This window comes from Triturus cristatus, chromosome 11 (assembly GCF_964204655.1).
Source record: "Triturus cristatus chromosome 11, aTriCri1.1, whole genome shotgun sequence".
In the NCBI taxonomy this organism is placed as follows: Eukaryota; Metazoa; Chordata; class Amphibia; order Caudata; family Salamandridae; genus Triturus; species Triturus cristatus.
In genome coordinates this window covers 1,127,600,206-1,127,671,493 of record NC_140594.1, presented here as the reverse complement: position 1 = coordinate 1,127,671,493, position 71,288 = coordinate 1,127,600,206, and the positions used below count along the sequence as shown (strand labels likewise).

At 55.1% G+C, this 71,288-nt stretch overlaps 1 protein-coding gene and 1 long non-coding RNA gene across 2 annotated transcripts; one reads left to right on the top strand and one right to left on the bottom strand.

The window, feature by feature from the left end:
* Positions 1 to 51,154: 51,154 nt before the first annotated feature.
* PTMA (prothymosin alpha) lies at positions 51,155 to 58,959 on the bottom strand. Its single transcript, XM_085635724.1, has 5 exons — positions 58,779 to 58,959; positions 55,789 to 55,851; positions 55,294 to 55,384; positions 52,952 to 53,016; positions 51,155 to 52,002 (listed from the first exon to the last, which is right to left on the bottom strand). The coding sequence occupies exons 1-5, from the start codon at positions 58,821 to 58,823 to the stop codon at positions 51,955 to 51,957; spliced, it is 312 nt and encodes a 103-aa protein (XP_085491850.1). The 5' UTR covers positions 58,824 to 58,959; the 3' UTR covers positions 51,155 to 51,954.
* Positions 58,960 to 60,270: 1,311 nt separating this feature from the next.
* On the top strand, positions 60,271 to 62,728 carry LOC146786176 (uncharacterized). The gene is made up of 2 exons (XR_014970864.1): positions 60,271 to 61,041; positions 61,477 to 62,728. It is a non-coding gene; the product is annotated as an uncharacterized LOC146786176 (long non-coding RNA).
* Positions 62,729 to 71,288: the final 8,560 nt, after the last annotated feature.

Genomic DNA, 71,288 nt, shown 5'->3' with positions numbered 1-71,288 from the left:
CAGTATATTCCATGACTCTCACTGTCCCTGCCCCGGTGCCAGTGTATTCCGTGACTCTCACTGTCCTTGCCCCAGTGCCAGTGTATTCCATGACTCTCTCTGCATCTGCCCTGGTGCCAGTGTATTCCATGATTCTCCCTGCCCCTACCCCAGTGCCAGTGTATTCCATGACTCTCCCTGCCCCTGCCCTGGTGCCAGTGTATTCCATGACTCTCACTGCCCCTGCCCCGGTGCCAGTGTATTCCATGACTCTCACTGCCTCTGCCCCAGTGCCAGTGTATTCCATGACTCTAACTGCCCCTACCCCAGTGCCAGTGTATTCCGTGACTCTCGCTACCCCTGCCCCGGTGCCAGTGTATTCCATAACTCTCACTGCCCCTGCCCCGGTGCCAGTGTATTCCATGACTCTCACTGCCCCTTCCCCAGTGCCAGTGTATTCTATTACTCTAACTGCCCCTGCCCCAGTGCCAGTGTATTTCATGACTCTCACTGCCCCTGCCCCAGTGCCAGTGTATCCCTTGACTCTCACTGCCCCTGCCCCGGTGCCAGTGTATTCCATGACTCTCACTGCCCCTGCCCCAGTGCCAGTGTATTCCATGACTCTCTTTGCCTCTGCCCCGGTACCTCTGTATTCTATGAATCTCACTGCCTCTGCCCCTGTGCCAGTGTATTCCATGACTCTCACTGCCCCTGCCCCTGTGCCAGTGTATTCCATGACTCTCACTTCCCCTGCCCCGGTTCCAGTATATTCCATGACTCTCATTGCCCCTGCCCTTATGCCAGTGTATTCCATAACTCTCACTGCCCCTGCCCCGGTGCCAGTGTATTCCATGACTCTCACTGCCCCTACCCCGGTGCCACTGTATTCCATGACTCTCACTGCCCCTGTGCCAGTGCATTCCATGACTCTCACTGCCCTTGCCCCGGTGCCAGTGTATTCCATGACTCTCTCTGCCTCTGCCCCGGTGCCAGTTTATTCCATGACTCTCACTGCCCCTGCCCCGGTGCCAGTGTATTCCATGACTCTCTCTGCCTCTGCCCCGGTGCCAGTGTATTCCATCACTCTCACTGTCCCTGCCCCAGTGTCAGTGTATTCCATGACTCTCACGCACCCTGCCCCGGTGCCAGTGCATCCATGACTCTAACTGCCCCTGCCCCAGGGCCAGTGTGTTGCATGACTCTCACTGCCCTGCCCCAGTGCCAGTGTATTCCATGACTCTAACTGTCCCCGCCCCGGTGCCAGTGTATTCCATGACTCTCACTGTCCCTGCCCCGGTGCCAGTGTATTCCATAACTCTCACTGCCCCTGCCCCGGTGCCAGTGTATTCCATGACTCTCCCTGTCCCTGCCCCAGTGCCAGTGTATTCCATGACTCTAACTGCCCCTGCCCCAGTGCCAGTGTATTGCATGACTCTCACTGCCCCTGCCCCAGTGCCAGTGTATTGCATGACTCTCACTGCCCCTGCCCCTGTGCCAGTGTATTCCATGACTCCCACTGCCCCTGCTCCAGTGTATTCCATGACTCTCACGCACCCTGCCCCGATGCCAGTGCATCCATGACTCTAACTGCCCCTGCCCCAGGGCCAGTGTATTCCATGACTCTCACAGTCCCTGTCCCTGCCCTGGTGCCAGGGTATTCCATGACTCTCACTGTCCCTGCCCCAGTGCCAGTGTATTCCATGACTCTCACTGTCCCTGCCTTAGTGCCAGTGTATTCCATGACTCTCACTGTCCCTGCCCCGGTGCCAGTGTATTCCGTGACTCTCACTGTCCTTGCCCCAGTGCCAGTGTATTCCATGACTCTCACTGTCCCTGCCCTGGTGCCAGTGTATTCCATGACTCTCACAGTCCCTGTCCCTGCCCTGGTGCCAGTGTATTCCATGACTCTCACTGTCCCTGCCCCAGTGCCAGTGTATTCCATGACTCTCAATGTCCCTGCCTTAGTGCCAGTATATTCCATGACTCTCACTGTCCCTGCCCCGGTGCCAGTGTATTCCGTGACTCTCACTGTCCTTGCCCCAGTGCCAGTGTATTCCATGACTCTCTCTGCCTCTGCCCTGGTGCCAGTGTATTCCATGATTCTCCCTGCCCCTACCCCAGTGCCAGTGTATTCCATGACTCTCCCTGCCCTGGTGCCAGTGTATTCCATGACTCTCCCTGCCCCTGCCCTGGTGCCAGTGTATTCCATGACTCTCACTGCCCCTGCCCCGGTGCCAGTGTATTCCATGACTCTCACTGCCTCTGCCCTAGTGCCAGTGTATTCCATGACTCTAACTGCCCCAGCCCCAGTGCCAGTGTATTCCGTGACTCTCGCTACCCCTGCCCCGGTGCCAGTGTATTCCATAACTCTCAATGCCCCTGCCCCGGTGCCAGTGTATTCCATGACTCTCACTGCCCCTTCCCCAGTGCCAGTGTATTCTATGACTCTAACTGCCCCTGCCCCAGTGCCAGTGTATTTCATGACTCTCACTGCCCCTGCCCCAGTGCCAGTGTATCCCTTGACTCTCACTGCCCCTGCCCCGGTGCCAGTGTATTCCATGACTCTCACTGCCCCTGCCCCAGTGCCAGTGTATTCCATGACTCTCTCTGCCTCTGCCCCGGTACCTCTGTATTCTATGACTCTCACTGCCTCTGCCCCTGTGCCAGTGTATTCCATGACTCTCACTGCCCCTGCCCCTGTGCCAGTGTATTCCATGACTCTCACTTCCCCTGCCCCGGTGCCAGTATATTCCATGACTCTCATTGCCCCTGCCCTTATGCCAGTGTATTCCATAACTCTCACTGCCCCTGCCCCGGTGCCAGTGTATTCCATGACTCTCACTGCCCCTACCCCGGTGCCACTGTATTCCATGACTCTCACTGCCCCTGTGCCAGTGTATTCCATGACTCTCACTGCCCTTGCCCCGGTGCCAGTGTATTCCATGACTCTCTCTGCCTCTGCCCCGGTGCCAGTGTATTCCATGACTCTCACTGCCCCTGCCCCGGCGCCAGTATATTCCATGACTCTCACTGCCCCTGTGTCAGTGTACTCCATGACTCTGACTGTCCCTGCCCCAGTGTCAGTGTATTCCATGACTCTCACTGCCCCTGCTCCGGTGCCAGTGTATTCCATGACTCTCACTGCCCCTGCCCCGGTGCCAGTGTATTCCATGACTCTCTCTGCCTCTGCCCCGGTGCCAGTGTATTCCATCACTCTCACTGTCCCTGCCCCAGTGTCAGTGTATTCCATGACTCTCACTGCCCCTGCCCCAGTGTATTACATGACTCTCACGCACCCTAACCCGGTGCCAGTGCATCCATGACTCTAACTGCCCCTGCCCCAGGGCCAGTGTATTGCATGACTCTCACTGCCCTGCCCCAGTGCCAGTGTATTCCATGACTCTAACTGTCCCCGCCCTGGTGCCAGTGTATTCCATGACTCTCACTGTCCCTGCCCCGGTGCCAGTGTATTCCATGACTCTCACTGCCCCTGCCCCGGTGCCAGTGTATTCCATGACTCTCCCTGTCCCTGCCCCAGTGCCAGTGTATTCCATGACTCTAACTGCCCCTGCCCCAGTGCCAGTGTATTACATGACTCTCACTGCCCCTGCTCCAGTGCCAGTGTATTGCATGACTCTCACTGCCCCTGCCCCTGTGCCAGTGTATTCCATGACTCTCACTGCCCCTGCTCCAGTGTATTCCATGACTCTCACGCACCCTGCCCCGATGCCAGTGCATCCATGACTCTAACTGCCCCTGCCCCAGGGCCAGTGTATTCCATGACTCTCACAGTCCCTGTCCCTGCCCTGGTGCCAGGGTATTCCATGACTCTCACTGTCCCTGCCCCAATGCCAGTGTATTCCATGACTCTCACTGTCCCTGCCTTAGTGCCAGTGTATTCCATGACTCTCACTGTCCCTGCCCCGGTGCCAGTGTATTCCGTGACTCTCACTGTCCTTGCCCCAGTGCCAGTGTATTCCATGACTCTCACTGTCCCTGCCCTGGTGCCAGTGTATTCCATGACTCTCACAGTCCCTGTCCCTGCCCTGGTGCCAGTGTATTCCATGACTCTCACTGTCCCTGCCCCAGTGCCAGTGTATTCCATGACTCTCAATGTCCCTGCCTTAGTGCCAGTATATTCCATGACTCTCACTGTCCCTGCCCCGGTGCCAGTGTATTCCGTGACTCTCACTGTCCTTGCCCAAGTGCCAGTGTATTCCATGACTCTCTCTGCCTCTGCCCTGGTGCCAGTGTATTCCATGATTCTCCCTGCCCCTACCCCAGTGCCAGTGTATTCCATGACTCTCCCTGCCCCTGCCCTGGTGCCAGTGTATTCCATGACTCTCACTGCCCCTGCCCCGGTGCCAGTGTATTCCATGACTCTCACTGCCCCTGCCCCAGTGCCAGTGTATTTCATGACTCTAACTGCCCCTGCCCCAGTGCCAGTGTATTCCATGACTCTAACTGCCCCTGCCCCAGTGCCAGTGTATTCCGTGACTCTCGCTACCCCTGCCCCGGTGCCACTGTATTCCATAACTCTCACTGCCCCTGCCCCGGTGGCAGTGTATTCCATGACTCTCACTGCCCCTTCCCCAGCGCCAGTGTATTCCATGACTCTAACTGCCCCTGCCCCAGTGCCAGTGTATTTCATGACTCTCACTGCCCCTGCCCCAGTGCAAGTGTATCCCTTGACTCTCACTGCTCCTGCCCCGGTGCCAGTGTATTCCATGACTCTAACTGCCCCTGCCCCAGTGCCAGTGTATTCCGTGACTCTCGCTACCCCTGCCCCGGTGCCAGTGTATTCCATAACTCTCACTGCCCCTGCCCCGGTGCCAGTGTATTCCATGACTCTCACTGCCCCTGCCCCGGTGCCAGTGTATTCCATGACTCTCACTGCCCCTGCCCCGGTGCCAGTGTATTCCATGACTCTCCCTGTCCCTGCCCCAGTGCCAGTGTATTCCATGACTCTAACTGCCCCAGTGCCAGTGTATTGCATGACTCTCACTGCCCCTGCCCCAGTGCCAGTGTATTCCATGACTCTCACTGCCCCAGCCCCAGTGTATTCCATGACTCTCGCGCACCCTGCCCCGGTGCCAGTGCATCCATGACTCTAACTGCCCCTGCCCCAGGGCCAGTGTATTGCATGACTCTCACTGCCCTGCCCCAGTGCCAGTGTATTCCATGACTCTAACTGCCCCTGCCCTGGTGCCAGTGTATTCCATGACTCTCACTGTCCCTGCCCCGGTGCCAGTGTATTCCATGACTCTCACTGCCCCTGCCCCGGTGCCAGTGTATTCCATGACTCTCCCTGTCCCTGCCCCAGTGCCAGTGTATTCCATGACTCTAACTGCCCCTGCCCCAGTGCCAGTGTATTGCATGACTCTCACTGCCCCTGCCCCAGTGCCAGTGTATTGCATGACTCTCACTGCCCCTGCCCCTGTGCCAGTATATTCCATGACTCTCACTGCCCCTGCTCCAGTGTATTCCATGACTCTCACGCACCCTGCCCCGATGCCAGTGCATCCATGACTCTAACTGCCCCTGCCCCAGGGCCAGTGTATTCAATGACTCTCACAGTCCCTGTCCCTGCCCTGGTGCCAGTGTATTCCATGACTCTCACTGTCCCTGCCCCAGTGCCAGTGTATTCCATGACTCTCACTGTCCCTGCCTTAGTGCCAGTGTATTCCATGACTCTCACTGTCCCTGCCCCGGTGCCAGTGTATTCCGTGACTCTCACTGTCCTTGCCCCAGTGCCAGTGTATTCCATGACTCTCACTGTCCCTGCCCTGGTGCCAGTGTATTCCATGACTCTCACAGTCCCTGTCCCTGCCCTGGTGCCAGTGTATTCCATGACTCTCACTGTCCCTGCCCCAGTGCCAGTGTATTCCATGACTCTCAATGTCCCTGCCTTAGTGCCAGTATATTCCATGACTCTCACTGTCCCTGCCCCGGTGCCAGTGTATTCCGTGACTCTCACTGTCCTTGCCCCAGTGCCAGTGTATTCCATGACTCTCTCTGCATCTGCCCTGGTGCCAGTGTATTCCATGATTCTCCCTGCCCCTACCCCAGTGCCAGTGTATTCCATGACTCTCCCTGCCCCTGCCCTGGTGCCAGTGTATTCCATGACTCTCACTGCCCCTGCCCCGGTGCCAGTGTATTCCATGACTCTCACTGCCTCTGCCCCAGTGCCAGTGTATTCCATGACTCTAACTGCCCCTACCCCAGTGCCAGTGTATTCCGTGACTCTCGCTACCCCTGCCCCGGTGCCAGTGTATTCCATAACTCTCACTGCCCCTGCCCCGGTGCCAGTGTATTCCATGACTCTCACTGCCCCTTCCCCAGTGCCAGTGTATTCTATTACTCTAACTGCCCCTGCCCCAGTGCCAGTGTATTTCATGACTCTCACTGCCCCTGCCCCAGTGCCAGTGTATCCCTTGACTCTCACTGCCCCTGCCCCGGTGCCAGTGTATTCCATGACTCTCACTGCCCCTGCCCCAGTGCCAGTGTATTCCATGACTCTCTTTGCCTCTGCCCCGGTACCTCTGTATTCTATGAATCTCACTGCCTCTGCCCCTGTGCCAGTGTATTCCATGACTCTCACTGCCCCTGCCCCTGTGCCAGTGTATTCCATGACTCTCACTTCCCCTGCCCCGGTTCCAGTATATTCCATGACTCTCATTGCCCCTGCCCTTATGCCAGTGTATTCCATAACTCTCACTGCCCCTGCCCCGGTGCCAGTGTATTCCATGACTCTCACTGCCCCTACCCCGGTGCCACTGTATTCCATGACTCTCACTGCCCCTGTGCCAGTGCATTCCATGACTCTCACTGCCCTTGCCCCGGTGCCAGTGTATTCCATGACTCTCTCTGCCTCTGCCCCGGTGCCAGTTTATTCCATGACTCTCACTGCCCCTGCCCCGGTGCCAGTGTATTCCATGACTCTCTCTGCCTCTGCCCCGGTGCCAGTGTATTCCATCACTCTCACTGTCCCTGCCCCAGTGTCAGTGTATTCCATGACTCTCACGCACCCTGCCCCGGTGCCAGTGCATCCATGACTCTAACTGCCCCTGCCCCAGGGCCAGTGTGTTGCATGACTCTCACTGCCCTGCCCCAGTGCCAGTGTATTCCATGACTCTAACTGTCCCCGCCCCGGTGCCAGTGTATTCCATGACTCTCACTGTCCCTGCCCCGGTGCCAGTGTATTCCATATCTCTCACTGCCCCTGCCCCGGTGCCAGTGTATTCCATGACTCTCCCTGTCCCTGCCCCAGTGCCAGTGTATTCCATGACTCTAACTGCCCCTGCCCCAGTGCCAGTGTATTGCATGACTCTCACTGCCCCTGCCCCAGTGCCAGTGTATTGCATGACTCTCACTGCCCCTGCCCCTGTGCCAGTGTATTCCATGACTCCCACTGCCCCTGCTCCAGTGTATTCCATGACTCTCACGCACCCTGCCCCGATGCCAGTGCATCCATGACTCTAACTGCCCCTGCCCCAGGGCCAGTGTATTCCATGACTCTCACAGTCCCTGTCCCTGCCCTGGTGCCAGGGTATTCCATGACTCTCACTGTCCCTGCCCCAGTGCCAGTGTATTCCATGACTCTCACTGTCCCTGCCTTAGTGCCAGTGTATTCCATGACTCTCACTGTCCCTGCCCCGGTGCCAGTGTATTCCGTGACTCTCACTGTCCTTGCCCCAGTGCCAGTGTATTCCATGACTCTCACTGTCCCTGCCCTGGTGCCAGTGTATTCCATGACTCTCACAGTCCCTGTCCCTGCCCTGGTGCCAGTGTATTCCATGACTCTCACTGTCCCTGCCCCAGTGCCAGTGTATTCCATGACTCTCAATGTCCCTGCCTTAGTGCCAGTATATTCCATGACTCTCACTGTCCCTGCCCCGGTGCCAGTGTATTCCGTGACTCTCACTGTCCTTGCCCCAGTGCCAGTGTATTCCATGACTCTCTCTGCCTCTGCCCTGGTGCCAGTGTATTCCATGATTCTCCCTGCCCCTACCCCAGTGCCAGTGTATTCCATGACTCTCCCTGCCCTGGTGCCAGTGTATTCCATGACTCTCACTGCCCCTGCCCCGGTGCCAGTGTATTCCATGACTCTCACTGCCCCTGCCCCAGTGCCAGTGTATTCCATGACTCTAACTGCCCCTGCCCCAGTGCCAGTGTATTCCGTGACTCTCGCTACCCCAGCCCCGGTGCCAGTGTATTCCATAACTCTCACTGCCCTTCCCTGGTGCCAGTGTATTCCATGACTCTCACTGCCCCTTCCCCAGTGCCAGTGTATTCCATGACTCTAACTGCCCCTGCCCCAGTGCCAGTGTATTTCATGACTCTCACTGCCCCTGCCCCAGTGCAAGTGTATCCCTTGACTCTCACTGCTCCTGCCCCGGTGCCAGTGTATTCCATGACTCTAACTGCCCCTGCCCCAGTGCCAGTGTATTCCGTGACTCTCGCTACCCCTGCCCCAGTGCCAGTGTATTCCATAACTCTCACTGCCCCTGCCCCGGTGCCAGTGTATTCCATGACTCTCACTGCCCCTTCCCCAGTGCCAGTGTATTCCATGACTCTAACTGCCCCTGCCCCAGTGCCAGTGTATTTCATGACTCTCACTGCCCCTGCCCCAGTGCCAGTGTATCCCTTGACTCTCACTGCTCCTGCCCCGGTGCCAGTGTATTCCATAACTCTCACTGCCCCTGCCCCAATGCCAGTGTATTCCATGACTCTCTCTGCCTCTGCCCCGGTACCTGTGTATTCTATGACTCTCACTGCCTCTGCCCCTGTGCCAGTGTATTCCATGACTCTCACTGCCCCTGCCCCTGTGCCAGTGTATTCCATGACTCTCACTTCCCCTGCCCCGGTGCCAGTGTATTCCATGACTCTCACTGCCCCTGCCCCGGTGTCAGTTTATTCCATGACTCTCACTGTCCCTGCCCCGGTGCCAGTGTATTCCATGACTCTCATTGCCCCTGCCCCAGTGTCAGTTTATTCCATAACTCTCACTGCCCCTGCCCTAGTGCAAGTGTATTCCATGACTCTCACTGCCTCTGCCCCTGTGCCAGTGTATTCCATGACTCTAACTGCCCCTGCCCCAGTGCCAGTGTATTCCATGACTCTCACTCCCCCTGCCCCAGTGCCAGTGTATCCCTTGAATCTCACTGCCCCTGCCCCGGTGCCAGTGTATTCCATGACTCTCACTGCCCCTGCCCCAGTGCCAGTGTATTCCATGACTCTCTCTGCCTCTGCCCCGGTACCTGTGTATTCTATGACTCTCACTGCCCCTGCCCCGGTGCCAGTGTATATATGACTCTCACTGCCCCTGTGCCATTGTATTCCATGACTCACACTGCCCCTGTGCCAGTGTATTACATGACTCTCACTTCCCCTGCACCGGTGCCAGTGTATTCTATGACTCTCCCTGCCCCTGCCCTGGTGCCAGTGTATTCCATGACTCTCACTGCCCCTGCCCCGGTGCCAGTGTATTCCATGACTCTCACTGCCCCTGCCCCAGTGCCAGTGTATTCCATGACTCTAACTGCCCATGCCCCAGTGCCAGTGTATTCCGTGACTCTCGCTAACCCTGCCCCGGTGCCAGTGTATTCAATTACTCTCACTGCCCCTGCCCCAGTGCCAGTGTATTCCATGACTCTCTCTGCCTCTGCCCCGGTACCTGTGTATTCTATGACTCTCACTGCCCCTGCCCCGGTGCCAGTGTATATATGACTCTCACTGCCCCTGTGCCAGTGTATTCCATGACTCACACTGCCCCTGCCCCTGTGCCAGTGTATTCCATGACTCTCACTTCCCCTGCCCCGGTGCCAGTGTATTCTATGACTCTCACTGTCCCTGCCCCGGTGCCAGTGTATTCCATGACTCTCACTGCCCCTGCCCCGGTGCCAGTGTATTCCATGACTCTCACTGCCCTTGCCCCTGTGCCAGTGTATTCCATGACTCTCACTGCCCCTGCCCCGGTGCCAGTGTATACATGACTCTCACTGCCCCTGTGCCAGTCTATTCAATGACTCTCACTGTCCCTGCCCCTGTGCCAGTGTATTCCATGACTCTCACTGCCCCTGACCCGGTGCCAGTGTATTCCATGACTCTCACTGTCCCTGCCTCAGTGCCAGTGTATTCCATGACTCTCACTGCCCCTGCCGCGGTGCCAGTGTATTCCATGACTCTCACTGTCCCTGCCCCGGTGCCAGTGTATTCCATGACTCTCACTGCTCCTGCCCCGGTGCCAGTGTATTCCATGACTCTCACTGCCTCTGCCCCTGTGCCAGTGTATTCCATGACTCTCACTGCCCCTGCCCCTGCCCCTGTGCCAGTGTATTCCATGACTTTCACTTCCCCTGCCCCGGTGCCAGTGTATTCCATGACTCTCACGCACCCTGCCCTGATGCCAGTGCATCCATGACTCTAACTGCCCCTGCCCCAGGGCCAGTGTATTCCATGACTCTCACAGTCCCTGTCCCTGCCCTGGTGCCAGTGTATTCCATGTCTCTCACTGTCCCTGCCCCAGTGCCAGTGTATTCCATGACTCTCACTGTCCCTGCCTTAGTGCCAGTGTATTCCATGACTCTCACTGTCCCTGCCCCGGTGCCAGTGTATTCCGTGACTCTCACTGTCTTTCCCCTAGTGCCAGTGTATTCCATGACTCTCCCTGTCCCTGCCCTGGTGCCAGTGTATTCCATGACTCTCACAGTCAGAGTCCCTGTCCCTGCCCTGGTGCCAGTGTATTCCATGACTCTCACTGTCCCTGCCCCAGTGCCAGTGTATTCCATGACTCTCAATGTCCCTGCCACAGTGCCAGTATATTCCATGACTCTCACTGTCCCTGCCCCGGTGCCAGTGTATTCCGTGACTCTCACTGTCCTTGCCCCAGTACCAGTGTATTCCATGACTCTCTCTGCCTCTGCCCTGGTGCCAGTGTATTCCATGATTCTCCCTGCCCCTACCCCAGTGCCAGTGTATTCCATGACTCTCCCTGACCCTGCCCTGGTGCCAGTGTATTCCATGACTCTCCCTGCCCCTGCCCCGGTGCCAGTGTATTCCATGACTCTCACTGCCCCTGCCCCAGTGCCAGTGTATTCCATGACTCTAACTGCCCCTGCCCCAGTGCCAGTGTATTCCGTGACTCTCGCTACCCCTGCCCCGGTGCCAGTGTATTCCATAACTCTCACTGCCCCTGCCCCGGTGCCAGTGTATTCCATGACTCTCACTGCCCCTTCCCCAGTGCCAGTGTATTCCATGACTCTAACTGCCCCTGCCCCAGTGCCAGTGTATTTCATGACTCTCACTGCCCCTGCCCCAGTGCCAGTGTATCCCTTGACTCTCACTGCTCCTGCCCCGGTGCCAGTGTATTCCATGACTCTAACTGACCCTGCCCCAGTGCCAGTGTATTCCGTGACTCTCGTTACCCCTGCCCCGGTGCCAGTGTATTCCATAACTCTCACTGCCCCTGCCCCGGTGCCACTGTATTCCATAACTCTCACTGCCCCTTCCCCAGTGCCAGTGTATTCCATGACTCTAACTGCCCCTGCCCCAGTGCCAGTGTATTTCATTACTCTCACTGCCCCTGCCCCAGTGCCAGTGTATCCCTTGACTCTCACTGCTCCTGCCCCGGTGCCAGTGTATTCCATGACTCTCACTGCCCCTGCCCCAGTGCCAGTGTATTCCATGACTCTCTCTGCCTCTGCCCCGGTACCTGTGTATTCTATGACTCTCACTGCCCCTGCCCCGGTGCCAGTGTATATATGACTCTCACTGCCCCTGTGCCATTGTATTCCATGACTCACACTGCCCCTGCCCCTGTGCCAGTGTATTATATGACTCTCACTTCCCCTGCCCCGGTGCCAGTGTATTCCATGACTCTCCCTGCCCCTGCCTTGGTGCCAGTGTATTCCATGACTCTCACTGCCCCTGCCCCGGTGCCAGTGTATTCCATGACTCTCACTGCCCCCACCCCAGTGCCAGTGTATTCCATGACTCTAACTGCCCCTGCCCCAGTGCCAGTGTATTCCGTGACTCTCGCTAACCCTGCCCCGGTGCCAGTGTATTCCATAACTCTCACTGCCCCTGCCCCGGTGCCAGTGTATTGCATGACTCTCACTGCCCCTTCCCCAGTGCCAGTGTATTCCATGACTCTAACTGCCCCTGCCCCAGTGCCAGTGTATTCCATGACTCTCACTGCCCCTGCCCCAGTGCCAGTGTATCCCTTGACTCTCACTGCCCCTGCCCCGGTGCCAGTGTATTCCATGAGTCTCACTGCCCCTGCCCCAGTGCCAGTGTATTCCATGACTCTCTCTGCCTCTGCCCCGGTACCTGTGTATTCTATGACTCTCACTGCCCCTGCCCCGGTGCCAGTGTATATATGACTCTCACTGCCCCTGTGCCAGTGTATTCCATGACTCACACTGCCCCTGCCCCTGTGCCAGTGTATTCCATGACTCTCACTTCCCCTGCCCCGGTGCCAGTGTATTCCATGACTCTCACTGTCCCTGCCCCGGTGCCAGTGTATTCCATGACTCTCACTGTCCCTGCCTTAGTGCCAGTGTATTCCATGACTCTCACTGTCCCTGCCCCGGTGCCAGTGTATTCCATGACTCTCACTGTCCCTGCCTTAGTGCCAGTGTATTCCATGACTCTCACTGTCCCTGCCCCGGTGCCAGTGTATTCCGTGACTCTCACTGTCCTTGCCCCAGTGCCAGTGTATTCCATGACTCTCACTGTCCCTGCCCTGGTGCCAGTGTATTCCATGACTCTCACAGTCCCTGTCCCGGCCCTGGTGCCAGTGTTTTCCATGACTCTCACTGTCCCTGCCCCGGTGCCAGTGTATTCCATGACTCTCACTGCCCCTGCCCCGGTGCCAGTGTATTCCATGACTCTCACTGTCCCTGCCCCTGTGCCAGTGTATTCCATGACTTTCACTGCCCCTGCCCCGGTGCCAGTGTATACATGACTCTCACTGCCCCTGTGCCAGTGTATTCCATGACTCTCACTGTCCCTGCCCCTGTGCCAGTGTATTCCATGACTCTCACTGCCCCTGACCCTGTGCCAGTGTATTCCATGACTCTCACTGTCCCTGCCTCAGTGCCAGTGTATTCCATGACTCTCACTGCCCCTGCCGCGGTGCCAGTGTATTCCATGACTCTCACTGTCCCTGCCCCGGTGCCAGTGTATTCCATGACTCTCACTGCTCCTGTGCCAGTGTATTCCATGACTCTCACTGCCTCTGCCCCTGTGCCAGTGTATTCCATGACTCTCACTGCCCCTGCCCCTGTGCCAGTGTATTCCATGACTCTCACTTCCCCTGCCCCGGTGCCAGTGTATTCCATGACTCTCACGCACCCTGCCCCGATGCCAGTGCATCCATGACTCTAACTGCCCCTGCCCCAGGGCCAGTGTATTCCATGACTCTCACAGTCCCTGTCCCTGCCCTGGTGCCAGTGTATTCCATGACTCTCACTGTCCCTGCCCCAGTGCCAGTGTATTCCATGACTCTCACTGTCCCTGCCTTAGTGCCAGTGTATTCCATGACTCTCACTGTCCCTGCCCCGGTGCCAGTGTATTCCGTGACTCTCACTGTCCTTGCCCCAGTGCCAGTGTATTCCATGACTCTCACTGTCCCTGCCCTGGTGCCAGTGTATTCCATGACTCTCACAGTCCCTGTCCCGGCCCTGGTGCCAGTGTTTTCCATGACTCTCACTGTCCCTGCCCCAGTGCCAGTGTATTCCATGACTCTCAATGTCCCTGCCACAGTGCCAGTATATTCCATGACTCTCACTGTCCCTGCCCCGGTGCCAGTGTATTCCGTGACTCTCACTGTCCTTGCCCCAGTGCCAGTGTATTCCATGACTCTCTCTGCCTCTGCCCTGGTGCCAGTGTATTCCATGATTCTCCCTGCCCCTACCCCAGTGCCAGTGTATTCCATGACTCTCCCTGCCCCTGCCCTGGTGCCAGTGTATTCCATGACTCTCACTGCCCCTGCCCCGGTGCCAGTGTATTCCATGACTCTCACTGCCCCTGCCCCAGTGCCAGTGTATTCCATGACTCTAACTGCCCCTGCCCCAGTGCCAGTGTATTCTGTGACTCTCGCTACCCCTGCCCCGGTGCCAGTGTATTCCATAACTCTCACTGCCCCTGCCCCGGTGCCAGTGTATTCCATGACTCTCACTGCCCCTTCCCCAGTGCCAGTGTATTCCATGACTCTAACTGCCCCTGCCCCAGTGCCAGTGTATTTCATGACTCTAACTGCCCCTGCCCCAGTGCCAGTGTATCCCTTGACTCTCACTGCCCCTGCCCCGGTGCCAGTGTATTCCATGACTCTCACTGGCCCTTCCCCAGTGCCAGTGTATTCCATGACTCTAACTGCCCCTGCCCCAGTGCCAGTGTATTTCATGACTCTCACTGCCCCTGCCCCAGTGCCAGTGTATCCCTTGACTCTCACTGCTCCTGCCCCGGTGCCAGTGTATTCCATGACTCTCACTGCCCCTGCCCCAGTGCCAGTGTATTCCATGACTCTCTCTGCCTCTGCCCCGGTACCTGTGTATTCTATGACTCTCACTGCCCCTGCCCCGGTGCCAGTGTATATATGACTCTCACTGCCCCTGTGCCATTGTATTCCATGACTCACACTGCCCCTGCCCCTGTGCCAGTGTATTACATGACTCTCACTTCCCCTGCCCCGGTGCCAGTGTATTCCATGACTCTCCCTGCCCCTGCCCTGGTGCCAGTGTATTCCATGACTCTCACTGCCCCTGCACCGGTGCCAGTGTATTCCATGACTCTTACTGCCCCTGCCCCAGTGCCAGTGTATTCCATGACTCCAACTGCCCCTGCCCCAGTGCCAGTGTATTCTGTGACTCTCGCTAACCCTGCCCGGGTGCCAGTGTATTCCATAACTCTCACTGCCCCTGCCCCGGTGCCAGTGTATTGCATGACTCTCACTGCCCCTTCCCCAGTGCCAGTGTATTCCATGACTCTAACTGCCCCTGCCCCTGTGCCAGTGTATTCCATGACTCTCACTTCCCCTGCCCCGGTGCCAGTGTATTCCATGACTCTCACTTCCCCTGCCCCGGTGCCAGTGTATTCCATGACTCTCACTGTCCCTGCCCCGGTGCCAGTGTATTCCATGACTCTCACTGCCCCTGCCCCGGTGCCAGTGTATTCCATGACTCTCACTGTCCCTGCCCCTGTGCCAGTGTATTCCATGACTCTCACTGCCCCTGCCCCGGTGCCAGTTTATACATGACTCTCACTGCCCCTGTGCCAGTGTATTCCATGACTCTCACTGTCCCTGCCCCTGTGCCAGTGTATTCCATGACTCTCACTGCCCCTGACCCGGTGCCAGTGTATTCCATGACTCTCACTGTCCCTGCCTCAGTGCCAGTGTATTCCATGACTCTCACTGCCCCTGCCGCGGTGCCAGTGTATTCCATGACTCTCACTGTCCCTGCCCCGGTGCCGGTGTATTCCATGACTCTCACTGCTCCTGCCCCGGTGCCAGTGTATTCCATGACTCTCACTGCGTCTGCCCCTGTGCCAGTGTATTCCATGACTCTCACTGCCCCTGCCCCTGTGCCAGTGTATTCCATGACTCTCACTTCCCCTGCCCCGGTGCCAGTGTATTCCATGACTCTCACGCACCCTGCCCCGATGCCAGTGCATCCATGACTCTAACTGCCCCTGCCCCAGGGCCAGTGTATTCCATGACTCTCACAGTCCCTGTCCCTGCCCTGGTGCCAGTGTATTCCATGACTCTCACTGTCCCTGCCCCAGTGCCAGTGTATTCCATGACTCTCACTGTCCCTGCCTTAGTGCCAGTTTATTCCATGACTCTCACTGTCCCTGCCCCGGTGCCAGTGTATTCCGTGACTCTCACTGTCCTTGCCCCAGTGCCAGTGTATTCCATGACTCTCACAGTCCCTGTCCCTGCCCTGGTGCCAGTGTATTCCATGACTCTCACAATCCCTGCCCCAGTGCCAGTGTATTCCATGACTCTCACTGTCCCTGCCCCGGTGCCAGTGTATTCCGTGACTCTCACTGTCCTTGCCCCAGTGCCAGTGTATTCCATGACTCTCTCTGCCTCTGCCCTGGTGCCAGTGTATTCCATGATTCTCCCTGCCCCTACCCCAGTGCCAGTGTATTCCATGCCTCTCCCTGCCCCTGCCCTGGTGCCAGTGTATTCCATGACTCTCACTGCCCCTGCCCCGGTGCCAGTGTATTCCATGACTCTCACTGCCCCTGCCCCAGTGCCAGTGTATTCCATGACTCTAACTGCCCCTGCCCCAGTGCCAGTGTATTCTGTGACTCTCGCTACCCCTGCCCCGGTGCCAGTGTATTCCATAACTCTCACTGCCCCTGCCCCGGTGCCAGTGTATTCCATGACTCTCACTGCCCCTTCCCCAGTGCCAGTGTATTCCATGACTCTAACTGCCCCTGCTCCAGTGCCAGTGTATTTCATGACTCTAACTGCCCCTGCCCCAGTGCCAGTGTATCCCTTGACTCTCACTGCTCCTGCCCCGGTGCCAGTGTATTCCATGACTCTAACTGCCCCTGCCCCAGTGCCAGTGTATTCCGTGACTCTCGCTACCCCTGCCCCAGTGCCAGTGTATTCCATAACTCTCACTGCCCCTGCCCCGGTGCCAGTGTATTCCATGACTCTCACTGCCCCTTCCCCAGTGCCAGGGTATTCCATGACTCTAACTGCCCCTGCCCCAGTGCCAGTGTATTTCATGACTCTCACTGCCCCTGCCCCAGTGCCAGTGTATCCCTTGACTCTCACTGCTCCTGCCCCGGTGCCAGTGTATTCCATGACTCTCACTGCCCCTGCCCCAGTGCCAGTGTATTCCATGACTCTCTCTGCCCCGGTACCTGTGTATTCTATGACTCTCGCTGCCTCTGCCCCTGTGCCAGTGTATTCCATGACTATCACTGCCCCTGCCCCTGTGCCAGTGTATTCCATGACTCTCACTTCCCCTGCCCCGGTGCCAGTGTATTCCATGACTCTCACTGCCCCTGCCCCGGTGTCAGTTTATTCCATGACTCTCACTGTCCCTGCCCCGGTGCCAGTGTATTCCATGACTCTCATTGCCCCTGCCCCAGTGTCAGTTTATTCCATAACTCTCACTGCCCCTGCCCCGGTGCAAGTGTATTCCATGACTCTCACTGCCTCTGCCCCTGTGCCTGTGTATTCCATGACTCTAACTGCCCCTGCCCCAGTGCCAGTGTATTCCATGACTCTCACTCCCCCTGCCCCAGTGCCAGTGTATCCCTTGAATCTCACTGCCCCTGCCCCGGTGCCAGTGTATTCCATGACTCTCACTGCCCCTGCCCCAGTGCCAGTGTATTCCATGACTCTCTCTGCCTCTGCCCCGGTACCTGTGTATTCTATGACTCTCACTGCCCCTGCCCCGGTGCCAGTGTATATATGCCTCTCACTGCCCCTGTGCCATTGTATTCCATGACTCACACTGCCCCTGCCCCTGTGCCAGTGTATTCCATGACTCTCAGTTCACCTGCCCCGGTGCCAGTGTATTCCATGACTCTCCCTGCCCCTGCCCTGGTGCCAGTGTATTCCATGACTCTCACTGCCCCTGCCCCGGTGCCAGTGTATTCCATGACTCTCACTGCCCCTGCCCCAGTGCCAATGTATTCCATGACTCTAACTGCCCCTGCCCCAGTGCCAGTGTATTCCGTGACTCTCGCTGTTAGAAAAGGTAGACGGACCGGGAGGGCCGGCCGGGGTCAGGGGGAGAGGTCTCCGGGGAGAGCCGTCTCCAGCGATCGTACAGACAAGTAACTTCCCCCCCCACAGACAGGAATCACACACGGATAAGGTTCAGTGTTGTTTATAGGTACTTAGTTATGATACGGTAGAAGGGTACAAGGAGGTCTGGACGCCGGGGTCCCCTCGATTAGAGTCTCGTAAGGTAGGGAAGGGGGTAGCGGGTCAGTCTATTTACCAATCAGGTAGTTCGGATGAAATGATGATGAGCTCACAATCCTCGAGCTTGGTGTTTAGGTGGTACGGTCCGCGGCAGCGCCAGCAGGTCCCGGTAAGGATGGTTGATACAACGGGCCGCGGCAGCGCCAGCAGGTCCCCGGAAGATGTACGGTCCGCGGCAGCGCCAGCAGGTCCCGGTGAGGATGGTCGTTACAACGGGCCGCGGCAGCGCCAGCAGGTCCCAGGAAGATGACGGTCCGCGGCAGCAGGTCCCGGTGAGGATGGTCGTTACAACGGGCCGCGGCAGCGCCAGCAGGTCCCAGGAAGATGAAGGTAGCAGAAGGCCGCGGCAGCGCCAGCAGGCAGGACGATGGTTCACAAGAGCGGGCTACGGCAGCGCCAGTAGACCGTCAGGGTTGAGTTCACTCGGTGTCTCTCGACTCCAGGATACAACTGCCTTCCTGCTCCGGAGCTGTCTTAGTTATAGGGCTGGTGCCCTTTGATGTCCGGACCCTCGCACTTGGAGGTCGGAGGGTCCGGGATGAAGGTGTCCAGACACCCAGCAGGGGGTGGAGCCAGCGCCTGGGGGCTGCTGGAGGCGATCGGCACCTGGCGGTGGAAGAGCTCTTGACGCTCCGTTCTCCCATTGACCTGCCAAGTGGTCCGCTCACCTCCTGGGTGGATGGTGGTGCCGGGATGTCGGGGCCGGCCAGGCCCGGGGTTAGGGTCGAGGTGAGGCCACGCGGCCGCGTGGTGCAGGGCCCAAGATGGCGGCTTGACCCGGCCGGGGAAGCCGGTGGGGCTGGACCCCGTGATGAGTAGGGGTCCGAGGGCAGAGGGTCCGTCGGGAGACGGAGTACAGGGGCTTGTCACGGGGGTATGCCGGGTGGGCCGGAGCTCGGGCCCTGTCGTGCGGGGGGGGAGCAAGCCCTCTGGGTGGCCTGTCCAACATGCGTCCCCCCCAGCTGAAGGCGGGGAGAGTCACCCATCTCCTTGGGGACTCTCTTCGTCGAGGCGGAAAAAGCGGGACAGGCCGTCCGCGTTGGCGTGGTCTTGGCCTGGCCGGTGCTCCACAGTGAAGTCCATTCCCTGCAGGGAAATGGACCAGCGCAAGAGTTTTGGGTTCTCCCCCCGCATCTGCATCAGCCATTGCAGGGGTCGATGGTCGGTTTGTACCCGGAAGTGGGTACCGAAGAGATAGGGTCGGAGCTTTTTGAGGGCCCACACTACTGCAAATGCCTCCCTCTCGATTGTGCTCCAACGCTGTTCTCGGGCCAGGAGACGTCGACTGATGAAGGCCACCGGCTGGTCATGACCTTCGGGGTTCAGCTGAGAGAGGACGGCCCCGATGCCGTGGTCGGAGGCGTCGGTCTGCACTACAAATTCCCGACTGTAATCGGGGGCTTGGAGCACCGGGGCGGTGCACAGGGTGGCCTTCAGCTCCTCGAAGGCCGCTTGACAATCAGGAGTCCAGTGGACCCGCTTCGGTTGATTCTTGGATGTGAGTCCCGTGAGGGGCCCCACGATGCTGCCGTAGTCCTTCACGAACCGCCGGTAGTAGCCGGTGAGCCCCAAGAAGGCTCGGACCTCGGTCTGGGTGACGGGGGGCTGCCAGGACTGGATGGCAGCAATCTTAAGTTGTAGTGGGGCCACCAGCCCGCTTCCCACTTGGTGCCCAAGGTAGGTCACAGACCCTTGGCCAATTTGGCACTTGCCGGCTTTAATGGTGAGGCCGGCCCGCTGGAGGGCTTGGAGGACCTCTTGGAGGTGACGGAGGTGGTCGGACCAGTGGCGGCTGTATACAGCGATATCGTCCAGGTAGGCAGCGCTGAATTCTTCGAGCCCTGCCAAGACCTGGTTCACAAGACGTTGGAACGTGGCGGGGGCATTCTTCATGCCAAAGGGCATGACCTTAAATTGATAGTGGCCATCGGGGGTGGAGAAGGCTGACCGTTCCTGAGCCCTGGGTGTGAGGCCGATCTGCCAGTAGCCCGCCGTTAGGTCGAAGATACTAAGGTAGCGGGCGGCCCCCAGCCGGTCGATCAGCTCGTCTGCTCGGGGGATGGGATGAGCGTCGGTCCGGGTGACAGCGTTCAAGCCCCGGTAGTCGACGCAGAATCTCAGTTCAGGGGCGGTGCCGGGGGCAGCGGCCTTGGGAACTAATACAACCGGACTGGCCCAGGGACTGTCCGAGGGCTCGATGACCCCGATCGTGAGCATCTTGGCCACTTCCTCCTGTATGCAGGCCCGTACCCGATCTGGTACGCGGTAGGCCCGGTGCCGGACAGGGGGACTGTCCCCGGTGTCTACGTCGTGCAAACACCAAGGGGTGACCCCGGGGGTGAGGGAGAACAGGGCAGCGAACTGCAGCAGGAGGTCCCGGCAGTCCTGGCGTTGTTCCGAAGTGAGGGCGTCGGAGAGTCGGACCCCATCCACGGAGCCGTCCTTCTCCTGAGTCTTTAAGAGATCCGGGAGGGGCTCGGAGTCTTCTTCTGTACCACTGTCGGTCGCCATCAGGAGGCTTAGTTCGGAGCGCACAAAGTGTGGTTTGAGCCGGTTGGTGTGGAGGACCCGCAGGGGGTTCCGGGTGGACCCCATGTCGATGAGGTAAGTGACGGGGCTTTTACGCTCGACCACTTTGAAGGGTCCCGTCCACTTGTCTTGCAGGGCACATGGTTCGGTGGGGGACATCACCCATACTTGCTGCCCAGGCTCGAACTCAACGGAGGAGGCATTGTGATCATACCACCTTTTCATGTCCTCCTGACTGGCCTCGAGGTTCGCCTTGGCCATCTCCCTGAAGCGCCGGGTCTGGTTTCGTAGGGCCAGGATGTATTTGAAGACGTCGGGAGGGGTCGTTAAGGGGGCCATCTCCCAACCTTCCTTGACTAGGCTGAGGGGCCCTCGCACAGGGTGCCCGTACAAGAGTTCGAAAGGGCTAAAGCCGAGGGACTTCTGGGGGACTTCTCGGTAGGCGAAGAGGAGGCACGGGAGCAGCACATCCCACTGGCGACGGAGAGGCTCTTCCAATCCCCCAATCATCCCCTTGAGAGTGCGGTTAAAACGCTCCACTAGTCCGTTCCCTTGGGGGTGATAGGGGGTCGTGAATCTGTAGGTGACCCCGCATTGTTGCCAGAGGGACTTCATGTATTTAGATATGAAATTCATACCTCGGTCGCTGACGACTTCTCGGGGGAAGCCTACCCTGGAGAAGATCCCCATCAGGGCCCGGCCAACCACCGGAGCTGTCACTGTCCGTAGGGGCACCGCCTCGGGGTAGCGGGTGGCATGGTCCACTAGTACCAAGATGAACCTGTGTCCTTGTGCCGTGCGGGGGTCCAGAGGCCCCACAATGTCTATCCCCACCCTCTCGAACGGGGTGGTGACCACCGGGAAGGGTTGCAGAGGGGCCTTCAGCTTCCGACCACTCTTCCCGCTGGCTTGGCACGTGGGGCAAGATCGGCAGTGGTTCAGGACGTCATTCCTCATTTTTGGCCAGAAAAAGTGGGTCACCAGGCGACTGTAGGTTTTGTCCTGGCCCAGGTGTCCAGCCAGGGGGACATCGTGGGCCAGGTTGAGCAGAAAGTCTCGGAAGCGGAGCGGTACCACCAGAACTCGACCGGCCCCCAGCTCGGCGATTCTTTGCTCGCTGTAGAGCAGGTCGTTGTCCCAGTAGACCCAGTGGGTTCCGGTGGTGTCCCCTGCGTTTTGGGTATCGGCTTGTTGGCGGAGTCCCTCGAGGGAGGGACAGGTCTTTTGTTCCTGGCGGAACTGTTCTTGGGTGGGCCCCCCCTCTTGACGCCACTGAGCCAGATCCGGAAGGTCCTGGTGTTGTGCGTCTGCTTCGATAGTCGGGTCCGGGAGGTCGGCCTCGCTGTTGTCCTCGACGGGGGCAACCGGGGGCGGAGGTGCCGGCCATTCGGTTTCTTCTGATCGGGGGGTGGCCCGGGCGGCCATGGATCGAGTGGTTATGCAGGCCCAGTCCGGGAGGCCCAGCATCCCCAGGTGCTCTCTTTTCTCGACGGTGGCCCACGGGGAACTCTCGAGGTCATTCCCCAGGAGGCAGTCCACGGGGGCATCGTCCCGGACCGTCACCTTCAGTAGGCCGGAGACCCCTCCCCATTCAAACGGGACGCAGGCCATCTTACACATGCTCTCAGAGTTATCTGCCGAGCGGACGGGGCAGAGAATGTTCGGCAGGATCTGCTCGGGCTTCACCAGATGACAGCGGACGGCCGTCACGCTGGCGCCGGTGTCACGCAAGGCCTCGGCTCTCTGTCCATTAATGGTCACCCACTGACCGTATTTTCTGGTGTTGGCGGGTAGGGGAGCCCGCGGAACCATGTCTCTTCCCCCTAGGCATGCCAGGACCATGGCGGCCGGTTCCCACCCTTGCTGGGCCGGCTCGTACTCTTCGGGTCCCTCCGAGGATTGCTCTTCCCCTAGGGCAGCGGCCGCTACCTGGCGGGGCTTGGGTGTTTGATTTAGCGGGCAGTTCGGGTCATTGGCGTAGTGGCCTAGTCGCTGGCACCGGTGGCACGTGACGTTGGCTCGGTACCCAGGCCGCAACGGGGGGTTGCCCCGGCCGGCCGGAGGCGGGGTGCTGGCCACGGGTGTTGTGGGTAAGGCGTCTCTCCCTCGCCCCTGGCCCCCTCCTCCTCCCCGAGGACGGTGCTGGCCTTGGATGCCTCTGTTCTGGTCGTGGGGCCCTCTCCGGCCCACTCGGGTGCTTTCCCACCGGTCAGCTTCGGCGGCGAGCTGCCGGGGGTCGGTCAGCTTACTGTCGAGTAGGTGCTGCCGGAGCTCGACGAAACAGTTGTTTGACAGGTGCTCCCATACCATAAGGTTGAAGAGTTGTTCGTAAGTGGTGACCTGACTTCCCTTGATCCACCCTTCGAATGCCCGGCTGAAATAGTTCACGTATTCTACCCACGTTGTACCTGGGATCCTGGTGCAATCTCTGAACCTCTGGCGGTACATCTCGGGCGTGAGGCCGTAGCGGGTGAGGAGGGCAGCCTTCATGTGGTCGTAGGACGACATTTGGTGATCGGGGAGCTGCAGCAGGGCATCGCGACCCTCGTTGATAAATCTCCCCCAAAGTCCGGCTCCCCAATCACTCCGGTCGATTCGGTGGGAGGTCATTGCGATCTCATAGGCTTTAAACCACTGTTGTATGTCGTCTTCTCGGACATATTCGCGGACAACATCCTTGGGGATGTGAACTTTTTCCTCACTTGGCCCCGGGGTGTGTGGTCGCTCAGGCACCCCCAGTTCCTTATTCTGTTTGCGCAGTTCTATTTCCGCTAGTCGGCGCTCGTGCTCGAGCGTTATTTTTTTCTCTTCCAGCTCTCTCTGTCTCTGCTTTTCTTCTCGTTCCTCTCGAAGCCGCATATGCTCGAGGTTAAGTTTCTGTTCAGCTAACTTGAGTTCCCCATCCATCTTGAGTCGTGCCATCTCCAACTCGTGTAATCTGACTCTGTCTCTTTCTCGGATCTCCTCTTGCGGAAGGCCCGTTCCCCGCTCCTCGGGAGCCGTGGCGTTCCCCTCTGGTGTGATGCTGGTTTGGTCTGGGGTGACGCTGCTTTGGTCGGAGGGTCCTGTGACCCCCGTTTCTGTCCATGACTCCAGAGCGCGCTTTAGATCATCCTTGGTACTCAGGCCGGTGGTAGCAATGCCAAGTTCTATGCAAAATTGTCTCAGTTCGCGGTGGTTGTATTCTTCTAATTTCTCCATTTGGAATTTCTCGGTGGAGCTGCTATCTTTGGTCGACATCGTGTTTTTGTCGTGGGGTGAGCTACTCTCTGTACGCTTACGCGTTGATTCGGATCGCGCCGCTGGCCACCAATGTTAGAAAAGGTAGACGGACCGGGAGGGCCGGCCGGGGTCAGGGGGAGAGGTCTCCGGGGAGAGCCGTCTCCAGCGATCGTACAGACAAGTAACTTCCCCCCCCACAGACAGGAATCACACACGGATAAGGTTCAGTGTTCTTTATAGGTACTTAGTTATGATACGGTAGAAGGGTACAAGGAGGTCTGGACGCCGGGGTCCCCTCGATTAGAGTCTCGTAAGGTAGGGAAGGGGGTAGCGGGTCAGTCTATTTACCAATCAGGTAGTTCGGATGAAATGATGATGAGCTCACAATCCTCGAGCTTGGTGTTTAGGTGGTACGGTCCGCGGCAGCGCCAGCAGGTCCCGGTAAGGATGGTTGATACAACGGGCCGCGGCAGCGCCAGCAGGTCCCCGGAAGATGTACGGTCCGCGGCAGCGCCAGCAGGTCCCGGTGAGGATGGTCGTTACAACGGGCCGCGGCAGCGCCAGCAGGTCCCAGGAAGATGACGGTCCGCGGCAGCGCCAGCAGGTCCCGGTGAGGATGGTCGTTACAACGGGCCGCGGCAGCGCCAGCAGGTCCCAGGAAGATGAAGGTAGCAGAAGGCCGCGGCAGCGCCAGCAGGCAGGACGATGGTTCACAAGAGCGGGCTACGGCAGCGCCAGTAGGCCGTCAGGGTTGAGTTCACTCGGTGTCTCTCGACTCCAGGATACAACTGCCTTCCTGCTCCGGAGCTGTCTTAGTTATAGGGCTGGTGCCCTTTGATGTCCGGACCCTCGCACTTGGAGGTCGGAGGGTCCGGGATGAAGGTGTCCAGACACCCAGCAGGGGGTGGAGCCAGCGCCTGGGGGCTGCTGGAGGCGATCGGCACCTGGCGGGGGAAGAGCTCTTGACGCTCCGTTCTCCCATTGACCTGCCAAGTGGTCCGCTCACCTCCTGGGTGGATGGTGGTGCCGGGATGTCGGGGCCGGCCAGGCCCGGGGTTAGGGTCGAGGTGAGGCCACGCGGCCGCGTGGTGCAGGGCCCAAGATGGCGGCTTGACCCGGCCGGGGAAGCCGGTGGGGCTGGACCCCGTGATGAGTAGGGGTCCGAGGGCAGAGGGTCCGTCGGGAGACGGAGTACAGGGGCTTGTCACGGGGGTATGCCGGGTGGGCCGGAGCTCGGGCCCTGTCGTGCGGGGGGGGAGCAAGCCCTCTGGGTGGCCTGTCCAACACTCGCTAACCCTGCCCCAGTGTATTCCATAACTCTCACTGCCCCTGCCCCGGTGCCAGTGTATATATGACTCTCACTGCCCCTGTGCCAGTGTATTCCATGACTCACACTGCCCCTGCCCCTGTGCCAGTGTATTCCATGACTCTCACTTCCCCTGCCCCGGTGCCAGTGTATTCCATGACTCTCACTGTCCCTGCCCCGGTGCCAGTGTATTCCATGACTCTCACTGCCCCTGCCCCGGTGCCAGTGTATTCCATGACTCTCACTGCCCCTGTGCCAGTGTATTCCATGACTCTCACTGCCCCTGCCCCGGTGCCAGTGTATACATGACTCTCACTGCCCCTGTGCCAGTGTATTCCATGACTCTCACTGTCCCTGCCCCTGTGCCAGTGTATTCCATGACTCTCACTGCCCCTGAACCGGTGCCAGTGTATTCCATGACTCTCACTGTCCTTGCCTCAGTGCCAGTGTATTCAATGACTCTCACTGCCCCTGCCGCGGTGCCAGTGTATTCCATGACTCTCACTGTCCCTGCCCCGGTGCCAGTGTATTCCATGACTCTCACTGCCCCTGCCCCGGTGCCAGTGTATTCCATGACTCTCACTGCCTCTGCCCCTGTGCCAGTGTATTCCATGACTCTCACTGCCCCTGCCCCTGTGCCAGTGTATTCCAAGACTCTCACTTCCCCTGCCCCGGTGCCAGTTTATTCCATGACTCTCACTGCCCCTGCCCCGGTGTCAGTTTATTCCATGACTCTCACTGTCCCTGCCCCGGTGCCAGTGCATTCCATGACTCTCATTGCCCCTGCCCCGGTGTCAGTTTATTCCATAACTCTCACTGCCCCTGCCCCGGTGCAAGTGTATTCCATGACTCTCACTGCCTCTGCCCCTGTGCCAGTGTATTCCATAACTCTAACTGCCCCTGCCCCAGTGCCAGTGTATTCCATGACTCTCACTCCCCCTGCCCCAGTGCGAGTGTATCCCTTGACTCTCACTGCCCCTGCCCCGGTGCCAGTGTATTCCATGACTCTCACTGCCCCTGCCCCAGTGCCAGTGTATTCCATGACTCTCTCTGCCTCTGCCCCGGTACCTGTGTATTCTATGACTCTCACTGCCCCTGCCCCGGTGCCAGTGTATATATGACTCTCACTGCCCCTGTGCCAGTGTATTCCATGACTCACACTGCCCCTGCCCCTGTGCCAGTGTATTCCATGACTCTCACTTCCCCTGCCCCGGTGCCAGTGTATTCCATGACTCTCACTTCCCCTGCCCCAGTGCCAGTGTATTCCATGACTCTCACTGCCCCTGCCCCGGTGTCAGTTTATTCCATGACTTTCACTGCCCCTGCCCCGGTGCCAGTGTATTCCATGACTCTCACTGCCCCTGCCCCTGTGCCAGTGTATTCCATGACTCTCACTGCCCCTGCCCCGGTGCCAGTGTATACATGACTCTCACTGCCCCTGTGCCAGTGTATTCCATGACTCTCACTGTCCCTGCCCCTGTGCCAGTGTATTCCGTGACTCTCACTGCCCCTGAACCGGTGCCAGTGTATTCCATGACTCTCACTGTCCTTGCCTCAGTGCCAGTGTATTCAATGACTCTCACTGCCCCTGCCGCGGTGCCAGTGTATTCCATGACTCTCACTGTCCCTGCCCCGGTGCCAGTGTATTCCATGACTCTCACTGCCCCTGCCCCGGTGCCAGTGTATTCCATGACTCTCACTGCCTCTGCCCCTGTGCCAGTGTATTCCATGACTCTCACTGCCCCTGCCCCTGTGCCAGTGTATTCCAAGACTCTCACTTCCCCTGCCCCGGTGCCAGTGTATTCCATGACTCTCACTGCCCCTGCCCCGGTGTCAGTTTATTCCATGACTCTCACTGTCCCTGCCCCGGTGCCAGTGCATTCCATGACTCTCATTGCCCCTGCCCCGGTGTCAGTTTATTCCATAACTCTCACTGCCCCTGCCCCGGTGCAAGTGTATTCCATGACTCTCACTGCCTCTGCCCCTGTGCCAGTGTATTCCATAACTCTAACTGCCCCTGCCCCAGTGCCAGTGTATTCCATGACTCTCACTCCCCCTGCCCCAGTGCGAGTGTATCCCTTGACTCTCACTGCCCCTGCCCCGGTGCCAGTGTATTCCATGACTCTCACTGCCCCTGCCCCAGTGCCAGTGTATTCCATGACTCTCTCTGCCTCTGCCCCGGTACCTGTGTATTCTATGACTCTCACTGCCCCTGCCCCGGTGCCAGTGTATATATGACTCTCACTGCTCCTGTGCCAGTGTATTCCATGACTCACACTGCCCCTGCCCCTGTGCCAGTGTATTCCATGACTCTCACTTCCCCTGCCCCGGTGCCAGTGTATTCCATGACTCTCACTTCCCCTGCCCCAGTGCCAGTGTATTCCATGACTCTCACTGCCCCTGCCCCGGTGTCAGTTTATTCCATGACTTTCACTGTCCCTGCCCCGGTGCCAGTGTATTCCATGACTCTCACTGTCCCTGCCCCGGTGCCAGTGTATTCCATGACTCTCACTGCCCCTGCCCCTGTGCCAGAGTATTCCATGACTCTCACTGCCCCTGCCCCAGTGCCAGTGTATACATGACTCTCACTGCCCCTGTGCCAGTGTATTCCATGACTCTCACTGTCCCTGCCCCTGTGCCAGTGTATTCCATGACTCTTACTGCCCCTGCCCCGGTGCCAGTGTATTCCATGACTCTCACTGCCTCTGCCCCAGTGCCAGTGTACTCCATGACTCTCACTGCCCCTGCCCCTGTGCCAGTGTATTCCATGACTCTCACTTCCCCTGCCCCGGTGCCAGTGTATTCCATGACTCTCACTGCCCCTGCCCCGGTGTCAGTTTATTCCATGACTCTCACTGTCACCGCCCCGGTGCCAGTGTATTCCATGACTCTCACTGTCCCTGCCCCGGCGCCATTGTATTCTGTGAGTCTTGTGTTCCTTGCCACAATACCAGTGTATACACTACTCTCACTGCCCCTGCCCCGGTGCCAGTGTATTCCATGACTCTCCCTGCCCCAGTGCCAGTGTATTCCATGACTCTCACTGCCCCTGCCCCGGTGCCAGTTTATTCCATGACTCTCACTGCCCCTGCCCCAGTGCCAGTGTATTCCATGACTCTAACTGCCCCTGCCCCGGTGCCAGTGTATTCCATGACTGTCACTGCCCCAGTGCCAGTGAATTCCATGACTCTCACTGCCCCTGCCCCGGTGCCAGTGTATTCCATGACTCTCACTGCCCCTGCCCCGGTGCCAGTGTATTCCATGACTCTCACTGCCCCTGCCCCAGTGCATTCCATGACTCTCTCTGCCTCTCACCCGGTACTTGTGTATTCTATGACTCTCACTGCCCCTGCCCCGGTGCCAGTGTATACATGACTCTCACTGCCCCTGTGCCAGTGTATTCCATGACTCTCACTGCCCCTGCCCCTGTGCCAGTGTATTCCATGACTCTCACTTCCCCTGCCCCGGCGCCAGTGTATTCCATGACTCTCACTATCCCTGCCCTGGTGCCAGTGTATTCCGTGACTCTAACTGCCCCTGCCCCAGTGCCAGTGTATTCCATGACTCTCACTGCCCCTGCCCCGGTGCCACTGTATTCCATGACTCTCACTGCCCCTACCCCGGTGCCAGTGTATTCCATGACTCTCACTGCCCTGTGCCAGTGTATTCCATGACTCTCACGCACCCTGCCCCGGTGCCAGTGCATCCATGACTCTAACTGCCCCTGCCCCAGGGCCAGTGTATTGGCTGACTCTCACTGCCCTGCCCCAGTGCCAGTGTATTCCATGACTCTAACTGTCCCCGCCCCGGTGCCAGTGTATTCCATGACTCTCACTGTCCCTGCCCCGGTGCCAGTGTATTCCATGACTCTCACTGCCCCTGCCCCGGTGCCAGTGTATTCCATGACTCTCCCTGTCCCTGCCCCAGTGCCAGTGTATTCCATGACTCTAACTGCCCCTGCCCCAGTGCCAGTGTATTGCATGACTCTCACTGCCCCTGCCCCAGTGCCAGTGTATTGCATGACTCTCACTGCCCCTGCCCCTGTGCCAGTGTATTCCATGACTCTCACTGCCCCTGCTCCAGTGTATTCCATGACTCTCACGCACCCTGCCCCGATGCCAGTGCATCCATGACTCTAACTGCCCCTGCCCCAGGGCCAGTGTATTCCATGACTCTCACAGTCCCTGTCCCTGCCCTGGTGCCAGTGTATTCCATGACTCTCACTGTCCCTGCCCCAGTGCCAGTGTATTCCATGACTCTCACTGTACCCTGCCCAAGTGCCAGTGTATTCCATGACTCTAACTGCCCCTGCCCCTATGCCAGTGTATTCCATAACTCTCACTGCCCCTGCCCCGGTGCCAGTGTATTCCATGACTCTCACTGCCCCTACCCCGGTGCCAGTGTATTCCATGACTCTCACTGCCCCTGTGCCAGTGTATTCCATGACTCTCACTGCCCTTGCCCCGGTGCCAGTGTATTCCATGACTCTCTCTGCCTCTGCCCCGGTGCCAGTGTATTCCATGACTCTCACTGCCCCTGCCCCGGTGCCAGTATATTCCATGACTCTCACTGCCCCTGTGTCAGTGTATTCCATGACTCTCACTGTCCCTGCCCCAGTGTCAGTGTATTCCATGACTCTCACTGCCCCTGCTCCGGTGCCAGTGTATTCCATGACTCTCACTGCCCCTGCCCCGGTGCCAGTGTATTCCATGACTCTCTCTGCCTCTGCCCCGGTGCCAGTGTATTCCATCACTCTCACTGTCCCTGCCCCAGTGTCAGTGTATTCCATGACTCTCACTGCCCCTGCCCCAGTGTATTCCATGACTCTCACGCACCCTGCCCCGGTGCCAGTGCATCCGTGACTCTAACTGCCCCTGCCCCAGGGCCAGTGTATTGCATAACTCTCACTGCCCTGCCCCAGTGCCAGTGTATTCCATGACTCTAACTGCCCCTGCCCCGGTGCCAGTGTATTCCATGACTCTCACTGTCCCTGCCCCGGTGCCAGTGTATTCCATGACTCTCACTGCCCCTGCCCCGGTGCCAGTGTATTCCATGACTCTCCCTGTCCCTGCCCCAGTGCCAGTGTATTCCATGACTCTAACTGCCCCTGCCCCAGTGCCAGTGTATTGCATGACTCTCACTGCCCCTACCCCAGTGCCAGTGTATTGCATGACTCTCACTGCCCCTGCCCCTGTGCCAGTGTATTCCATGACTCTCACTGCCCCTGCTCCAGTGTATTCCATGACTCTCACTCACCCTGCCCCGATGCCAGTGCATCCATGACTCTAACTGCCCCTGCCCCAGGGCCAGTGTATTCCATGACTCTCACAGTCCCTGTCCCTGCCCTGGTGCCAGTGTATTCCATGACTCTCACTGTCCCTGCCCCAGTGCCAGTGTATTCCATGACTCTCACTGTCCCTGCCTTAGTGCCAGTGTATTCCATGACTCTCACTGTCCCTGCCCCGGTGCCAGTGTATTCCGTGACTCTCACTGTCCTTGCCCCAGTGCCAGTGTATTACATGACTCTCACTGTCCCTGCCATGGTGCCAGTGTATTCCATGACTCTCACAGTCCCTGTCCCTGCCCTGGTGCCAGTGTATTCCATGACTCTCACTGTCCCTGCCCCAGTGCCAGTGTATTCCATGACTCTCAATGTCCCTGCCTTAGTGCCAGTATATTCCATGACTCTCACTGTCCCTGCCCCGGTGCCAGTGTATTCCGTGACTCTCCCTGTCCTTGCCCCAGTGCCAGTGTATTCCATGACTCTCTCTGCCTCTGCCCTGGTGCCAGTGTATTCCATGATTCTCCCTGCCCCTACCCCAGTGCCAGTGTATTCCATGACTCTCCCTGCCCCTGCCCTGGTGCCAGTGTATTCCATGACTCTCACTGCCCCTGCCCCGATGCCAGTGTATTCCATGACTCTCACTGCCCCTGCCCCAGTGCCAGTGTATTCCATGACTCTAACTGCCCCTGCCCGAGAGCCAGTGTATTGCATGACTCTCACTGCCCTGCCCCAGTGCCAGTGTATTCCATGACTCTAACTGTCCCCGCCCCGGTGCCAGTGTATTCCATGACTCTCACTGTCCCTGCCCCGGTGCCAGTGTATTCCATGACTCTCACTGCCCCTGCCCCGGTGCCAGTGTATTCCATGACTCTCACTGCCCCTGCCCCGGTGCCAGTGTATTCCATGACTCTCCCTGTCCCTGCCCCAGTGCCAGTGTATTCCATGACTCTAACTGCCCCTGCCCCAGTGCCAGTGTATTGCATGACTCTCACTGCCCCTGCCCCAGTGCCAGTGTATTGCATGACTCTCACTGCCCCTGCCCCTGTGCCAGTGTATTCCATGACTCTCACTGCCCCTGCTCCAGTGTATTCCATGACTCTCACGCACCCTGCCCCGATGCCAGTGCATCCATGACTCTAACTGCCCCTGCCCCAGGGCCAGTGTATTCCATGACTCTCACAGTCCCTGTCCCTGCCCTGGTGCCAGTGTATTCCATGACTCTCACTGTCCCTGCCCCAGTGCCAGTGTATTCCATGACTCTCACTGTCCCTGCCTTAGTGCCAGTGTATTCCATGACTCTCACTGTCCCTGCCCCGGTGCCAGTGTATTCCGTGACTCTCACTGTCCTTGCCCCAGTGCCAGTGTATTACATGACTCTCACTGTCCCTGCCATGGTGCCAGTGTATTCCATGACTCTCACAGTTCCTGTCCCTGCCCTGGTGCCAGTGTATTCCATGACTCTCACTGTCCCTGCCCCAGTGCCAGTGTATTCCATGACTCTCAATGTCCCTGCCTTAGTGCCAGTATATTCCATGACTCTCACTGTCCCTGCCCCGGTGCCAGTGTATTCCGTGACTCTCCCTGTCCTTGCCCCAGTGCCAGTGTATTCCATGACTCTCTCTGCCTCTGCCCTGGTGCCAGTGTATTCCTTGATTCTCCCTGCCCCTACCCCAGTGCCAGTGTATTCCATGACTCTCCCTGCCCCTGCCCTGGTGCCAGTGTATTCCATGACTCGCACTGCCCCTGCCCCGGTGCCAGTGTATTCCATGACTCTCACTGCCCCTGCCCCAGTGCCAGTGTATTCCATGACTCTAACAGCCCCTGCCCCAGTGCCAGTGTATTCCGGGACTCTCGCTACCCCTGCCCCGGTGCCAGTGTATTCCATAACTCTCACTGCCCCTGCCCTGGTGCCAGTGTATTCCATGACTCTCACAGCCCCTTCCCCAGTGCCAGTGTATTCCATGACTCTAACTGCCCCTGCCCCAGTGCCAGTGTATTTCATGACTCTCACTGCCCCTGCCCCAGTGCCAGTGTATCCCTTGACTCTCACTGCCCCTGCCCCGGTGCCAGTGTATTCCATGACTCTCACTGCCCCTGCCCCAGTGCCAGTGTATTCCATGACTCTCTCTGCCTCTGCCCCGGTACCTCTGTATTCTATGACTCTCACTGCCTCTGCCCCTGTGCCAGTGTATTCCATGACTCTCACTGCCCCTGCCCCTGTGCCAGTGTATTCCATGACTCTCAATTCCCCTGCCCCGGTGCCAGTATATTCCATGACTCTCATTGCCCTTGCTCCTAAGCCAGTGTATTCCATAACTCTCACTGCCCCTGCCCCGGTGCCAGTGTATTCCATGACTCTCACGGCCCCTACCCCGGTGCCAGTGTATTCCATGACTCTCACTGTCCCTGCCTCGGTGCCATTGTATTCCATGACTCTCACTGTCCCTGCCCCGGTGCCAGTGTATTCCATGACTCTCTCTGTCCCTGCCCCAGTGTATTCCATGACTCTCACTGTCCCTGCCCCAGTGCCAGTGTATTCCCTGACTCTCACTGCCCCTGCCCCGGTGCCACTGTATTCCATGACTCTCACTGCCCCTACCCCGGTGCCAGTGTATTCCATGACTCTCACTGCCCCTGTGCCAGTGTATTCCATGACTCTCACGCACCCTGCCCCGGTGCCAGTGCATCCATGACCCTAACTGCCCCTGCCCCAGGGCCAGTGTATTGCATGACTCTCACTGCCCTGCCCCAGTGCCAGTGTATTCCATGACTCTAACTGTCCCCGCCCCGGTGCCAGTGTATTCCATGTCTCTCACTGTCCCTGCCCCGGTGCCAGTGTATTCCATGACTCTCACTGCCCCTGCCCTGGTGCCAGTGTATTCCATGACTCTGCCTGTCCCTGCCCCAGTGCCAGTGTATTCTATGACTCTAACTGCCCCTGCCCCAGTGCCAGTGTATTGCATGACTCTCACTGCCCCTGCCCCAGTGCCAGTGTATTGCATGACTCTCACTGCCCCTGCCCCTGTGCCAGTGTATTCCATGACTCTCACTGCCCCTGCTCCAGTGTATTCCATGACTCTCACACACCCTGCCCCGATGCCAGTGCATCCATGACTCTAACTGCCCCTGCCCCAGGGCCAGTGTATTCCATGACTCTCACAGTCCCTGTCCCTGCCCTGGTGCCAGTGTATTCCATGACTCTCACTGTCCCTGCCCCAGTGCCAGTGTATTCCATGACTCTCACTGTCCCTGCCCAAGTGCCAGTGTATTCCATGACTCTAACTGCCCCTGCCCCTATGCCAGTGTATTCCATAGCTCTCACTGGCCCTGCCCCGGTGCCAGTGTATTCCATGACTCTCACTGCCCCTACCCTGGTGCCAGTGTATTCCATGACTCTCACTGCCCCTGTGCCAGTGTATTCCATGACTCTCACTGCCCTTGCCCCGGTGCCAGTGTATTCCATGACTCTCTCTGCCTCTGCCCCGGTGCCAGTGTATTCCATGACTCTCACTGCCCCTGCCCCGGTGCCAGTATATTCCATGACTCTCACTGCCCCTGTGTCAGTGTATTCCATGACTCTCACTGTCCCTGCCCCAGTGTCAGTGTATTCCATGACTCTCACTGCCCCTGCTCCGGTGCCAGTGTATTCCATGACTCTCACTGCCCCTGCCCCGGTGCCAGTGTATTCCATGACTCTCTCTGCCTCTGCCCCGGTGCCAGTGTATTCCATGACTCTCACTTCCCCTGCCCCAGTGTATTCCATGACTCTCACGCACCCTGCCCCGGTGCCAGTGCATCCATGACTCTAACTGCCCCTGCCCCAGGGCCAGTGTATTGCATAACTCTCACTGCCCTGCCCCAGTGCCAGTGTATTCCATGACTCTAACTGCCCCTGCCCCGGTGCCAGTGTATTCCATGACTCTCACTGTCCCTGCCCCGGTGCCAGTGCATTCCATGACTCTCACTGCCCCTGCCCCGGTGCCAGTGAATTCCATGACTCTCCCTGTCCCTGCCCCAGTGCCATGGTATTCCATGACTCTAACTGCCCCTGCCCCAGTGCCAGTGTATTGCATGACTCTCACTGCCCCTGCCCCAGTGCCAGTGTATTCCAGGACTCTCTCTGCCTCTGCCCTGGTGCCAGTGTATTCCATGATTCTCCCTGCCCCTACCCCAGTGCCAGTGTATTCCATGACTCTCCCTGCCCCTGCCCTGGTGCCAGTGTATTCCATGACTCTCACTGCCCCTGCCCCGATGCCAGTGTATTCCATGACTCTCACTGCCCCTGCCCCAGTGCCAGTGTATTCCATGACTCTCACTGCCCCTGCCCCAGAGCCAGTGTATTGCATGACTCTCACTGCCCTGCCCCAGTGCCAGTGTATTCCATGACTCTAACTGTCCCCGCCCCGGTGCCAGTGTATTCCATGACTCTCACTGTCCCTGCCCCGGTGCCAGTGTATTCCATGACTCTCACTGCCCCTGCCCCGGTGCCAGTGTATTCCATGACTCTCACTGCCCCTGCCCCGGTGCCAGTGTATTCCATGACTCTCCCTGTCCCTGCCCCAGTGCCAGTGTATTCCATGACTCTAACTGCCCCTGCCCCAGTGCCAGTGTATTGCATGACTCTCACTGCCCCTGCCCCAGTGCCAGTGTATTGCACGACTCTCACTGTCCCTGCCCCTGTGCCAGTGTATTCCATGACTCTCACTGCCCCTGCTCCAGTGTATTCCATGACTCTCACGCACCCTGCCCCGATGCCAGTGCATCCATGACTCTAACTGCCCCTGCCCCAGGGCCAGTGTATTCCATGACTCTCACAGTCCCTGTCCCTGCCCTGGTGCCAGTGTATTCCATGACTCCCACTGTCCCTGCCCCAGTGCCAGTGTATTCCATGACTCTCACTGTCCCTGCCCCGGTGCCAGTGTATTCCGTGACTCTCACTGTCCTTGCCCCAGTGCCAGTGTATTACATGACTCTCACTGTCCCTGCCATGGTGCCAGTGTATTCCATGACTCTCACAGTCCCTGTCCCTGCCCTGGTGCCAGTGTATTCCATGACTCTCACTGTCCCTGCCCCAGTGCCAGTGTATTCCATGACTCTCAATGTCCCTGCCTTAGTGCCAGTATATTCCATGACTCTCACTGTCCCTGCCCCGGTGCCAGTGTATTCCGTGACTCTCCCTGTCCTTGCCCCAGTGCCAGTGTATTCCATGACTCTCTCTGCCTCTGCCCTGGTGCCAGTGTATTCCTTGATTCTCCCTGCCCCTACCCCAGTGCCAGTGTATTCCATGACTCTCCCTGCCCCTGCCCTGGTGCCAGTGTATTCCATGACTCTCACTGCCCCTGCCCCGGTGCCAGTGTATTCCATGACTCTCACTGCCCCTGCCCCAGTGCCAGTGTATTCCATGACTCTAACAGCCCCTGCCCCAGTGCCAGTGTATTCCGTGACTCTCGCTACCCCTGCCCCGGTGCCAGTGTATTCCATAACTCTCACTGCCCCTTCCCCAGTGCCAGTGTATTTCATGACTCTCACTGCCCCTGCCCCAGTGCCAGTGTATCCCTTGACTCTCACTGCCCCTGCCCCGGTGCCAGTGTATTCCATGACTCTCACTGCCCCTGCCCCAGTGCCAGTGTATTCCATGACTCTCTCTGCCTCTGCCCCGGTACCTCTGTATTCTATGACTCTCGCTGCCCCTGCCCCAGTGCTAGTGTATTCCATGACTCTCTCTGCCTCTGCCCCGGTACCTCTGTATTCTATGACTCTCACTGCCTCTGCCCCTGTGCCAGTGTATTCCATGACTCTCACTGCCCCTGCCCCTGTGCCAGTGTATTTCATGACTCTCACTGCCCCTGCCCCAGTGCCAGTGTATCCCTTGACTCTCACTGCCCCTGCCCCGGTGCCAGTGTATTCCATGACTCTCACTGCCCCTGCCCCAGTGCCAGTGTATTCCATGACTCTCTCTGCCTCTGCCCCGGTACCTCTGTATTCTATGACTCTCACTGCCTCTGCCCCTGTGCCAGTGTATTCCATGACTCTCACTGCCCCTGCCCCTGTGCCAGTGTATTCCATGACTCTCAATTCCCCTGCCCCGGTGCCAGTATATTCCATGACTCTCATTGCCCTTGCTCCTAAGCCAGTGTATTCCATAACTCTCACTGCCCCTGCCCCGGTGCCAGTGTATTCCATGACTCTCACGGCCCCTACCCCGGTGCCAGTGTATTCCATGACTCTCACTGTCCCTGCCTCGGTGCCATTGTATTCCATGACTCTCACTGTCCCTGCCCCGGTGCCAGTGTATTCCATGACTCTCTCTGTCCCTGCCCCAGTGTATTCCATGACTCTCACTGTCCCTGCCCCAGTGCCAGTGTATTCCCTGACTCTCACTGCCCCTGCCCCGGTGCCACTGTATTCCATGACTCTCACTGCCCCAACCCCGGTGCCAGTGTATTCCATGACTCTCACTGCCCCTGTGCCAGTGTATTCCATGACTCTCACGCACCCTGCCCCGGTGCCAGTGCATCCATGACCCTAACTGCCCCTGCCCCAGGGCCAGTGTATTGCATGACTCTCACTGCCCTGCCCCAGTGCCAGTGTATTCCATGACTCTAACTGTCCCCGCCCCGGGGACATGTCTCTCACTGTCCCTGCCCCGGTGCCAGTGTATTCCATGACTCTCACTGCCCCTGCCCTGGTGCCAGTGTATTCCATGACTCTGCCTGTCCCTGCCCCAGTGCCAGTGTATTCTATGACTCTAACTGCCCCTGCCCCAGTGCCAGTGTATTGCATGACTCTCACTGCCCCTGCCCCAGTGCCAGTGTATTGCATGACTCTCACTGCCCCTGCCCCTGTGCCAGTGTATTCCATGACTCTCACTGCCCCTGCTCCAGTGTATTCCATGACTCTCACACACCCTGCCCCGATGCCAGTGCATCCATGACTCTAACTGCCCCTGCCCCAGGGCCAGTGTATTCCATGACTCTCACAGTCCCTGTCCCTGCCCTGGTGCCAGTGTATTCCATGACTCTCACTGTCCCTGCCCCAGTGCCAGTGTATTCCATGACTCTCACTGTCCCTGCCCAAGTGCCAGTGTATTCCATGACTCTAACTGCCCCTGCCCCTATGCCAGTGTATTCCATAGCTCTCACTGGCCCTGCCCCGGTGCCAGTGTATTCCATGACTCTCACTGCCCCTACCCCGGTGCCAGTGTATTCCATGACTCTCACTGCCCCTGTGCCAGTGTATTCCATGACTCTCACTGCCCTTGCCCCGGTGCCAGTGTATTCCATGACTCTCTCTGCCTCTGCCCCGGTGCCAGTGTATTCCATGACTCTCACTGCCCCTGCCCCGGTGCCAGTATATTCCATGACTCTCACTGCCCCTGTGTCAGTGTATTCCATGACTCTCACTGTCCCTGCCCCAGTGTCAGTGTATTCCATGACTCTCACTGCCCCTGCTCCGGTGCCAGTGTATTCCATGACTCTCACTGCCCCTGCCCCGGTGCCAGTGTATTCCATGACTCTCTCTGCCTCTGCCCCGGTGCCAGTGTATTCCATCACTCTCACTGTCCCTGCCCCAGTGTCAGTGTATTCCATGACTCTCACTTCCCCTGCCCCAGTGTATTCCATGACTCTCACGCACCCTGCCCCGGTGCCAGTGCATCCATGACTCTAACTGCCCCTGCCCCAGGGCCAGTGTATTGCATAACTCTCACTGCCCTGCCCCAGTGCCAGTGTATTCCATGACTCTAACTGCCCCTGCCCCGGTGCCAGTGTATTCCATGACTCTCACTGTCCCTGCCCCGGTGCCAGTGCATTCCATGACTCTCACTGCCCCTGCCCCGGTGCCAGTGAATTCCATGACTCTCCCTGTCCCTGCCCCAGTGCCATGGTATTCCATGACTCTAACTGCCCCTGCCCCAGTGCCAGTGTATTGCATGACTCTCACTGCCCCTGCCCCAGTGCCAGTGTATTCCAGGACTCTCTCTGCCTCTGCCCTGGTGCCAGTGTATTCCATGATTCTCCCTGCCCCTACCCCAGTGCCAGTGTATTCCATGACTCTCCCTGCCCCTGCCCTGGTGCCAGTGTATTCCATGACTCTCACTGCCCCTGCCCCGATGCCAGTGTATTCCATGACTCTCACTGCCCCTGCCCCAGTGCCAGTGTATTCCATGACTCTCACTGCCCCTGCCCCAGAGCCAGTGTATTGCATGACTCTCACTGCCCTGCCCCAGTGCCAGTGTATTCCATGACTCTAACTGTCCCCGCCCCGGTGCCAGTGTATTCCATGACTCTCACTGTCCCTGCCCCGGTGCCAGTGTATTCCATGACTCTCACTGCCCCTGCCCCGGTGCCAGTGTATTCCATGACTCTCACTGCCCCTGCCCCGGTGCCAGTGTATTCCATGACTCTCCCTGTCCCTGCCCCAGTGCCAGTGTATTCCATGACTCTAACTGCCCCTGCCCCAGTGCCAGTGTATTGCATGACTCTCACTGCCCCTGCCCCAGTGCCAGTGTATTGCACGACTCTCACTGTCCCTGCCCCTGTGCCAGTGTATTCCATGACTCTCACTGCCCCTGCTCCAGTGTATTCCATGACTCTCACGCACCCTGCCCCGATGCCAGTGCATCCATGACTCTAACTGCCCCTGCCCCAGGGCCAGTGTATTCCATGACTCTCACAGTCCCTGTCCCTGCCCTGGTGCCAGTGTATTCCATGACTCCCACTGTCCCTGCCCCAGTGCCAGTGTATTCCATGACTCTCACTGTCCCTGCCCCGGTGCCAGTGTATTCCGTGACTCTCACTGTCCTTGCCCCAGTGCCAGTGTATTACATGACTCTCACTGTCCCTGCCATGGTGCCAGTGTATTCCATGACTCTCACAGTCCCTGTCCCTGCCCTGGTGCCAGTGTATTCCATGACTCTCACTGTCCCTGCCCCAGTGCCAGTGTATTCCATGAATCTCAATGTCCCTGCCTTAGTGCCAGTATATTCCATGACTCTCACTGTCCCTGCCCCGGTGCCAGTGTATTCCGTGACTCTCCCTGTCCTTGCCCCAGTGCCAGTGTATTCCATGACTCTCTCTGCCTCTGCCCTGGTGCCAGTGTATTCCTTGATTCTCCCTGCCCCTACCCCAGTGCCAGTGTATTCCATGACTCTCCCTGCCCCTGCCCTGGTGCCAGTGTATTCCATGACTCTCACTGCCCCTGCCCCGGTGCCAGTGTATTCCATGACTCTCACTGCCCCTGCCCCAGTGCCAGTGTATTCCATGACTCTAACAGCCCCTGCCCCAGTGCCAGTGTATTCCGTGACTCTCGCTACCCCTGCCCCGGTGCCAGTGTATTCCATAACTCTCACTGCCCCTTCCCCAGTGCCAGTGTATTTCATGACTCTCACTGCCCCTGCCCCAGTGCCAGTGTATCCCTTGACTCTCACTGCCCCTGCCCCGGTGCCAGTGTATTCCATGACTCTCACTGCCCCTGCCCCAGTGCCAGTGTATTCCATGACTCTCTCTGCCTCTGCCCCGGTACCTCTGTATTCTATGACTCTCGCTGCCCCTGCCCCAGTGCTAGTGTATTCCATGACTCTCTCTGCCTCTGCCCCGGTACCTCTGTATTCTATGACTCTCACTGCCTCTGCCCCTGTGCCAGTGTATTCCATGACTCTCACTGCCCCTGCCCCTGTGCCAGTGTATTCCATGACTCTCAATTCCCCTGCCCCGGTGCCAGTGTATTCCATAACTCTCACTGCCCCTGCCCCGGTGCCAGTGTATTCCATGACTCTCACGGCCCCTACCCCGGTGCCAGTGTATTCCATGACTCTCACTGTCCCTGCCTCGGTGCCATTGTATTCCATGACTCTCACTGTCCCTGCCCCGGTGCCAGTGTATTCCATGACTCTCTCTGTCCCTGCCCCAGTGTATTCCATGACTCTCACTGTCCCTGCCCCAGTGCCAGTGTATTCCATGACTCTCACTGCCCCTGCCCCGGTGCCACTGTATTCCATGACTCTCACTGCCCCTACCCCGGTGCCAGTGTATTCCATGACTCTCACGCACCCTGCCCCGGTGCCAGTGCATCCATGACTCTAACCTGCCCCTGCCCCAGGGCCAGTGTATTGCATGACTCTCACTGCCCTGCCCCAGTGCCAGTGTATTCCATGACTCTAACTGTCCCCGCCCCGGTGCCAGTGTATTCCATGTCTCTCACTGTCCCTGCCCCGGTGCCAGTGTATTCCATGACTCTCACTGCCCCTGCCCTGGTGCCAGTGTATTCCATGACTCTGCCTGTCCATGCCCCAGTGCCAGTGTATTCTATGACTCTAACTGCCCCTGCCCCAGTGCCAGTGTATTGCATGACTCTCACTGCCCCTGCCCCAGTGCCAGTGTATTGCATGACTCTCACTGCCCCTACCCCTGTGCCAGTGTATTCCATGACTCTCACTGCCCCTGCTCCAGTGTATTCCATGACTCTCACACACCCTGCCCCGATGCCAGTGCATCCATGACTCTAACTGCCCCTGCCCCAGGGCCAGTGTATTCCATGACTCTCACAGTCCCTGTCCCTGCCCTGGTGCCAGTGTATTCCATGACTCTCACTGTCCCTGCCCCAGTGCCAGTGTATTCCATGACTCTCACTGTCCCTGCCCAAGTGCCAGTGTATTCCATGACTCTAACTGCCCCTGCCCCTATGCCAGTGTATTCCATAGCTCTCACTGCCCCTGCCCCGGTGCCAGTGTATTCCATGACTCTCACTGCCCCTACCCCGGTGCCAGTGTATTCCATGACTCTCACTGCCCCTGTGCCAGTGTATTCCATGACTCTCACTGCCCTTGCCCCGGTGCCAGTGTATTCCATGACTCTCTCTGCCTCTGCCCCGGTGCCAGTGTATTCCATGACTCTCACTGCCCCGGTGCCAGTATATTCCATGACTGTCACTGCCCCTGTGTCAGTGTATTCCATGACTCTCACTGTCCCTGCCCCAGTGTCAGTGTATTCCATGACTCTCACTGCCCCTGCTCCGGTGCCAGTGTATTCCATGACTCTCACTGCCCCTGCCCCGGTGCCAGTGTATTCCATGACTCTCTCTGCCTCTGCCCCGGTGCCAGTGTATTCCATCACTCTCACTGTCCCTGCCCCAGTGTCAGTGTATTCCATGACTCTCACTGCCCCTGCCCCAGTGTATTCCATGACTCTCACGCACCCTGCCCCTGTGCCAGTGCATCCATGACTCTAACTGCCCCTGCCCCAGGGCCAGTGTATTGCATAACTCTCACTGCCCTGCCCCAGTGCCAGTGTATTCCATGACTCTAACTGCCCCTGCCCCGGTGCCAGTGTATTCCATGACTCTCACTGTCCCTGCCCCGGTGCCAGTGCATTCCATGACTCTCACTGCCCCTGCCCCGGTGCCAGTGAATTCCATGACTCTCCCTGTCCCTGCCCCAGTGCCATGGTATTCCATGACTCTAACTGCCCCTGCCCCAGTGCCAGTGTATTGCATGACTCTCACTGCCCCTGCCCCAGTGCCAGTGTATTGCATGGCTCTCACTGCCCCTGCCCCAGTGTATTCCATGACTCTCACGCACCCTGCCCCGATGCCAGTGCATCCATGACTCTAACTGCCCCTGCCCCAGGGCCAGTGTATTCCATGACTCTCACAGTCCCTGTCCCTGCCCTGGTGCCAGTGTATAACATGACTCTCACTGTCCCTGCCCCAGTGCCAGTGTATTCCATGACTCTCACTGTCCCTGCCTTAGTGCCAGTGTATTCCATGACTCTCACTGTCCCTGCCCCGGTGCCAGTGTATTCCGTGACTCTCACTGTCCTTCCCCAGTGCCAGTGTATTCCGTGACTCTCACTGTCCCTGCCCTGGTGCCAGTGTATTCCATGACTCTCACAGTCCCTGTCCCTGCCCTGGTGCCAGTGTATTCCATGACTCTCACTGTCCCTGCCCCAGTGCCAGTGTATTCCATGACTCTCAATGTCCCTGCCTTAGTGCCAGTATATTCCATGACTCTCACTGTCCCTGCCCCAGTGCCAGTGTATTCCGTGACTCTCACTGTCCTTGCCCCAGTGCCAGTGTATTCCATGACTCTCTCTGCCTCTGCCCTGGTGCCAGTGTATTCCATGATTCTCCCTGCCCCTACCCCAGTGCCAGTGTATTCCATGACTCTCCCTGCCCCTGCCCTGGTGCCAGTGTATTCCATGACTCTCACGGCCCCTGCCCCGGTGCCAGTGTATTCCATGACTCTCACTGCCCCTGCCCCAGTGCCAGTGTATTCCATGACTCTAACTGCCCCTGCCCCAGTGCCAGTGTATTCCGTGACTCTCGCTACCCCTGCCCCGGTGCCAGTGTATTCCATAACTCTCACTGCCCCTGCCCCGGTGCCAGTGTATTCCATGACTCTCACTGCCCCTTCCCCAGTGCCAGTGTATTCCATGACTCTAACTGCCCCAGTGCCAGTGTATTTCATGTCTCTCACTGCCCCTGCCCCAGTGCCAGTGTATCCCTTGACTCTCACTGCTCCTGCCCCGGTGCCAGTGTATTCCATGACTCTAACTGCCCCTGCCCCAGTGCCAGTGTATTCCGTGACTCTCGCTACCCCTGCCCCGGTGCCAGTGTATTCCATAACTCTCACTGCCCCTGCCCTGGTGCCAGTGTATTCCATGACTCTCACTGCCCCATCCCCAGTGCCAGTGTATTCCATGACTCTAACTGCCCTGCCCCAGTGCCAGTGTATTTCATGACTCTCACTGCCCCTGCCCCAGTGCCAGTGTATCCCTTGACTCTCACTGCTCCTGCCCCGGTGCCAGTGTATTCCATGACTCTCACTGCCCCTGCCCCAGTGCCAGTGTATTCCATGACTCTCTCTGCCTCTGCCCCGGTACCTGTGTATTCTATGACTCTCACTTCCTCTGCCCCTGTGCCAGTGTATTCCATGACTCTCATTGCCCCTGCCCCTGGGCCAGTGGATTCCATGACTCTCACTTCCCCTGCCCCGGTGCCAGTGTATTCCATGACTCTCACTGCCCCTGCCCAGGTGCCAGTGTATTCCATGACTCTCACTTCCCCTGCCCCGGTGCCAGTGTATTCCATGACTCTCACTGCCCCTGCCCCGGTGCCAGTGTTTTCCATGACTCTCACTTCCCCTGCCCCGTTGCCAGTGTATTCCATGACTCTCACTGCCCCTGACCCGGTGCCAGAGTATTCCATGACACTCACTGCCCCGGTGCCAGTGTATTCCATGACTCTCACTGCCCCTGTGCCAGTGTATTCCATGATTCTCTCTGCCTCTGCCCCGGTACCTGTGTATTCTATGACTCTCACTGTCCTTCCCCAGTGCCAGTGTATTCCGTGACTCTCACTGTCCCTGCCCTGGTGCCAGTGTATTCCATGACTCTCACAGTCCCTGTCCCTGCCCTGGTGCCAGTGTATTCCATGACTCTCACTGTCCCTGCCCCAGTGCCAGTGTATTCCATGACTCTCAATGTCCCTGCCTTAGTGCCAGTATATTCCATGACTCTCACTGTCCCTGCCCCAGTGCCAGTGTATTCCGTGACTCTCACTGTCCTTGCCCCAGTGCCAGTGTATTCCATGACTCTCTCTGCCTCTGCCCTGGTGCCAGTGTATTCCATGATTCTCCCTGCCCCTACCCCAGTGCCAGTGTATTCCATGACTCTCCCTGCCCCTGCCCTGGTGCCAGTGTATTCCATGACTCTCACGGCCCCTGCCCCGGTGCCAGTGTATTCCATGACTCTCACTGCCCCTGCCCCAGTGCCAGTGTATTCCATGACTCTAACTGCCCCTGCCCCAGTGCCAGTGTATTCCGTGACTCTCGCTACCCCTGCCCCGGTGCCAGTGTATTCCATAACTCTCACTGCCCCTGCCCCGGTGCCAGTGTATTCCATGACTCTCACTGCCCCTTCCCCAGTGCCAGTGTATTCCATGACTCTAACTGCCCCAGTGCCAGTGTATTTCATGTCTCTCACTGCCCCTGCCCCAGTGCCAGTGTATCCCTTGACTCTCACTGCTCCTGCCCCGGTGCCAGTGTATTCCATGACTCTAACTGCCCCTGCCCCAGTGCCAGTGTATTCCGTGACTCTCGCTACCCCTGCCCCGGTGCCAGTGTATTCCATAACTCTCACTGCCCCTGCCCTGGTGCCAGTGTATTCCATGACTCTCACTGCCCCATCCCCAGTGCCAGTGTATTCCATGACTCTAACTGCCCTGCCCCAGTGCCAGTGTATTTCATGACTCTCACTGCCCCTGCCCCAGTGCCAGTGTATCCCTTGACTCTCACTGCTCCTGCCCCGGTGCCAGTGTATTCCATGACTCTCACTGCCCCTGCCCCAGTGCCAGTGTATTCCATGACTCTCTCTGCCTCTGCCCCGGTACCTGTGTATTCTATGACTCTCACTTCCTCTGCCCCTGTGCCAGTGTATTCCATGACTCTCATTGCCCCTGCCCCTGGGCCAGTGGATTCCATGACTCTCACTTCCCCTGCCCCGGTGCCAGTGTATTCCATGACTCTCACTGCCCCTGCCCAGGTGCCAGTGTATTCCATGACTCTCACTTCCCCTGCCCCGGTGCCAGTGTATTCCATGACTCTCACTGCCCCTGCCCCGGTGCCAGTGTTTTCCATGACTCTCACTTCCCCTGCCCCGTTGCCAGTGTATTCCATGACTCTCACTGCCCCTGACCCGGTGCCAGAGTATTCCATGACACTCACTGCCCCGGTGCCAGTGTATTCCATGACTCTCACTGCCCCTGTGCCAGTGTATTCCATGATTCTCTCTGCCTCTGCCCCGGTACCTGTGTATTCTATGACTCTCACGGCCCCTGCCCCTGTGCCAGTGTATTCCATGACTCTCACTTCACCTGCCTTGGTGCCAGTGTATTCCATGACTCTCACTGTCCCTGCCCCGGTGCCAGTGTATTCCATGACTGTCACTGTCCCTGCCCCGGTGCCAGTGTATTCCATGACTCTCACTGCCCCTGCCCCTGTGCCAGTGTATTCCATGACTCTCACTTCCCCTGCCCCGGTGCCAGTGTATTCCATGACTCTCACTGTCCCTGCCTCGGTGCCAGTGTATTCCATGACTCTCACTGTCCCTGCCCCAGTGCCAGTATATTCCATGACTCTCTCTGCCTCTGTCCCTGCCCCAGTGTATTCCATGACTCTCACTGTCCCTGCCCCAGTGCCACTGTATTCCATGACTCTCACTGCCCCTGCCCCTGTGCCAGTGTATTCCATGACTCTCACTGCCCCTGCCCCGGTGCGAGTGTATACATGACTCTCACTGCCACTGTGCCAGTGTATTCCATGACGCTCACTGTCCCTGCCCCTGTGCCAGTGTATTCCATGACTCTCACTGCCCCTGCCCCGGTGCCAGTGTATTCCATGACTCTCACTGTCCCTGCCCCAGTGCCAGTGTATTCCATGACTCTCACTTCCCCTGCCCCGGTGCAAGTGTATTCCATGACTCTCACTGCCCCTGCCCCGGTGCCAGTGTTTTCCATGACTCTCACTGTCCCTGCCCCGGTGCCAGTGTATTCCATGACTCTCACTGCCCCCATGCCAGTGTATTCCAGGACTCTCACTGCCCCTGCCCCTGTGCCAGTGTATTCCATGACTCTCACTTCCCCTGCCCTGGTGCCAGTGTATTCCATGACTCTCACTTCCCCTGCCCTGGTGCCAGTGTATTCCATGACTCTCACTGTCCCTGCCCCGGTGCCAGTGTATTCCATGACTCTCCCTGCCCCTGCCCCAGTGCCAGTGTATTCCCAGACTCTCACTGCCCCAGTGTCAGTGTATGCCCACTCTCACTGTGTTAGCGTTTTGACAGACTCACGATGCCCTAGTGTCAGTGGTTTACGTAACTCACTGTATTCTTTACCCTGCCCCAGTGTCAGTGTATGCCCAGACTCTCACTGTCAGTGTCAGTGTGTCTCTGTCCCTCTCCCAGTGTATCTCTAGGCTCTAAGTGTGCCTGTCCCTGCCACAGTGTCAGTGTACTCTCTCACTGTCTGTGCCCCAGTGTCAGTGTATTCACAGACTCTCACTGTCCCAGTGTTTTGCCCGACTCATTGTGTGCTGGCACCAGCCCCAGCGTCAATGAATCCCCAGACTCACACTGCCCTAGTGCCAGTGTATTCTCTGACTCTCCCTGTGCCTGTTCCTGTCTCAGTGTCAGCGTATTCCCTCACTCTCACTGTCCCAGTGTTAGTATATCCCTAGACTCTCACTGCCCCAGAGTCAGTGTATTGCCATAAACTTTCACTGCCCCAGTGCCACTGCATCGCTAGACTCTCACTGTCCTAGTGTCAGTGTTTTGCCTTACTCATGCCCCTGTCCCAGCGTCAGTGTATCCCCAGACTCACTGCCCAAGTGTCAGTGCATCCCCAGTCTCTCACTGCCCCGGTGTCAGTGTATTTCCTGACTCTCCCAGACTTTCACTGTCCCAGTTTCAGTGTATCCACCAGACTCTCACTGCCCCAGTGTCACTGTATTCCCAGAGTCTCATTGGCCCAGTGCCACTCTATCTGCAGACTAACTGTCCCAATATTACTGTATGCCCAGACTCTCACTGTCCAGTGTCAGCGTTTGGCCTAACTCAATGTGTCTCTGTCAGTGTCCCCAGACTCACATTGTGCCTGTCCCTGCCCCAGTATCAGTGCACTCTCTCTCTCACCGTCTCTGCCCCAGTGTCAGTGTAGCCCCAGACTCTCGCTGCCCCGGTGTCAGTGTATTCCCAGACTCACTGACCCAGTGTCAGTGTAGCCCCAGACTCTCACTGCCCCGGTGTCAGTGTATTTCCCGACTCTCAATTTGTCTGTCCCAGTGCCAGTGTATTCCCAGTCCTTTACTGTCCCAATGTCAGTGCATGCCCAGACTCTCACTGTCCCAGTGTCATTTTATCCCCAGAAGTATCCCCAGACTCACTGCCCCAGTGTCAGCGTATCCCCAGACTCTCACTGTCCCAGTGTCAGTGTGACTCCAGACTCTCACTGCCCCAGTGTCAGTGTGATATCTGGCTGAGTCTGCCCGGTGCGGTGCATTCATCTCCTGCCTGTGGTAAGAATCTCGCCTCGGTGACTCTTTACGGCGGCAACGTCTCCCCCTTCCACGGTCTCTGCCCCATTGTCAGTCTATCCCCAGACTCACTGTCCCAGTGTCGGTGTATCTCCAGATTCTCACTGCCCTAGTGTCAGTGTATCCCCAGACTCACTGTTCCAGTGTTGGTGTATCTCTAGGCTCTCGCTGCCCCAGTGTCAGTGTATCTCCAGATTCTCACTGCCCCAGTGTCAGTGTATCCCCCAGACTCTCACTGCCCCAGTGTCAGTGTATCTCCAGATTCTCACTGCCCTAGTGTCAGTGTATCCCCAGACTCACTGTTCCAGTGTCTGTGTATCTCTAGGCTCTCGCTGCCCCAGTGACAGTGTATCCCCAGACTCTCACTGCCCCAGTGTCAGTGTATCCCCAGACTCTCACTGCCCCAGTGTCAGTGTAGCCCCAAACTCACTGTTCCAGTGTCGGTGTATCTCTAGGCTCTCGCTGCCCCAGTGTCAGTGTATCCCATGACTCTCACTGCCCCGGTGCCAGTGTTTTTTCTGACTCTCACTGTGGCTGTCCCAGTCTATTCCCAGACTCTCACTGCCCCAGTGTGTGTGTATTCCTAGAGTCTCATTGCCCCAGTGCCACTCTATCTGCATACTTTTACTGCCCTAGTATTACTGTATCCCCAGACTCACTGTCCCAGTGTCAGCGTTTTGCCTAACTCAATGTGTCTCTGTCCCTGTCCCACGGTCAGTGTATCCTATTTTACTGTCTCTGCCCCAGTTTCAGTGTATTCCCAGACTCTCACTGTCACAGTGTTTTTGCCTGACTCATTGTGTGCCTGCCCCACCGTCAGTGTATCCCCAGACTCACTGTCCCAGTGTCAGTGTATCCCCAGACTCTCACTGCCCCCAGTGTCAGTGAATCTCCAGTCTCTCACTGCCCCAGTGTCAGTGAATCTCCAGTCTCTCACTGCCCCAGTGACAGTGAATCTCCAGTCTCTCACTGCCCCAGTGTCAGTGTATCCCCAGACTCTCACTGCCCCAGTGTCAGTGTGGTATCTGGCTGAGTCTGCCCGGTGCGGTGCATTCATCTCTTGCCGGTGGTAAGAATCTCGCCTCGGTGTTTCTCTACGGCGGCAACGTCTCCCCCTTCCATGGTCTCTGCCCCAGTGTCAGTCTATCCCCAGACTCACTGTCCCAGTGTCGGTGTATCTCTAGGCTCTCGCTGCCCCAGTGTCAGTGTATCCCCAGACTCTCACTGCCCCAATGTCAGTGTACCTCCAGATTCTCACTGTCCCAGTGTCAGTGTGATATCTGGCTGAATCTGCCCTGTGGGGTGCATCAATGTCCTGCCTGTGTGGGGTCTCACCTCAGTGGCTCTCTACAGAGGTCAAGGGTCACTGCCCGAATGTTGACGCTCATCTTGAGTCGGGGTCTCTCTGTCCAAGTATCCACGTGCCCGGAACAGTGACACTCTGGAGCCCACTGAAGGTGCAACGTCCGTTCCTCGTGCCATCCGGAAGAGCTCGAAGTTCTGCAGCAAGGGGCACCCCAAAGTCTACTCTACCCCCAGTGTAGGGTAAAACCTGCCCTCGTGCCCGGTTCTTGGGCAGTGCTCGTTGGTTGCATTTTAACCAGCGCCTTGACCTGGGAAAGGCCCACCCTGAGGAGCTGCCTACCCCAACACCTGAATGCGCTCTCACACGTGTTGTATGCATGGACACCGGATGTTGCGTGGTTGATGCTCTATACAACACACCCCCACATGCCACGTACGGTGCCCATGCCTACAACTCTAGAACCTGCAGCAACGCAGCTGCTGGCTCTCAATGTCCGCCCCACCCCAAAACATGTTCTGGGTCTGCCCAGAGATAAAAACAAGCATTGGCGAAGACAACACGCCTCACTTTGATGTGCGGTGCAAACTCCGTAACTCACATATGCTGCTTTCATGCACAAATGCTATTTGGCACCAGAAGCCAGCACTGGTGGCCTGAAGAGCAAGGTGCAGCAGATCGAGGCCTGCACGGAGGTCCAGGAAGGGTGCAAACCGTCCGGGAGCCAAGAAGTGTGATGGCCAGGGTGGGGTGAGTCTAAAGGGTCACGATCCTTCTGGGATCTATGTAGCCCTATTGTGAAAGCATCGTGGGCACAGCGTTTTCTGTTTTTTAACCCTGGAATTGTGCGATTCTACAGCCGCAGCTTTCATCACAGAATTATGGCTTTGCCGCATAATCCAGCATCTGCTACTCTATCTGCAGATAACAAAAAAATATTTCGAGTTCAAACGGAACAGACGTTCCTAAAAACGCAGCGCAGTGGAATGCCCTTTTGGTAAGCGTTAACTTGTCATTTTAATGTGCTTTCTCCTATATTGAGTAGTTAAACTGACTAAGTAGGTGAAACCTTAGCCCAGACTATTACCATGTGTAAAAATGACAACATAATGAATACATTATGCCGCATAATTTACCTTTACATGCCGCAAAATGTAGTCAACTCTGTCGCATAATTTGGTGCTCCACTGCCTCCCAATGGCACTGCCTAAACATGACCGGTCACTAGTGGGTGACGTGACCACTGCTACCAGAGTGACCGGTCACTAGTGGGTGACGTGACCACTGCTACCAGAGTGCCTTCGCCACCTAAAAGTGTTACTAGGCACCTGGCGCTGTCCAGAAAGGTTTTCAGCAACTGGTGTTCCCCTGACTTGTACCCAGCACTTCCTAGACACTAACCGACGGCTCCTAGTAGCGCCCTGAAGCAGCTACTTCTAAAGCACTTTGAATCAGTACAATATGTGTGGGTTTGGTTTTTTTTTACTATAAAAAAAAAAGGATAATTCCGATTCTTGGTAATGTCTGGCATTAGCAAAGACCTCTATGATTTTTACTAAAAGCCCCCTTCAAACATTGGATTGCAATTGTTTTGCAGCAACCCACTAAAACAGTGGGGGGGGGGGGGGCATAGGTCTCATCCTACGCGAGTGACGTCATTCAGTCGAATACAAATATGGGCGCTCACAGAAAGTAGTCCTCTCTAGAGTAGGGATTTGAGAGCCGTTGTATGCCTTTATATACCTTTATCCCAAAAGTTTAATAAAAAAATTAAAAAACACGGAGCAATAGTATTTTTTTTCTTTTTCTTTTTTTTAAAAACTTATGGCCATGTTCTTGTCTGTGCATATAAACGCACAGGTGGCCATCTCTCAAGTATTATTGCAAAAAGAGAAATATATATATATACATATATATACACACTACCGTCAGCAGTTTGTCATTTGTAAGTGTTTAGGTGAGTGGTTTCCAAGAACTTGTTTTGCAAGGCAAGAACACAGCTTCCAAACACCAGAGCAATTGTGTTCACCAATGCTTGTTGACACAGCGGTTGGCTCAAACCTTTTTCGTGCGTTAGTAGAACTTTTAACAGAACCGACGGACTAACACACCGGGCTGGTGCATCAGGGCACATTTTATTCATTGAACATTAACTGGTACTTTGGACTCCCTCAGCTTGGCATTCATCCTGTAGTAAGAGCAGAGGTTTGAGTACTATCCATTGGCATCTGGAGGGCATCTTTGTGGGTGACATTACGGGCGCAGTGAGATACTGGATGCCCACGAGGGCTGCCCTTTAATTGGGGAGAGAACCTTGGTGTTAACTTGCTTGGTAAGGGACTTCTACTGAGCTGAAATCTTAAGTAACCCCCTCCCTGCCACAATCCCCCCCCCCCACCCCCTCCCCTGAACTACAAAGGGGAACGGGGTTTTTATTCGCATTAAACACAGGAAAAGAACAGCTCTGAGTCAGTCGCCTTAGAACAACTCGGCAAAATAAAATTCCTGTTTTATTGTTGGACATCAGTTCACACATACATCAAACAGGCCAAGAAAGGAAAAGAACAGCAACTTCATACACAAATAAAAATTAAAAAAACAAAAAAAAAAAGTCCATCTTTGGCCTTGCCAGCTCATACAACCCAAACTACGTATGGTACATCAAGGTACGTACACAAACAAAAAGGTTACTGGAATGCTCAGATCGGGTCTTTTTGCATTTTATTTTATAGATTTTTTTATTTTTTATATTTTTTAACAAGTTTCCCCTCCTCCCCCTCCGCGGTTTATTTTTCCTTGTGTAGAACTCACGACCTGGTCACACCACGAATAATAGTTACACCTAGAACAGGGACGGGAGGGGCGGAGGGAAAGCCCCCTTCCCCTATTCATAGCCCACCCTGCCGCCCCCCAACACAGACACTTCAAAGCTCACTTTTGGTCACCTAGAGATCACTTAAAAATGGCTGACCCCCACCCCCCAACAATATGTACAAAAATATAAAATGTAAATAAAAAATACAAACAAAATCTTTTTTTTTAAGTACTTTCAGAAGAAAAGTGGAGCTTTGAAGTTTCGCTACTTCCCTTCCCGCTCCGTTTTTTTTGTAAAAATGTTTGCACCCGCTATGGTCTGTGTGCGCGCGCGGCGAAGCCATGTCCTCAAAGGGACTGGGGGGGTCTCGAAGGGGACAGGCATGGGTTCGCTGCTCTACTTCGGGGAGGAAGAAGGGTGACCACTTTGACAGGAAGAGGGCAAAAAGGACAGCAGCCAGGATAAGAAGGAGGGTGCCTAGTCATCATCGTCCGTCTTCTTTTTCTTGTGTTCAACCTCATCATCCTGATGGGAAAAGGATAGACTTTAGTTCAAGTCACACTAAAAAAATATATATAATTCATGCAACCACTCTCCAGCATAAAGTTTGTGGCTGTTCAAACCCTCTTCTGAGAAGCAGTGCTACAGGTGAGTAGGTTCCATCTTACTATTTAATATTTACAAAATCAATATCATTCAGACTAGCAATTGTTCTGAAGATCTCCCCAATCAAATCCATAAAGGTCTTCACAGTAGATGTAAGGTGTAAACTTCCCATAAAATCAGTGCTTAATTTGAGCCAGTAGTTTCCAGTGCTAGGCCCCGTCACTTTATTGTCAACAAAGGCTATTATGACAGCCTGCCACAAGGTGGTGCTGTTGGCCTTATTTTTTTTGGAGGAGCACCACAGCTGCTTAATGGTTGAACATGCATTACAATCACTAATAGCTGCCACCCAAAGCTAGAATAGCGTTGATGGCATGTATTAGTCATTTTAATGTATATATAAAGTCTGAATTGACACATGTAGGAGTTTGATGGCTAGTAGTGGTCATTGGCAGTGCTGGCAGGGGCAAAAGGCGGTGCAAGCTGCAGTGGCCTCCTTACAAGGCCTTGCCTTTTTTTTTTTTTTTTAAACAAATTGATCACTACATAAAATGTAGCCATAAACTGCCAGACCAGGACCCTAAAAGTCAGAAACACGTGGTACACCCACAGAGGACCTGCACTGAAGGCCTTCTGTAGCTAGTGCTTCAGCACCGTACATGAACGCCTGTGCAATCATCGATGCAAGGCACGGAGCCCACCAATATTCTTCCACCTCGGGGCAAGTTAATGGCAGGATAAGCCCTGGGGCATGCATACCAACTCTTCATCACCAGAACTGCTGCCAGCTACCAGAGCGCTAGATTCAAGAACAGCAGATGGACGCTACCCCATAGCCACAACACAACGTGTCACCCACGAGACCCACCTCGTCATCTTCAGCCGCCCTCTTGCCTGTGGGTTCATCGTCTTCATCATCATCCTCATCTTCGCCTGTAATTCAAAGGATGTATTGTCAGTTTTGGTGGGGACAATAGATGGAAGTCGGAAACATGTGCACAATTGAGGTGGGTTCACAAACGGGACACCCCAAGGCCAGATCGGAGCCCCTCTGAATGAAATTATCAGGCGTCAAATTGACAGACTTTCTACAAGTGAGGGCTTTCAGAACAGAGAGCGTCTGGATCAAGGCCGAGCCCATCAGCCGGGACTTGGACACATCCTGCCGCGAAGAGATGCACTCTAATCCCTTATGCAGTGCTGGCCTTCCCCACCTTAAGCCTTGGATTGGGGTCACCCTAGACATTGCTTCCCTGGAAACCTGCTGAAGGGGGATCCTGAGTAATCCACGCAGGGATAACCAGGTCATGGCCAGGGTTGCCAGAGGGCAAAGGGTCAATGCGCGCTCAAACCCAACATTTAACGTTCAGTGGGAAATCAGATTTCATAAAAGCCCCTCCTCCTGAAAATAGTTGCATGGTAGACCACTGGAGGGAAGCTTATCTACTAAAACTGCCACTAAATCCTGCTTAAGGAATGTTTTAGAAATGGGCAAAAGGCTCCAGGAAAGGACGCCAAATTACACATACACACCCCACACACACAAACTAACCATCAGACACACGCCACACACACACACACACGTGCGTGCCCCCCCCACACACACCACACACGTGTGCCCCACACACACACGCACCACACACACGTGCCACACACACGCACGCCCCACATGCCCCCCCACACACACACACGCCCCCCCACACACCCCCCACACACACACACACACACACCCCCACACATGCCCCCCACACACACGCCTTCAGGAGTGCCTGTTTCTATGTGGCCTGTCACGGGTGTCCCACATAGGTGATTTGGGAATATGCCTCATCCCTTAAACACGTGTGCCCTGGTGTGAGCTTAAATTACAGACCCTCAGTTCCAGGCAAAGCGCACCCAGGAAGAGAAGGACCTTCGTGCCAAGTCATTTCCCAATTCAACCCCTGGAAAGAGATTCACTCGCCAAACAATCTGATGTGCAAGAGGATAAACCCTTCCCGCCACAAGCCAGCATCTGTGGCACACAGGCCCCGCCCAGGCACTTGGAAAGGGTCACGCCCACTCGGCGCCCCACTCAGCACTCTAGGCGAGGACGGCTTGGCAGGATGTTTGGCTGGGAGGGGCCTAGTGGGAGGGGCCCCCAACAGCCCAACTGTCAAAACATGCCGGTGGCGCCACGGTCTCACTAAAGGGATGTTTAAAGGCTTCCAAATGATGGGCCTCGGCTGGGGCGAATCGCAGTCCTTGCACTAAAGATAACGAAACCCCAATAACCCTGCCCTAGCAGCTGCAGGTAGGAGATTCAGCACAGGTTCGGACCTTTCGGTTTGATCGTTTGCTGCTCAGTGCAGTCATAAGGAGATCTCTTAATAATGCCGCCATCACCGAGCCAGGCAAAGAACACACCGGCATTTACTATTCTCGCCTCCGGGTCTGCTTATTTGAATGATCATTCACACCCCAGGAGGCTGATCTGCGTCGGCGGCGTTCACACTGGCATGGGTGTGAAAGTGCAAGTGACATTCCTTCCCATTGGTTTCATCTGCAGCGCATCACCCCGGGAGACAGTCCACATGGCTACAAGAAGGCTGCCCCCTCTGACACTGTTACCTGCCTGACACGGCGCGCCTCACACGTGCATTAGCACCAAAGAGTGCAGCGCTCGGACACCATCACTAGAAGAGTGCGAGGGAGACTTCAGAATGCAGAACGAAGGCCACAACCCGAACACCAGTACCCCAACGCGGACAGATTCAAAGTAGAACTCACTCATTTTGCACACGGGCAGCGTGTGCCCCAAATAGTGACTGGTTCATGATTGTTAAAGGTGATTTGTGAATGCAGGTTCACATCACGGGCCTTTGCAAAGGGGGTGATTGAATTGGGGGTGCACCAAGCCCTAGTGTCAATGCACCTGCTGCACTGATCTGAATGGCACTGCCACACACCACGGACCGCCTGCTGTTCCCGGCAGTGTGAGCAGCTGTCGCACGTTTGTAACCTTGTACACGAGAGCCCAGGTGGAGACAGGATTAAAAGGAGAGGAAATTAGAATTAAAAAGGAGCAGAAATTAGGATTCAAAGGAGCAGAAATTAGGATTCAAAGGAGCAGAAATTAGGATTCAAAGGAGAAGAAATTAGGATTAAACGGAGAGGAAATTAGGATTAAACGGAGAGGAAATTAGGATTAAAAGGAGAGGAAATGAGGTTTACCTTCTACTTCGTCTTCTTCCTCGTCTTCCTCCCCTGCTTCCTCGTCATCGTCTACCTCGTCTGCTTCCTGTTCACCGTTTTCCTCATTTTCCTGGGTGGGAAGGGAATAGGTTTAGCGCTGTTCACCAGTTGACAACTAGTCTACAAACAGGTCAGGGTGCACTCTTGACCTTAAGCCCGCATGCGATGATTGGACCCTGTTGGGGGTGTACAGTGCGAAATGAAAGCAAACACTAGCTGCTAGGCCCTTCGACTACTAGTCAAGTGATTGTGCAGCGGGAGCGTGATTAGAAAAACAGAACTCTGAAGCAACAGCACGGCTGGCACAAGTGGACACTAGTGAACGTGCAAGGTTTATGCAGCGCTTGGAAGCACGGGCATTGCGGGACAAAAGCAGAAAAAAGCCACATGGGACCATTCCTGCTACAGGGGAAGCCACGGCGCCCACCCTGAAAACCACCCATGCACCCAAAGAAACATGGCGAAAATACTCACTGCCTTCCCGTTTGCTGCCTTGTCCTTTTCTTCTGTTTCTACTTTGTCCTTTGCTTTTAAATCCTGGAGGAATAAAAGACATTCAGTTAACGTAAAGAGAAATGTAAAATAGCAAAAAATAAAAACAAACATTTAATAATAAAACAGTGATAGTTAAAAAATAAGCAGTCAACAGTCCCTATGAAGAAGGTGCACTGTGAGAATGGAGTTACTATAATGAGACCGAAAGATAAAAGGGTAGTTGTTTACGTGTCTACCAGTTAAGTGTCTATATTGTGTTGCCTAGCACATACCAGCCCAAAAAATCTTGGGAGGGTTATCTTGAAGAGGTATAATATTTGGCGACTGTGGTATATAGCAGGCGTTAATTAAAGTGTATAATCCAGGGTCAACTGGTGATCCACCCTGGGTACACAACAGGCCTATACAGGAGGCGCACGAGTTGATTGACGGCCCTGGAGGGATGGGCCGTAGCCCGCATGCGCAGTTACGACTGCTCGTGCGAGCTACACCTCAGCACGCTGCCAACATCTGTTCAAAGCTGGCGCCACAGTGAGGGCGCGATCCTATTGGTCGTCCCGCCCCCACGTGACCATGTTCCCTTTCTTCACCTGGCGACGAGCGGGGGGCGGAGCTCCCAGGGCTGGTGTGGGAGGGAGGGACCGTGGAGAGGGCACCTGAGAGGAGGGACAGAAGCTGCTCCTTGTAGGGGGGAGGCGATACGGAATGCAGGGGTGTCGGAGGCAAACGGCCCCCGGCTATGAGGAACACCTGGCATCTCCCCTCCCCTGTGAGAGAAGCATCAAAGATTGATTGCGCGGCCCCTCCCCCACCTCACCTGCCCGTCCAAGTACAGGCACCAGTACACCTGGGGCGACTCGGACGAGCGTGCCAGGCGCCGCAGGGGCATAGGGGAAGGGGTCGGCACTGCAGCCGGGTACCCACCCGAGGGCACAGGGCAGGGCACCCAGGCCGACGAAGGATGCGCCCTTGGTCCAGAACCCTGGAGCACACCTAAGAGGTGTTTGAACCACGAACTGGCTGTAGGAGCAGAGGTAATCGCCCCACACCCTCTTCCTACTAGGATCGCTCATTAGAACTAGATTCAGTTGGGACCGGCCACAATGTATCCCTCAACGGAGCCCAGTTTAGTCCGTACCCAGCGAGACCCGACACAGTGTATCCCGATGCACTCCATACACACTAGGATCCGCCACTATGTATCCGTCAACAGAACAAGATTCCCTTCTTGCACACACAGACACGATACTATGAATTCCCCCCATTCACTCGACACGCACCAGAACCAGCCACAATGTATCCCTCAACGGAACCCGTGCCCATTGAGACCCGTCACAATGTATCCCTCAACGGAACCCGGTGGACTCCGTGCCCATTGAGACCCGTCACAATGTATCCCGATTCACTCCTACAGACACGGACCGGCCACAATGTATCCCTCAACGGAACCCGGTGGACTCCGTGCCCATTGAGACCCGTCACAATGTATCCCGATTTACTCCTACAGACCCCGACCGGCCACAATGTATCACTTTACACTTCTTACGTCCTGTCACATTTTATCCCGGGCCGCTCCGCTTCCTATACAAAGGAACTTCCCACAATGTACCTTGTGCCAGCACCCGGCCCGCCACTGTCCCACCATCTTGCCCTGATGGTGGCATCTGTGGAGGTCACGACGCCCGTGTACGCGGGGAAGGGGTTGTGTTTATTTACATGTACATGGGGCCACGCTCTAATTCAAGCTAACACGGATCCTAGCCCCTGGAGACCGCTTCCGACAGCGCCTAGCCCTAAACCACCCCCCCCCCCCTCATTTTTTTTTAAATTCTACTTCACCCCTCCCCCGACCACAGTTTGCTTGCATCCTCCGCTTCACTGCGTTATCCTCAGAACCTCCCGAGGGGGATGCGCTCCGACCTCTCCCCTGGGCAGGGCAACGATCACTCACTCCCCCCGGCTCATCCGCCCCCTGTCACTACGAGCCTTCACTCACTCATAGGGAGGCGTGGGCTTCACAATGGCGCTTCCCTGGCACCACTGGTGGGCAGCGGAGGGAGGGCACTGTACTTCCTGCCGTAGATCGCGGTGCCCTCCTCACCTGCCCGGCACAGCCACTTTACTGAACAGACCACTTCGCCCCGGATCCAAAAGACATCAGAAACGCCCCCCGTGACCCCAAAACAGCAGGAAAAAAAGGTCAACCACACGTACCCATAGCGGCAGGGGGCACTGAACTGTCAAGTACCCAATAAACAGAAATAAGAAAGACCCCGCCATGCTTTGATAACCAGCGAAATGGCACCCTCGCCCACCCCACTAGCAATCCAGTGGGGGTGCGGGCTACAGCCTCCCTGTTAACACTATTTGGGGGTCCCAGACGAAAACCCCATGTACCCCTTAAGCACAAGGTCAAATCAGCAAGCTTATCTTTTGAGGTCGGTCAGGTCCGCTGTGCCTGAAAGAGGGAACTCCAGCTGAGATCACCGCCCCCCCTTACTTTAGCCCCCCATACCCTAGGTCAGGGCATCACACCCTCTGAGGTCACAGCGCAAGAGTGATGCCTCCAATCTCAGTAAACAAAGAGCCCCCGCTGCGCTGCACGCACTGGCAGTTCATGCCCAGCTCTGCCCATCACCCGAACCGGCCCAAAAACAGACAACGTCCGGAGATGTCAATCTGGTGCCAGGATTTGACCTTTACCCATCACGCATGAATCACACTCAAAAACTCAACACACGAACTCTGAAGTTTTGCCAGCACAACAGCATTTCATACAAAAAGCGATTTTTTTCAAAGATACGGTTGAATGGGTTAATAAGGAAATAACCATTAATCATGGTTAAGTCCCCATGAGAGAAACGGGCAGGAGCTGAGATGCGAAGCAGGTGCTCTAACGAAGCGACCAAAAATGACATAAAGGGGAGCTGTCAGTTTCTCCCAAAGTGCCCAACAAGCGCGACTCTTACCTTGGTGGTCTTCTCCACGCTGGCATCCAGTGCTACTTCGGACATGATGGACGGGAAGCTGCTACAATAAAATATATACAAATATATAAAAAAAATGGAACGGCTCGAAAAAAATAATTCGCCTGTTGCAGCAGCTGGTACAGGAACAATGGAAAGAAGGCTTTTCTTGTGTGCTGCCAGTAGAGCGCTCGCGCCGCCAGAACCTTTAATATAGACGGCGGGCGGGGCTTGCTGCCGGGCGGCGAGCCCTGGTTGGTTCGAAACTGAGAAAACCCGCCTACGGACTGTGCATGATTGGCAGGCGCGTCAAACAATGGGGGATGAGCCAGTAGCCCGCTCCTTTCCCTCCCTCCTCCAGGGTTCTTGCTGAAGTCGGCGCGCGCGCGTGCCCGTCTCCCTTCGCCCGTCCACCCCCCCTCTCTCTTCAGCCCCCGCACCTCCTCGTTTGAGAGAAGGAGGGGGTAGCTGGTAGGGAGGGGGCTCCGAGGGGGGAGGGTGAAGGCGGGCGCCCTCTGCGCATGCGTGAGCAGTTTGCGTCAGGTCTTCAGCGCGCAAGCCAACGCAAACATTCGAGGCGGTGGGGGCCAGCGGGGGAAGCTGCACGGAGGGCCGTGTGCAGAGCAGAAAAAAATGAGCGGGGACGTGTGCAAAGCCGAGAAAAAAAAACGAAGCTCCATTGCGCAGTTCAAAATATCTTTGCGGGCTGTATTCGCGCAGCGCAAAATGGGCGCATTTAAAAGTCAGTGCAATTTCCCACTGTGCTGTGCAAAAAAGACATGTTTCATACCCGCCATAGGAAAGAACAGCGGCACTTGATTGTTGTTCCTAATATAGCACAGGCAAGGTTTAAGGAAAGTGAGCGGGAATTGCGCAGTTATCGGCAGTCTGCCATGATATCCTTCCGCCGCAGACGACGACAGCGCAAATGTGATGGTTTTTCAGACTAATATAAAGCTCAAACTGGAGATATTGGCTAGTTATCGAACACGAGCCATAAAAAGATCGTGAACAGAGTGTTGGTACTAGAGGTTTGTGAATTGCGCAGCTTTTTATTCGTAAATCTTTAACTGCGTAGGACGAAGTGGGTGACGTATCCTTCCGCGGCGATACGGGGCCATGTTTTTTTTCGCAGAAATATATCTCCTTGCGCGTCTATCATTCGACGCGTTTTAATAATTCGGAATAACATATTAAATTTTTTTCAACGATCGCAGGAAACAGAAAAAAACTCACACGTGTGAATTGATTGCATCGAAACTTTAGATTGGTTTTATTTAGTTTTTATGGTAACGCGCGTCTCCTACGCGCAATGTGATTTTCGTTTAGAATGTTTTATTATTTTTTTCACTTTGTTCTCGGTAATCGGATCCGCATTTAAAAGCACCGTCTAAATATGTGTAAACGTATCCTTAAACGTACACGCAATCCGTACTCAACTGATATTGATACTACTAGTCTACGCGTGTTTTTTAATTTAAAAATAGATGTTTTCCATGATTTCATTTATCGGATTAGCACTTCTTTCTGCGCAGCTCCGTAGTAGCTTGGTAAATCCAAGTATTCTCTTAGCATACGTTTAACGTCGTTCTCTCTTCCGTGACAACTCGGGTACGAAAGCCGACGGTGTTTTTTAAGATCAACTTTTGTCTCGAAGGTGGAGGTTGTTATAAAACACTTTCGCCCGTGAGATGGCGGATCTTGAAACTCGTGGAGAACGTTCCAGCCGCCAAAATGGCGCCGAGTGTACCCCCTCCACGGATGTGTCCGTTTATCAGACGACCAAAACGCGGAAAATACTCAGCTCTGCCACAGTGAGGCGTGGCGAAACACGGGCATGCAACAGCGTGGATTTGAACTCCTTTTCTGGCGTAAAACTGCTCAAATATCGATAGTTTGCAAAGATTTCGAGAGACGCACTTGCCACACTCATCATGGCTAACGATCGAAGATGAAAGTAATGACGTCTGCTACAACGTACAAGGGCCATTGGCTCAGAAGGGCTCGCTGCGATGGAGGCAACGCCTTCTCCTTGGCTCGGATTGGCTGAGCCCTCTCAACGAACACCAGATTGACGCTTTGCGGCTGTTGGTTTGTTAATGTAGCTGTCAGTCTTGGCTCTCCAACTGACGGTTTGTGAGAGGGAAAACCGGGAGTGGCTCTGCAGCTTTAGAGTTGGACGGCGTCAGTGCTGTGCACTTTCTGTCGGTAGCGCCTTTACTGGATGAAACGAGACCGTAGTGTTTTTTTGAAGCGGCAGATAAAGGTTGTAATTCAACTGTCTGCGGATTTTATTTTCTTTCATTTCTTAAGATTTGACTTCTTAATTGCGGATATTTGAAGCATTAATTTAGATAGTGAGAAGTAATGAACGCAAGGTCTTCCCGCTCTTTTTAACTCCGTTGGTAGTTCCTGTGGTTTTTAAAAAATAATAGTAATATTTGTTTTTAGTCTGCAGCAGTAGGAACTGCATTTTATTTTATTTTGTTTTGTAAATGTTTTTTTGGAGTTCTCAGGCGAAGGCATAACCAAGCTTCATTGCTACACTCCATATATTTATTTGTGGAGTTGGATTGCAGACAGCTGGAGGGAACAATTCTATCATGTTCAAAGCGAAGAATATGGGTAAAAAAAAAATGTGTACTATTTTCCTGCTGTCCTTTGGCATGATTTTGTTAAGAAAATGTTTTTATCTTTTCAGTGTCCTCCTGTGAGAGCTTCTCAGTGCTTCCACAGAACATTTCACAGAGGAAAGAGAAAATAGCAGAGGATTGACTGGAAGATGAGCCATGAGTGTGAATCCATGCACAATGCAGTATAAAGATCGCTACAGTTGGGGAAAATACTGACAGTGAAAGTATGATTGGATGCTAATAAGTCTTGGAGCCTGCACTGTTGAACTCAGCTAGACCACTTTGTACAGAAGGTGTGCCGCAAAAAGATACACGGGGAAGGCTACCGACTGAATAGACTGTCACAGGAAAAGCTCCAAAGTGCAAGAATGTGCTCTGAACAATAGCTCTTTTTCTTTAAGCGGTTGCACAAATTTTATGGACTTCTTGCCAGTTGTGATCTTGATTTGCAGCCTGAGCCGAGGTTACTATAGCAGCTGTTTTCATCCAAATATACCCAACATCAGAAGCTGAAAACAAAGGTCTTCAGGCATGACACAAATGTACGTTTGTGCTACCCAGTCTATGCTGTAATTTCCAATCCTAAAGAAATAGGGCCCGATTTAGACCTTGGCGGACAGGTTACTCTGTCACAACGGTGACGGATATCCAGTCTACTGACATGTAAATCGCCTTCTATCCTATGGGAGTTTTATTTCGCTCGATGGCATATCTGTCACCATTGTGACAGAGTAACCTGTCAGCCGAGATCTAAATCGGACGCATAGCTAGGATTACATATGGTCAGTCATCTTCACCTGTCACTGGACGGTGAAGAAGCTTAAGCTTAGTTTTGTCCTCCGCAGCAGGCCGCTTTGCTGGTCCGTTGACATTACCTTTTTTTTTTTTTTACTTTTAGCCCCCAACCATTGAGGCAATATGTATTTTTGAAGTCTGGATAACATCTGTGGAAACGCATGCATTAGCAGAACCTGTAAAAGATGTGCTACCCTGCTATTTGGGCTTATGTATATAATATATTTTTTTTTTCCCTGGTGGACTCAACAATCTGAGTGCACTGTAGATGCTTCATGATTTTGCTTGACATTCAACAGTAGACTTTAAACTCTACTGGAAGGAGCTGCAACCAACCTCTTTCTCCACTCATCATTGAGGCCGACCATGCTCCCCATTTTCAGTCGGTGGAGTGGTTACTGCTAGCAGCTGACTGATTATACTGAGGTAGAGGCCTTTTCATGTACATACTTGCTGAACAGTCCTGTTCTTGCGTTATCTACATTGTTCCAAATTTGTCTCAATAAATATGTTTTTTCACTTAAACTGACCTACATTGTCCTAATTATTGGGGGTCCTTAGCTTCCCTATAGTCTTCGTGGTATGCTCTGGTACATACTTGTTTGGCGTTTGTGTGACTAGGAAACAGCGTGGTGACTATAGCATACATTCTAGACGTGGATCTGCATACAGTGGTATTTTTCCTCCAGGTTACTTTTGTCCTACATGGACCTGCATGATCTTTCTTCCTGTGTCCATTATGCAAAACTGTAACTATTGTGGGTGAAGATGGATACACCTGATTTCCTATTAGGTAAGTCTCCCCCTTGGCTTTAAAACATTCCATTGCCCTCATTTGTTTTGTGTGTAGCATAACCTAGCAATAAGGTGATTCTGGATGAGAGTATCTGAGCCCTACATACTAAATACTGAGTGCCTTTATTGCTCAACTGCTATGACCATGGAGAGTTAAAAGCGTGAAGGGAGTAACTTCGATGTGCAGCTGGAATTTAGAAGTTCTTTTAGCCCTTCGGGGTCAGACTTGTGTACCAACAACTAATAATGTCCAGTAACATCTGTTTACACCAGCCGCCATAGATAATTCTTTAGATTGGTGGCAGCATAGGACTTCTACATTCAATTCTTCAGGGGATGTTGAATACCACTTAATAATTTTTAATACATTTAGGTAAATAGGACTAGAGGGAGTTTGCACAGATGGATTTCACTGAATGGGAGCCAGTAAATATATATGCAGGGTCGGGTGTTGGAGGCCACGTGTTTAATTGAAGGAGACGCCTTTTGCCACCAATCTGGTCTTAAATGCAGATGGAAAGTTATTTAGATGCAAAGATCTGTCATATTCTGGGCAATTCAGTGTAAGGTAGTAGTAATTTGGTTACCTTAAAAGAAAGTAGGTCTAGCAGTAGCTCGCCTGTTGCTTTTCTGCGTTTCAGCTTCTCCTGCACCATCACCCAGGTCCTTCTCTCCAGCTGACTGGACTACGACAGCACACTCTACGCAGGGATCGCAGCTCACCTCCGATGACTAAAGACCATACAGAATGCCTCAGCCAGATTTGTCTTGGATCTCCCTAGATGAACCCACATCACTCCCTACCTCCGAGAACTCCGCTGCCTCCCTATACTGAAAAGATGCCAGTTTAAGCTCCAGACCCATGCATACAAGGCCCTGCACAACTACTTGAACCACCACCTGAGCTTCCATCAGCTCACCCGACACCTCAGCTCTGCGTCCCTTTCTTTAATCGTCACCTTTCAGCATCCTATGCACCAGGTGAGTGTCTCCTGAGACTGGAGAAGAAAAACAGAACCTTTCCAAGTGGAACTGAGAAAGGCGATTGTCACGCAGACTGCAGACAGAATGATCTGAGAGGAGCATCATCTCCAGGAGTTACTTGAAGACACCACCTTGCTATGAGTCTAACCGGAAAGAGCCAGTACTTCATTTTAGGAGCTTGGCTATTTTGAGGACATTGGTCTCGAATGAAGAAGACAATGGCTGCTGCTTTCTCCCTGTGATAGATTTGGGAATTAACGGCATTGCGGTGTGCTGCAAGGGGCGTGGCAGGAGAACTGAGAGTGGAGCAAGGCGAGGCAGCGGCAGTGAAGGTAAAGTGGGTGGGTGGACAGAGTATGAGGTGAGGCCAGAAGCAGACCACGAGCGGACTGCGGCCAAAACTATGGTAATGCGGGGGTTGACCCTAGTGTCACAACCACAGCCCACCCCTCGCTGCTCTTGATTTCACGCTGATGAGCCTGGCCCTCTGCAGCTGTTTGGCTGGTTGGCACAGGGGTGAAGGGGGGCATAAAGCAGGGTCAAGGGTAGGGGTGGGCAGAATTTGTGAAATCCACTTTCGCAAATTATCGCGAAAATGTTAAACATTATCGCAAACACGCGGAAATATCGCGAAGATGCGGAAGCTTTTTTCCTGCATGTTCGCGAGATTTTCTGCATGGTTGCGGCTCGCCAACTTACCCATGTGGTTGCTCGCGGGCGTGGCCATCTTGTTTTCAGTTGTCTCGCGGTGCATGATCGCGAGAAGAAAGATGTGATCGCGCGACGCATGACGTCACTGCGGGCGCGAACTGTTGCGAGACAGCGCAAATGGCTAAAAACAATACAACATCTCATGGAGAACGTGACCGGATCAAGAAAACTTGTCGGCAAACGCAAGGATTCAGGTAAGGCGCGCGCGAGAATGTATTATTTTACAGCGTGAGCAAGAAACAAATTATCGCCAAGCTGCGGAATGCGTAAATTTTGATATTTTCGCGCTTTCCGCGGAACGCGAAAATGTCAAATTATCGCAATTTCCGTGAACGGAATGAAATTTTCGCCCAGGCCTAGTCAAGGGGTGTCTCAGGGGCATAGGAGCCAGCCTGTGTGCTTGCTCAGTATCCAGGGCCAGCTGTAGTGTAAGGGGAGAGGACCTGGCCGGAAAAACAAGTGAACCAGGCAGAGCTTACCCATGTTAGTCTGCCTTAGTCCATACCGGCACTGGTTCCCGCGCTGGAGACCGGGTAGGTGGACCCCTGCTGTACCTACCTCACTCACCTCCTTGCCTAAATCTTGCCTCAAACTGCAGCCCCCAACCTTCAGGCCCTCCTCCCCACAGGCTCACAGCAAAAAGGTCCTAGAGGCTGAGCCAACCGCAACCTCCCCCCTCCACCTCTAACACAAACTGACAACGATCCGACAACTAGGGCTGCAATAGCAGGCGCTGGAGGGATAGAGGCAAGAGCCAGTAGGGGATCCTGTAGGGGCAAAGGCAGCCAGCTGCAGGGAAGAATTAAGTTCTCTGCCCTGCAACGTTAAATCGGATCTAGAACATGGTCTAGGAGCTGAGGCTCATCAGCCCACTGTAGCAGTCCTAGGATCAGGACCACAGCGCCAAGCTGCACTCCCGCTGCAGGACCCAAAGCATATGGTCTAGTCGGTCATGGATGAGGTAATCACACCCCAAGAGCACGGACCGGAGCAAGCCAAGCCACTTCTCTCCCCCCCGTGAGTCAGAGGCAGGAATACAGAGCTGCCCACACCTGGGAGAGCAATCAGTAGCAGCAACAGGGGAGGCAACGGCATCATAATCGAGCCCAAAACAATAACCGAGCTAGGAAGCCCGGCGCCACTCACAACAACACAGACACCTATCAATGAACCAAAGTCCAAATCCACCGTACCGCCTAATGGTATTGAAGTAGATCACCTAACATCACCGCTTCCAGCCACACTGGATATAACGCTAAGACATCAGCCCGAAGACCCTGAGCAGCTTTCATACCTCGGCATGCAAGAATGGGAGGGCATGTTGGTCGCCTACACACAGGACACCCAAGAAAATTCCATGTGCAACAACCCGGGAGAGCCCAAAGAATAGGAGCCTGTGGAGGCACGAGGAAAACAGGAGACAGACACAGCAAGGGCAGGCTAAGAGCACGCAGGACCAGCATAGGAAGAGAACAAATCAAACTGCGAAAGCGCTCGGGCAAGCTTGCTAAAAACAGTACCACTCTTGGTGGAGGCCCTCTGGTACCAATCAGACAAAATGGACACGCAGCTCACCCTACTTAACACTCTGGCAGTCATTGTGGTGGCCATTGATGAAAACTGGGGGCTCCAAATACGTTTCTCCAAAATACACAGTGAAAATTACAAGATGACAAATCCAGCTGTGGGTGCGGCCCAATAGTTGACAAACTAGCCTTTCTCCCCTCAATGCTGAGTAACTTATGCACTCAGCTCAAAATGGCACCCCAAAGCTCAAACATCACACCCTCAGAGCAGCAGTTTCCTCCTCAATAAAACTACAGCTAAACTTAAGCCCATTAAAAGTCAGACACTGGGCCCAACCCAAACCCCAGGACGGAACCTGACACACCGGAACCAAGAACAAAAGTAAAGCAAAGAGGAGCACAAAAGAGGAAAGGCCGGAATCAAAAGCTCGGCCCAGACTACGAAGATGCCCTCTGTGTATTCAGGCTAACATAGGTCCAAACACCAGGCCAAACATTACAACAAACCACAACTACATCGGAAGCGAGGAACAAACATCCCTCAGATCCTGCAATGGCTGTAAATCAAACACCTGTCAAAGAAACTACATGCCAAGATCTACCGAGGCCACTGAGGCATGCCGAGGAGAATTACAGAAACCCAACCAACTTCAACAGCAAAACAGATATCAATAATTTCCCCCCAAAAACGCAGAGGCCTCAGAAAAAAGCACTAACAAGACAGCGGCCAAAACAAACACATTTCAACAGCTATCGAGCCTCTCACCGCCATCACCAGACCACCAATTGGCCATGGTCTTCCAGGCTTCCCCAGCAAGCGTCAACAGTCAGACTACTTTGCACCCTGACACCAAGAAGCCCAACTAAACAAGGAAGAGCAAAACTTCAACCAAATTCATAACACCACCGAAAAGCCAGGGAAGGCCAGACTCGAGCAAGACGGGTACAAAACTGGCATTCTCTCTTCGGGAAACAAGGGCCAACCAACCAAAAGTGAATCCAGCTAAAACAACTACCACAGGGACGGATGGAGGGCAGACACTGGGCCCCCAGCATCATCTGAAATACAAAGTAAAGGCTTCCGCTCACCGAACCCAACAATGCATCAGGTTGCCCTGGCAAGTAAATCCATGCAGGGATGCCAACACTCTTATCTTCATCTCTGAAATCACATAAAGAGAACCACATGACACCGTGAACCAAGGAAACATACTCCGTTTGTTGTTGCACATGCCAACTCTGACAGACCTATCAACAACAGATTGGGATTCAATAAAAGTTATTCGACGCAAAGACCCACTGCAGGGAGAAGACACAAAGACCACATGGAGAACTTCAACCATATCACAAAAAGTCCTCTCAGAAAGTTCCACATTCAGGAACTGTGGAATAAACATCATCCCCTTTTCCAAACCCGGCTACCCTGCCCCACTGATAAAAGAGAGCAAGGGTGCTACACCAGTGGGCCCAAAGAACACCTCAAGATCCGTGCTCGGTGGAGCAAAAGGGCTTTCGCTGACTAAGAAAGAGCCCTCCAACGACACACACGGTAGTCGACTGGCACCTGCCCATTTGCCGCATCTGTTGGAGGACCTGAGATGAATCTCATGGACACTCAAAAGTCAAGTAGACAACAATTGATAACCGTTTGCAACCACCACCAACTTGAGTCAGCAGTCTACTACGGATATGCTCATGGAACATCAACCGACTCGCCAACAAGATGTAAGACTCAGATTTCGGCATTTACCTAAAGTCGTTTGACATAATCGCCAGGGGTGGGCGGAATTTGCGAAAGTGCCTTTCGGAAAATATCACGAAACGGCAAAAAATTTTGTGCTGATTAATGCATTACTGAATTTAACCTTCAACTCGGGCACCTGCTTTATATCTGTAAGACTTACAGATATAAATAAAGCAGGTGCCCGAGTTGAAGGTTAAATTCAGTATAAGACTAAGTGCTTCCTCTTGAGGGTTAATTTTTGTGACAGGAGCATCGTGCCAGAATGAATCCTGACCTGCATATTTATCCAAGAAGATGCCACCGTTTTGTGCAATACCTCTACTCAACTGAAGTACTTTCTACTGGCTAATCAGTAAGTGCTATCTCGTCGGGGAAATGTATAGTGCTTTTCCTACACTACAGCTGCGTAAAAGGCCAGAAGAGTTGTCTCCAGCGACCATGTGTGTCTGTAACACCTCACCCAATTGAAACATGGGCGGGAGCATTTACGGTAAATCCAGCAGACCTCAATTCTAATTCAGTTGTCAACACTTTAAATTCAGAATATGAATCTCACACCTGAGTGAAAATACGCGAGAAATAACACTTAAGCTTGAATGCGCTTCAACACACAAGAAGCGCAAGAGTGTGAGGACTTTGCCTCTTATTCTGTGATGGAAAACACCAATCAAGTTTATTCATTGTGTGGCACGGTACCACATGCAGCAGCCTACAGGCGCATTCCATTACCACCGTATTAGGGAACGTGCATGTAAATGCAGGAAACCTAGTTGGAAGAGATTACCCATTACTGCCACGTACTATATACATAACGTTAATATACTGATCTCGAAAAAAGAATTGGATTTGCACTCGTGACATTCAGGTGACAGCAGATGTCAGCGGCAGGCTTTTAAGCCACTGAGCTCCAATCGACAGGTTGTTGTGTGATCCCCTGAACGGCCGACCCAAAGACCGCTTTATCACGGCACTGTGGGCACGATGACCCACGTGAGTGCCCTTCCTGTTCAACTCATTCAACAACCACTGCAGCGTAGCGAGTCTATTTATGGTGAAAGTAGACTAGTTACAGAACAGCACGGATAATGGCCGCAACATGCAAAACCGATATGCCATGTTTACATTTAAAATTTTCTAATTTTCTGAGTCAGCTACTTGTTATTCTAATGGACTCCAGATGTCTACCAGCCTGAACCTCACTCGAGTTCCCCGTGCGCACTGAGGCCTCCTACAGGCAGCCAGAGAGAGCCCCAGCGTTTGGCCGCCTAGTCTCTGCCGCGAAGCTGCACACCGCGACCCCCCTATACCTTGAAACTTGCCTGCGGTGGCCATGTCAAGCCGGGAGAGAGGACCGGCGGACAGACACTCTCCTTCCCGACACACGGCTCCCTACTCCCCCCTCGGACTCACTCAAAGACGTGCTCGAAGGCTCAGATCTTCATGGCTGGACTGTAGGATGAGCGCACCGCCTCTGCCTCGCTCTGCTGGCTGGGTCGTCACAAGCCGAAAGACTGGTGCGCAGCATCACCCGGAGACGGAATGAAATATTCCAGTGACGTCTCGGCACGCTCTCCCTTAAGGGCGCCGACGGCCCGGAGACATAGTGTGTCCTTGAAGGGAAAGGAATGGGTTGGAGGTAAGGGTGGGCGACAATTTTCGTTCCATCGCGGATCGCGGAAGTTTCTACATTTTCGCATTCCGCGCGGAACACAAAAATGTCACATTTTCACAATTTCCGCGAGCGGAACGGAAATTGTCGCCCACCCGTAACCATCGCACTGCAGTACCCCAGGAAGGCAGATCCACCTCTCTTGCAAGGATATCTGCACTTCTTCACACCAGCCGTCAGGGGGGGGCAAAATATGGCCACTTACAAGGCGGATTCGCAACCTATGCCTTCATCACAAGTACTATCTCAGCTCGGGCAGTGGGCATAGCCTCTCCGGCAACCATCACAATAAAAATATCCATGCCATTTGCAACATCAAAAAACAAGAACTCAGACATCCTATTAATTAACACTTATATGCATCCAAAAAGAAAAAACAAGGCAGCCCGGTAACTGATAGACCACCTTGAGGCATGCGTCAGTGAAGGGGATACAACAGACACTATCCTCCCTGGCAATCTATACCTATTAGGCTCCTCGACTACTGATGAAGTGTCCACCCAAACCTCTCTTTGGGACATTCCAATGCAGGGAAAAAGCACACTGGGTCACATAACCAAAACTGGCCGGCACCTAATGGAGGATCTTGAACATCTTAATCTTAGAGCCACCAATGGCAGATTTGCGGACGACAACCCTCCAACAGCCACTTATTACTCCTCAACCATAGGTTCAATACTAGACCTTAGTCTGTCTATCCCTCTTCAATCAAATTGACTCATTTCACCTGGGTTACAAAGCCAACAGTGACCATTGCCCTCAAGAAATCTCACTTCGAACGAACATGCCGACGTTTGAACCGAATAACTATTGAAACCTCACTTCAATCAACGAGGGATCCGTACACGAAGGCAAGCTGGGCTGGCCTGCTTTGCACCAGAGGACCCACAGCTGAACTGCAGTTTGGTTAAAGTTCTGAGAATGGTGGCCAAATATGCCAGCACACTGATAGAGGGACGTTTAGCCAGAACAACCGAGCAAACCTAAAGCTTTTTTGATTATATCATTGAACCTACATCACATCTTATGGTTACCCCACACAGTAGCCACACAGTACAACAACACTAAACAAACCTGCAGAGGAAACTTCCTCCCCACCGACAGCCACATCCCTCAAGATGCACAAAAACAAACTTAAAAACTCAAGCCGTAATGAAAATGGATTACAAACTTACTTTAACAATATTTTATCATCTTTTACAAATTTTAACGCAGTGCCTTGATGCAATGGTTTTAAGTAACTATGCTAATAAAATAAAACTCAAACTATGTAGCAGATGCCGAGGTTGCTCCCTCTCCTTCCTAGCAGCGAAGACATGGTACGAGCTACTCTTTAATCTACAGACCTCCCCATCTCTTCCAGAGTTACGAAAGTCCCTGAAGACCTAGCTATTTGGCTAATTAACTGAACTCTGCCAGTGCCTGGATACCCTCACAGGTGCCTACAAGCACTCTACAAATCTACTGATTGATTGATCCCTCTTTTAATCTTCTCAAGAAGATTGAGACTTAAAGTAAAGGCGGATGAAAAATAAAAGGTCTGTTTGAGAGGTAAAAGCCCAAGATTCAGCAGCTAAATATGGCAAGGGCCTGGTTAGAAGGACAGCAGAGAGGGATGAAGTCTCAGGGTAGAAAACGCTTGTCAGTGCCCAGTAA

Coding starts and splice junctions, on each gene's coding strand:
- PTMA (XM_085635724.1), bottom strand. CDS start 58,823: ATGTCCGAAGTAGCACTGGATGCCAGCGTGGAGAAGACCACCAAG. Junction 55,852..58,778: donor GCGTGGAGAAGACCACCAAG/GTAAGAGTCGCG, acceptor TTATTCCTCCAG/GATTTAAAAGCAAAGGACAA. Junction 55,385..55,788: donor AGGCAGCAAACGGGAAGGCA/GTGAGTATTTTC, acceptor CTTCCCACCCAG/GAAAATGAGGAAAACGGTGA.